Source organism: Musca vetustissima, unplaced genomic scaffold, assembly GCF_032173495.1.
Source record: "Musca vetustissima isolate MV318-11 ecotype Yass unplaced genomic scaffold, APGP_CSIRO_Mvet_v1 utg67438, whole genome shotgun sequence".
Lineage (NCBI taxonomy): Eukaryota > Metazoa > Arthropoda > Insecta > Diptera > Muscidae > Musca > Musca vetustissima.
Genome location: NW_026879081.1, coordinates 125,608 through 197,696, shown reverse-complemented (window position 1 = coordinate 197,696; position 72,089 = coordinate 125,608). Strand labels below are relative to the sequence as shown.

The following is a 72,089-nucleotide window of genomic DNA, read 5'->3' as shown; positions in this document are numbered from 1 at the left end:
TAACTATATATCAGCAGACAATTGATATTTTTTGAACAACTGGGTATGTATGCATATTATAATGCTTCTATGAAAATCTAGACAATCAATCAAACAATTTATACTCAAAGAAATTTCACAACATGGAAAAGGTCTTTATTTTTTTTCATTCGTCACTTTCCCATAATGATCACCTTCGATGGTTGGTGGTTATGTTTGGTTGTTTGATTAGATTGTTATTTCAGTTTTTTTTGTTTTGTTCTAGAAAGGTATACGCTAGGGGAATCGCTTACACACGCCTTATATTTAAATAAATTATGTCTATCAAAATGTGAATTTTAATATTGCAAAAAAAAATCAGACACTGATAAGACTCAACATAATATTTAGGCTTAGACAGCAGCAGACATAATTAAATATTCATATTTTATTTGTTTTTGTTAGTTTTGGAGAATATAAAAAAACAACAAAAACTGTTAGTTCAAATACAATGATTAATGTCCCATATGTTTGATACTACTCTTTTCACCGCTGAAGGTCTCTGAACTTGTCCCACTTCTTTTTGTTTCCCCCCAGCATCATACATATATACATATTATATATTTCTGAATATGTTCCTCATTTGTACCCACATACACACATATGTATGTATATGTGATAATATATTATAATTTTTGAGTTTGGCATACTATGTCTGTGACGTTTTACTGATTAGATCCAAAGTTCGCTAATTTCAGCTAGCCAGCCAAGCAGCTATCTAACATTGCTACTTGCCTTTACGATTCGTGCAAAATGTATGATTAAATAAATTTGTTGTTATTGTTATCGCGTCGTCTACGTCGTCAATTATTTTATGAATGCCTTATAAAAATCGAATATACAGTATGAAATTATTGTCAAATCACTTTGTCCCACTGAAAAAAAATATGGGACATAGTAAAATACCATAAAGTGATGAAATGAATGAAAAATAAAAGATAAAATCCGTTTTGTTATTCTCTGAGATAAGATTAGAAAGAGGATAGTGTTAAGATAAATATATGTACATATGTATGTATGTCTATATATAGAGTACGGAAAAGTAGATAATAATAACACTGATCTTTAAAATATTGTAACAAAGGTGATACGATTTTTTAAGAGATTATAAAATAAGCAACCATTTGGGATGGGGAAGTCATTATACTACTGTAATGATTCTTTGTGTGCGACTGGTAAGGAGTCTTTTAAGAGGACACGTATAGACGACTGGTAAGAGGTCATTATATGCTACTGATATGATTTCTAATATTAGGTTGGGGAAAAAGAAATCCATTATTTGTATATGAACTATAGGACTTTATTTAACATGCTTCGGAATGTCCAAATATGCACCGTTTTGTTGTATGATTTGTTGCCATTTTAAAGTTAACCTCATAATGTCTCTCTCATAGAAGTCCTGATATCTATTTGAAAACAAATTCTAGTAATCGGTTTTCACAAGCCACCCTAAATACCAATTTTTTATTATTAAAGAAATTTTGCAATGCAAGAAAAAAATGATAATCGCTTGGTGCCAAGTCCGGACTGTATGGCGGATGAATTAAACATTTCCAACCAATTTCTCGAAGTTTCTGGCGACTCATTGTGATGTGTTTGTCCTAGCGTTGTCCTGGTGGAACACGACACCTCTCCTGTTGGCCAATTCTGAACGTTTCTGGTCAATTGCTATCTTCAAACGGTCCCGTTGTTGACATTTGAGGTCAAAATTTAGCGTTTGGCCATATGGAAGCAACTCATAATAAATAATCGCCTTCCAGTCCCACCAAATGCATAACAGAATCTTCCTTGATATTTTGTAGTCGCATATGGTAACAAACATTCCCATCAAAAATTATTAATATTCGGATCCCCCCCCCTTTAGGCGTACTTCCCATATAACCCCCTTCATACATTAAAATAGTTAGCTGATTAATTCCGTGTGCAGGGGTTGTTCCCATGTAGGTATAATAATAGGGTATAGTCGTTACTCGAAATAGTAGTAATTTTCTCATTCCAGTCCCACATGCATAACAGAACCTTCCTGGCCGTTGGTACTGTTTTGGCCATCGTTTGAGGTGCTTCACCGCTCCTTCATGGAAATTCGATCCATCCTAGTTTTTTCTGTTAATTGGTGTGGCACCCAAACATCGATCTTCTTTTTGAATGCTTTAAACAGTTTTATGGTCGATTTTTAGCTCCTGGGTGATGTTATGAATCCTAACATGCCGGTCAAATTCGATAATTTCTCCGATTTTATCGACATTTTTATAATGAATTTCCCTTTCCCCATCATAATGTTTATATACACACGATTGGACGATTACATATGAACAGCTCATGTTTCTCGCCCTGGCATGTTTTCCATATCTTGTTTTTCTGCAGGGTGCGTAAAAATTCGCTCGCGTAAAATACATTCTTTTCGTTTTGTGCTAATTTTACGAATGAATTTATGGCGATACATTCTTCACCAAACGAGCATTCGCCAAAGAACAAACGAGTAAGAGCACACAACAAATAACATTCGTTTCGTTTGGTGGTTGAAATTCTTTCTGATATTCTCTCACGAATGAAAACAAATATTCCCGAATTCTCGCGAATGCTCAAAACAGCAACAACAATAACAACAAACGTTCGTGAACTCAATAGTTGTTGCTACTCACACATTCATTGATATTTTTGTTTGTGGTTGTTTTTAACAGTGCTCGCAAGCATTCGCGAACATTTGTTTTTTAAGTTTTAAGTTTTTCAAAAGAATGTTCTTCAACAAAGAGTGTACGCGAATGAATGAATCGACGACGCTTGCAGAGAAGTTTTATCGTTCGTGAATTGTTCGTGCAATGCGAACATTCGCGAGATATTGCATAAGTTTGATCATTCATTGTAACATTATCATTCATGATAAATTGAAAAACATTCGACTTCTCGCCGTGAGCATTCGTGAGAAAGAGTGTATTTTAACCATTCTCCGCACCCTGTTTTTCTGGGGTAAAGATTTCATGAAAATCGTATACACAAGGGTTTTGGTCCATTTGATCCCCTAAATATTAACCGATCATTACCAAAAATATTAGGGCTTTCATTAATGCGATCCGAACGGTGTTTATAAATTATAATGGAGAAACGGACGGACGGATACAGATTTGGCCAATGGGTATAAAAATACAGGCCTAGCGGTCTGAATGTAACAGTGTCTTAAGGTCGCTGAAGAAAAATATGAACTTCTAGATCCGTATACACTTATAAAGTCGAAATCTGAAAAATATTCTGAAGATTAAAAAAATACCACGTTAAGGATCTCTAAAAAAATATTCTGAATATTCTTTTAAAAAATCACTGAGAATTATTGTAAAAGTATTTATTAAAAAAATCCATAGTTAGTGAAGATTGCTGGCAAAAATGGTCTAAGGATCTCTGATAATATATTCTGAAAATTGCTGGAATTTTTTTTAATCCACAATGGGCCGAGGATATCTGAAAAATACTCACAAAGTTATTTTAGAAAAATATACGCACATAGTGGGCGTGGGATCTCTGAAAAAAAAAAATCCGACAGATATCTGAAACAATATTCTTCGAGGATCTCAGAATAAAATTCTGTAGATAGCTGAAAAATTTTCTATAAATAATCAACCAATAGCGGGATGAGGTGCCATTAAAAAATACTCTTTAAAAGCATACTTTGTGGTCCGAGTAAACCTAATGAAATGTTCTTTCAAAATCCACACTTAGTGGTCAGAGTATATTCATCTCTAGGTGTCTACGGATCATTGAAAAAAACACCTTTAAAAATCTACCCATGTGGTCTGAGAATTGTTGAAAAAAAATATATAGAAAATAAACCTTAATGATCTAAGTATAGCATTAAAAATATTATTTTGAAATATACGCTTAGTGGTCTAAGCACCTATATCTACAACAATTTTTAAATAACCCACTCTTTGTGGGAAGCTTTTTTTTTGGTCTAAGGCTGACTGAAAAAAATCAATTTTTTGTGGTCTGAGGAAAAAAGAATATTCTAAAAACGCCACGCTTAATGATCTGAAAGCGTCCGAATTATATGCCAAAAGAATGTTTGTCATGTTCTTTGCACTGCACGCGTTCATGATATGGCAATTTTGTTTTGTTTATATTTCAATCATAAATCATGTGAACAACCAAAAATATTTCTTTTGATAATTTTTTTTTTAATTTCCAGTACTAAAAACAAAATTTTGAAGATTTGATATTGAGATTAATATTATGGGTATTTATAAACGAAATTAGCAATTGGGTCATGTATTTATTGGCAGTAATAAATGAATACAGTCACTTTCTAATGCACTGCATATGTAGTTCACTTTCTTAGCATTAGAGGGGTTCATATTAGCTGCAACCACATTTTAATTATTACTCTTCCATACTCCCAATATAAACAGAACGAATTTTCTTAGATGAGGATTCTGTCCATCTTCCTTTTTTTTTTGTTTTTCATTATTTAAATATTAGCACATAACCTTGAAAAACATTGTTTATCGTGCATTGGCATAATTTTGAATTTTTGTAAACACAAAGTAAATGCGGGCAAAAAAAAAATGAAATAAAAACACACGTTATACATATTATGCAAAATTATACATATACAAGAAATGTCATCGTATATTTTGGGGTTATTTTGAAAACAGAAAATTAAAAAAAAAAAAAAACATATTCTACAAAAAATTTGAAAAATTTGAAACCAGTAAGGAAAGTAATAAAGTCGGACGGGGCCGACTATATGATACCCTTCACCACTATGGGTATATTAAACATCTGATGATATTTATCTAAATGCGAATCTACATAGATCTACCCATAAACATATCATTCGTATGTCACAATGGGACAAAAGTATGTAAATCGAGTTGAAACAAATATAAATAGGTCATCCGTTGGACTATGACTGTACTTCCAGAAAACGCAACAATTCTATGGTCACTTTTGTACGTTGTGCAAAATTTGATGTCAATCTGACTAACATGAGGAGATTGACGCCCACTTTACTTAAAATCGGGCAAAAATATATATACAAGCTATATCCAAATATGAAGCGATTTCGACGAAATTTGTCACAGGTTAGGTTATACTAATTTTAGTACGTTTTGTTCTTACCAGCCTATTCTTTCCTTGGTGTGTCAATTACTTAAAATCAATGTATAATAAAACGAGCTATATCTAAATCTCAACCGATTTTCACGAAACTTGGCACCCCTCATTCTGGACTAAATTTACATTAAATCGGTCGAAAATATATATGGGAGCTATATCTAAACCTTGACCGATTTTCATGAAACTTGGCCGACATCACTCTAGGCTCAATTCAGTACATTATGCCAAATTTCGTGCAAATAGAAGGATATATAGGGACTTTGGTGCACCATTTACATGAAATCGGACGAAACTATATATGGGAGCTATATATAAATTTGGACCGATTTTCTCGAAACTTGACCGACATCACTCTAGGCTCGATTCAGTACGTTATGCCAAATTTCGTGCAAATCGAAGGATATATAGGGACTTTGGTGCACCATTTACATGAAATCGGACGAAACTATATATGAGAGCTATATCTAAATCTGGACCGATTTTCTCGAAACTTGACAGACATCACTCTAGACTCAATTCAGTACGTTATGCCAAATTTCGTGCAAATCGAAAGATATATAGGGACCATTAACATGAAATCGGAGGAAACTATATATGGGAGCTATATCTAAATCTGGACCGATTTTCTCGAAACTTGACCGACATCACTCTAGGCTCGACTCAGTACGTTATGCCAAATTTCGTGCACATCGAAGGATATATAGGGACTTTGGTGCACCATTTACATGAAATCGGACGAAACTATATATGGGAGCTATATCTAAGTCTGGACCGATTTTCTCGAAACTTGGCATACATCATTCTAAGCTCAATTCAGTACGTTATACTAAATTTTGTGCAAATCGAAAGATATATAGAGACCATTTACATAAAATCGGACGAAACTATATATGGGAGCTATATCTAAGTCTGGACCGATTTTCTCGAAACTTTGCAGACATCACTCTAGGCTCAATTCAGTACGTTATGCCAAATTTGGTGCAAATCGAAGGATATATAGGGACTTTGGTGCACCATTTACATGAAATCGGACGAAACTATATATGGGAGCTATATATAAATCTGGACCGATATTCACGAAACTTGACAGACATCACTCTAGGCTCAATTCAGTACGTTATGCCAAAATTCGTGCAAATCGAAGGATATATAATGACTTTGGTAATTTTTCCTAATTTCAATAGGGATCGTTCTTGGGCCAAACAAATGAGCTGTGCTAAATGTCATCCAAATCGGATTATAAATGCGACCTGTACTTTGTTTACAATTTAACACGAACAGACGGACGAACGGACATGCATAAATCGACTCAGAAAGTGATTCTATGCATATTCTCAAAAGGAACTATGGGTCTATCTCGTTTCCTTTTGCCTGTTACAAACATATGCACAAAGACATAATACCCTGTACCACAGTGTGGTGAGGGGTATAAAAATTCTTGAACAAGTTTTCCGAATATTATCATTATTATTATTTTTTTTTTTTTTTGAATTGTTTTTTATGAATTGTTTGCCACACGGAAAATAATATTTTCTATGTTATAGATAGCCGCATGAGTAGCATGTCTAAAGTCCAACACACATTTTGAAAAGTCATTTGTATTATTTTGTTAAAAAAAAATTAACTGCGACAAAACACTGCACAAATATTGATTTCTATCACAAGTTAAACTAAGTTAATCAGTTCGATTATATTTATTTTTATTACCAACAATTTTGTGATTATTTTCGTAGAATTCCATAAACCATATTTAGAGTCCAAGTACAAAATATTTGTTTTTTTTAAAGAACACCCTAATATACATATCTATATACCATCTAGAAAAAAACATTTTTAGATTAATACATTTTTTTTGCAAACATTTTTGGTGGGATTTTTTTGCAGTTGTTGGATTTTGCCTCGATTCTGTGTAAACAAATAAACATTTTTATTGTACAATAAAAACAACAACTTTTTCTTTTGTTTACATTAAAACGTGCACAATTTTTTGAATTATTAAAATAGTTTTTGGGTTTGAAATTCTTTAAAAAAAAATAATAATAATAAATTAATTCAACTAAAAAGCTTTTTCGAAAAATTGTCTCAACTTATATTAACTTAGGTTAATGTAAAACAATAAATAAATTCCCAATACCCGTGCATAGGATTTATTTTTAAATATATGAAGCAAGTGAAATCAATGACGCACATGTTTTTTTTTCAATTTTTGACATTGATCTTAACCATTTAATACTTTCTAGAGATTCTTTGCGTAGCTTATCTTATTTTTGCCTTTGTGAGTATTTTCACGTAGCAATATGGGCTACGTCACGCATGATTTGGCCAGGGGTGCAAACACACTCATTCTAATGTCATTTGGCCCATTAAATTCGAATATTTCGGAAATTCATATACAATTTGTTTTCCCAAAAAAAAATTAATATATATAATTTTTGGAAAATTTTCAAAAACCTATTATATTTGTTATTAAAACCCAAATATATATATATATATATATATATATAATTATTATTTAAAAAAGCCTAGGGGTCTAAAGACACTTAAAAAAATGTTATCTATATATATATATAAAAGATTTCAGAACACTTCGTTATAAAGAGATTTAGTGTGAAAATAGAAAATTTTTGCATCAATTTTTCCATAAATAACGGTTTTTATGAAAATACATCGACTTTGAAGTGGCCATATAATTAAAACATTGTGTGGGATTTTTTACTTTACTGCATTTTTTGAAAATATTTTTAGAAAATCTCTTTAATTTAGTTAAATTTTGTGAACCCAGCACCGATAAAATCATTTACAGAAAAAATTGTTGAAAAAATCTGTAAAATCTATCAAAATTGCCAACAATTTGTACAGTACACCTTACGTGTGTAAAGGTCCGAATGCACCAGAAATTGCTAGAATTAGTAGAAAACAATAAATAATTTTCAAATTAGAAATAAAAACTCAAAAAAATGGAATTAACCTAAAGAAACTATTCAATTTCAATAGTCTTTACTGAAGAAGGCCGGAATATTTTTGCAGTATGTGAGAAAAAATCGATTGATATTGGTATTTATTATATCAAATCGACTGTTCGGAATGAATATATTTTATCAAAAAATATATCTGTCAGAACAGAACGAACAGAGATCAACGCCTAGGTTGACGAGTAAAAGTTTCTGGCATTTGAAATAATTAGGGAGATTTTCTGAACGTAAGGTGTACTGTACAAATTGTTGGCAATTTTAATAGATTTTACAGATTTTTTCAACAATTTTTATCTGTAAATGATTTTATGGTGCTTAGTTCACAAAATTTAACTAAATTAAAGAGATTTTCTAAAAATATTTTCAAAAAATGCAGTAAAGTAAAAAATCCCACACAATGTTTTAATTATATGGCCACTTCAAAGTCGATGTGTTTTCATAAAAACCGTTATTTATGGAAAAATTGCATGCAAAAATTTTCTATTTTCACACTAAATCTCTTAAGTGCAGTATATCGAAGTGTTCTGAATTAAAAAATTTTCACTAAATATTAAAAATGTTTAGCACAGTAAATGTTTTAATTCTGTGACCACCACTGTATATATATATATATAAGAGTTGCGTTATAAGTGACTGACTGAAACTTGGCTAAAGCTGTGGGGTTTAAGGTGTGTGATAAGGCGGGTTTTTGGAAATTCGTACTAAAAGGTACTAAAAAGTTAGAAGTTGAACTTTGAAATTTCGTACGCAAAATGAGCGAAGTGGTTTTTTGAAAAAATGGAAATACTAAGAGAACTAAAAAGTACTAAATATTATATTTTAATGGAATCTGAAGAGATACTTATCTGAAACTTGGTATGTGGCTTAAGATATTACAAATAAACTGAGGTGCAAAATATTTTTTTGGAAATTAGTACTAAAAGGTACTAAAAAGTGGAAGTAGAGCAGCTTTGGCAATAATAAGGGAAGGGGTATGTGTAGAAAAGTTTTGGAAATTAGTACTAAAGGTACTAAAAAGTACTAAACAATGTAATTGAATGGAACCGGTAGAGATACATATCTGAAACTTGGTATGTAGTTTAAGCTATCACATATCATTATGCAAAATATTTTTTAAAAATTAGTACAAAAATTTACTAAAACTGTATTACACCGCAACGGCTGGATGTAGAACTCTAAAATTTGGTATACAACTTTGTCAATGATAAGCGAATCAGAATGTGTGAACACATTTTGGAAGTTAGTACTAAAGGTACTAAAAAGTACTAAATATTTTATTAAATCGAAAATGGAACATATATATTTTGGTAGGATTTGCACTAAATTTGGCATAGCTCTGAAATTTGGTGTGCATGTAAAATCTTAAGCTATATATATTTTGCTATAATCATGATCCGATTTGGATGACATTTGGTAGAAGTGTGTGCACTTAAAATCGGTTGATGTAGATAAAGCTTCCATATATATTTTCGATTTTATGTAAATGGTGCAAAAAGACCCTATTGGCAAGCGTATTGAATTGGAAAATGTGTGCAAAGTTTGGTGAAAATCGGTCCAGATTTAGATATAGCTCCCGTATATATTTTCGTTCCGATTTTATGTAAATGGTGCACTAATGTCCCTATATATTATTCGATTTGCACGAAATTTAGCATAGCGTACTGAATTGAGTCTAGAATGATGTGTGCAAAGTTTCGTGAAAATTGGTCCAGATTTAGATGTAGCTCCCATATATATTTTCATCCGATTTTACGTAAATGCTACACCAAAGTCCCCATATATCTTTCGATTTGCACGAAATTTGGTATGGCGTACTGAATTGAGTCTAGAATGATGTGTGGAAAGTTTCATGAAAATCGGTTCAGATTTAGATATAGCTCCCATATATATTTTTGTCCGATTTTATGTAAATGGCGCGCCAATGTCCCTATATATCATTCGATTTGCACGAAATGATGTCCCTATATTTGCACGAAATGATGTCCCTATATATAAATTCATATACTTCAAACAAAAATATTTCTATAAATTATTGCTTAAAATCTGATAAAATAATTATAAAATTAAAATTATTAAAAAAAAAGAATCGCAATGATAAATTTCAATAGATCATACATATCTTTGTAAAAAAAAATTGTGTATATTTTGTAAATTTCATATTTGTCACCTTTTCTCGATTTATTTTTAAAATGAACGCCTGTAATTTTTACCTTCCGTACACATTTCTCAAATTGTTATGCAATTATTTTATATCAAGCAGAAAATAAAATCGTGCAAAATTTCATTATAAATAAAATTCCATTTGATTTGCAATGGAGAACAGCAAATACGCAACAACCAATACATCTGCAAAAATTTTAAAAATAATTTAAATACAGGTGGATCTCGAACAACACAGCGCAGTATATGAAAACAGATTCTGGAAAACAAATATTAATCCAAAATATATATTTGATCTATATTTATACAATATGGACCCTAAGATAAATTTACTGGGACCATGTATGGTCCAAATTTTCTTCTTTTTTGATATCCCGCAACCACCGAGGTTAAACTGTTTTCGAAAAGAATGCACTTATTTTACACCCACAGCTCGCATCGTCATCAGTATTTACTGTTGTGTTCAGTTACAGAAGAGCTCTGCTTTCGTAATTAGCCAGTAGTTTATGGCAATAACAAAATTTAAATATTTACTTATTTCATTTTTTTTTCGTTCGTACATCTCCACCTCCATTCCACAGTACGATGGCCTATTTTTTTAAAGTGCAATTTTCATTTTAGATACTGTAAGAAACAAAAATTTCTCGTCGGAGAATTGTGAAATTAAATTTGCATTTAAAATAATCGGATCACACCCTGGCTTTTGTATGTTCGTTCGTTCGTATGTTATGTACGACACATCGTAGTAATTCGATAAACCTTTCTACTGATATTCTCAAATGTACTAGTTTACAAGTAAATGTGGTGAAGAGGCAGGTTTTGTACTCGATACTATTTTTTTGTTCTTCTTTTCATTTCAATATTTATTTACGGTGTTGACATTTGTAATTGCGTCGTAAGTAAATTAATTTCATAGATATGTACTATACATATTTACCTTTTTTAACAATTAAATACGTTTTTCTCCAATCGATATTGACTTTTAAATAGTTAGCGTCCATTACAATACAGTTGTGAGCTATAAGGTGGATATTTCGAATAGAGATGTAAGAGTAAATGTATTTTTTTTTAAATATTTGTTTTCAAGTATTACTATTTCGAAAAAAATATTTATATTCATATTTTTTACTTCAAGGACTATCAGGGCCATGAACATTGTTTCAAGGATTGTCAGGGTTATAAGGTGGGTGAATTTGTTGGGATATATTTTTTTAAGGACTTACAGGAAAATGTACACGGATTTTATTTAAAGAACTATGAAGTCTGTAATCGAATATTTTAAATCATACATTTTTAGAAAAAATATTTTTAAAGGACTGCGTATGAGGTTTTCAAGAAATGTCAACACTGTAAGGTCGTGAATTTTAAAGAATGTGTTTTCGAGGCCTATCAAGGTTGACATCGTAGATTAAAAAAAAAAACTTGTTTAACCCTTTGAGCCCCGAATTTTTTCCGTAATCATAGAACAATTTTCTGTTCACAGATTTTATGCAACTATTCTAGATAGGAAATGGACAAATTTTGACATCGCTACATCCTTGCATTCGGGAAATACAGTACATTCTTTCTGAAAAATAAAAGCCCAATATCAAGAAACCCAAATGCAAAATCGACGAAAAAATTATTTTAAGTTATTCTCTATATTCTGTTTTACAAGAATCAAAAATAATTCTGACGGCAGAGTTCGTATATTTCAAATAATAAGCGATTTAAATAATTTGGACTGTATACACAAATTAGTACTGTACATATTTTTGCCCTCTTCTCCATATTAAAAAGCTCATAACTTTACCAAAAATTTGAATTTTTTAGATTTTTCTTGTGATATGTGTCGTCCATAAACAGGCCTTGATGCAATCCAAAGAATATATATCTACTAGCAGTATATTAAATATTAGCTCTAAAACATTTTGTTGCCTGTGGGCAACATTGGGCCACAAAGGGTTAAGGGTTATCACACCTATAATCTCTTGCTTTGTAATGGATATTTTTCTAGGACTATCAAAGCCGTAATCGTGGATTTGTAAAGAAAAACCAGTAAGGAAAGTAGTAAAGTCGGACGGGGCCGACTATATGATACCCTTCATATAGTCGGCCCCGTATATCCTGGGTATATTGAACAGGACTATTAACATGAAATTGTGATATATAACTAAATGTGAATCTACCTAGATCTACGTAATTCTATGCTCACTTTCAGCAACATTTCAGACAATCTGACAAACATATTTCAGTACGTTTTGTTCCTACCCTATTGATTCCTTGGTGTGTCAATTACTTAAAAGGGAGCTGTATCTACATCTCAACCGATTTTCACGAAACTTGTCACACATCATTCTGGACTAAATTCAGTACGCTATGTCAAATTTCGTGCATATCGAAAGATATATGTGGACTTTGGTGCACCATTTACATTAAATCGGGAGCTATATCTAAATCTTGACCGATTTTCACGAAACTTGACAGACGTCACTCTAGGCTCAATTCAGTATGTTATGCCAAATTTCGGGCAAATCGAAGGACCATTTGGGGCACCATTTACATGAAATTGGACGAGACTATACATGGGAGCTATATCTAAATCTGGACCGATTTTCACGAAACAAGGCAGACATCACTCCAGGCTCAATTCAGTACGTTATGCCAAATTTCGTGCAAATCGAAAGATATATAGCGACTTTGGTGCACCATTTACATGAAATCGGACGAAACTATATATTTTCTCGAAACTTGGCAGACATCATTCTAGACTCAATTCAGTACGTTATGCCAAATTTCGTGCAAATCGAAGGCCTATAGGCCTATAATCAAAGATTATAGGCCAGAAGAACCCGAGTATAGGTTCTTCAAGAACTATCAATGCTGTAAGCTCGTGTTTTTTAAAGAATATATTTTGAAGGCATATCAAGACTGAAATTTTTTTTTTTATTTTGTAATAAAGAACATTTTTCAAGGACTGTAATCAGGGATTTTTAAAAGAAAAAAATAAGGAAGGAAATATCAGAGCTTTAATAATATTTTTTCAAGGCCTATCAAGGATGTAATCCTGGATTTTTAAAGAAAACAAATTAAGGACAATCAGGACTATAAGCTTTGATTTTGTAAAGAATATTTTTAAGCTTTAATTTTATAAAAAAAAATATTTTTAAGAAATATCAAGGCTATAAGTGTTGATTTTTAAAGAATAATTTTTAAATCCAACTTTTTAATGAATATTTTTTTTTTCAAAGGCTATCAAAATATTTTTTAAGGCTATGAAGGCTGTATGTGTGAATTTTTAAGGACTTAAGAACTTAAGAATTTTTAGATAAAATTAAAGGACTATCCAGATAGAATCGTGCATTGTTTAGAGAATATTTCTTAAGGACTGAGTATTATTTTTTTTAAGACTAACAGGCGTAATTTTTCCAAGGACTATGAAGACATTAACGATTAATTTTTAAAAATATTTATAGAAGGAATATCTGATATTTAAACCTAAAGTTTTAGGGTTTATTTTTGGATTTTATTATCACGATTTTAGGAGTCGATTTGTAAGGATTATTTTTGGAAGTGCTATCAGGAATTGATTTTTTGAAGAATTTTGTATCCTATACTTATTTATTTACTTATTCCATTCGGTCAATAAACGTTGATTTTAATAATTACTTGTAAACGGTCCGAACTTGAAGTATTCATTTTTAAGGTATATTTCTAGAAGGGCTCTCAAATATAAGAGCGTGGCTTAAAAAAAAATAATTATAAAAATTACTATTAGGGCTTTAAAGCGAGATTTTAGGGAATTTTGAACAGATCTGCACTTGGATTTTTAAGGAATATTTTTGGACCAACTATAAGCTTTAATTATTAGCGGAATATTTTTTAAAGGCTACCAGGAAGTAAAATTAAGGAATATTTTCGGAAAGACTATCAAGACCTTAATTATTATTATTATTAAAATAAGATTTTTTAAGGAACATCTGATCACATAGACAAACCGGTTGCAATGTCTCATGATAAACACAGCGTAGGGCATATGTCCTAGTATGTCTATAGAAACAGAAATATCTAGTGCTATTTAATCCCAACACATCTGTGCACAAAAGTATTGTTTTTATTTCGTTAGCCTTTGCCTCAGAGCTATTACTGAATGACGAAAATAGAAACAACAAGAAAAATATTGAATTTCCATAAAAACACCACACTCACACATAATTGGAAGTGTACTTGATATTTTGCATATGCCGCCTTCCAACTAAATACACATTTCTACTTTAATATTCGATAAGCCAAGGCGGGAGAAAACAAAAAAATTCCCCCTTCGAAACCACAGAATTCCTACTTAAATACAAAAACACGTTATTGTAAAAACGAACAAAAAGTAACAACAAAAACATAAATATTTCAAGTTTCTTAAAAAGAGGAAAGAAAAAATAACGACCAACTGACCGACAGTCTATGAAAAATACACCGATATAACGCAGACAAATAGCGCCACAATTTGTTTTAACTTTTCTTCTCTTTGTTTTTTTGTAATTTGTCTGAATTTATTTGAATTAACATTTTAAATTTCATGTAATTTCTTTGCTTTGCATGCATGCATATACATTTTTTGCCAGTGAGTCTGTCTGTCTGCCGGTCTGTTTGTCTGCAGCTTCAGCACGTTTTTTTTTTTGTAATCTGTAAAAGATAAGGCGAATAAGAGAGTCTCGACTTTTATTTTTGCAAAGATTAGCATCTCAATAAGAATCTGTTTGCCAAGTTGCTGGCACAGTGCTGCAAATTAAGAAAATTTTAAACAAATAGGAAATTCCTTTAAGAAAATATATATTAAAAATCAGATATATTGAAAATATTAATTACAAATCCACGCCTATTGGTGTCAAGGTCCTTCAGAAAATATACATTACAAATCTACGCCTATTGCGGTTAAGGTCCTTGAGAAGATATTTATTACAAATCCATGCCTAATGATCCCTGAGAAAATATTTATTAAAAAAACCATACCTATTGGTGTCAAGGTCCTTAACAAATTTTTCATTACAAATCTACGTCTACTGGGGTAAAGGTCCTTCAGAAAATATTCATTACAAATCCACGCCTATTGGGGTAAAGGTCCTTAAGAAAATATATATAATAAATCCACGCTTATTAGTGTCAAGATCCATGGGAAAATATTCATTGCAAACGCGCCTCTTTTAGGGTCAATGTCCTTTAGAAAATATCCATTACAAATCCATGTCTATTGGGGTAAAAGTCCTTGAGAAAATATTTATTAAAAATCCACGCCTAATTGTGCCAAATATTATTTACAAATGCACTCCTATTGGGGTCAAGGTCCTTCAGAATATATTCATTACAAATCCACGCCTATTGGAGTAAAGGTCCTTCAGAATATATTCATTACAAATCCACGCCTATTGGAGTAAATGTCCTTCAGAATATATTCATTACAAATCCACGCCTATTGGAGTAAAGGTCCTTCAGAATATATTCATTACAAATCCACGCCTATTGGAGTAAAGGTCCTTGAGAAAATATTTATTAAAAATCCACGCCTATTGGAGTAAAGGTCCTTGAGAAAATATTTATTAAAAATCCACGCCTATTGGAGTAAAGGTCCTTGAGAAAATATTTATTTAAAATCCACGCCTATTGGAGTAAAGGTCCTTGAGAAAATATTTATTAAAAATCCACGCCTATTGGAGTAAAGGTCCTTGAGAAAATATTTATTAAAAATCCACGCCTATTGGAGTAAAGGTCCTTGAGAAAATATATATTAAAAATCCACGCCTATTGGAGTAAAGGCCCTTGAGAAAATATATATTAAAAATCCACGCCTATTGGGGTCAAGGTCCTTGAGAAAATATATATTAAAAATCCACGCCTATTGGGGTCAAGGTCCTTGAGAAAAAATTTATTAAAAATCCACGCCTATTGGAGTAAAGGTCCTTGAGAAAATATTTATTAAAAATCCACGCCTATTGGAGTAAAGGTCCTTGAGAAAATATTTATTAAAAATCCACGCCTGTTGGGGTCAAGGTCCTTGAGAAAATATTTATTAAAAATCCACGCCTATTGGTGTAAAGGTCCTTGAGAAAATATTTATTAAAAATCCACGCCCATTGGAGTAAAGGTCCTTGAGAAAATATTTATTAAAAATCCACGCCTATTAGTGTCAAGGTCCTTGAGAATAAATTCATTTCAAAGGCGTCCCTTTTGGGATCAAGGTGCTTTAAAAAATATCCTTTACAAATCCACGTTTATTGGGGTAAAGTCCTTAAGAAAATATTTATTAAAAATGCACGCCTATTTGTACCAAAGTCCTTTAGAAAATAATCATTACAAGTCCACGCCTATTTGGGTCAAGGTGCTTGAGAAAATATCCAATACAAATCCACGCCTATTGGGGTTAAAGTCCTTGAAAAAATATTTATTAAAAATCCAAGACTATTGGTGTAAAGGTAAAGATGACAAAATATATACCTTGGGATTCATTAAAAATATTCCTAAAAAAATCCAAAAATATTCGCATTATTAAATTTAATTTTTTAAAATATATTTTCTTATTTTCCAAACACTGTGCTATTAGCTATATAGTCGCCTATTTAGTTACAGAATATTGCAACGACGCATTTTTAGGGCCGCTACCTACAATCACCCTCCTCACCCACATTGGAGATAAACGTTAGAATAGAATGAATGTATGTCTGTATGTATGTGTGTGATATAAACAAACAAATCGCCGATCGACCGACCGCAGACGGTATTGAGTAGAAATTTTGCACTTTACACAGGCGGTTGACTCACAGACCTCTATAAGTGCGGTCGGGGGGAAACACAAACGGGGTTATATCGCTAACAGTGACAGAGAAAAACGCGCAGGCATGCTAAGTGTGACGATGTGACTAACTGGCTGGCTTGCTGGCTGGCTGGCTATAGACAAGTTCTCGTGAAGAGAATTTGCTCATTCTACGGGATTCACTCGTTGCAGACGGATGTTCAACGGATTACAAACGAAACGTTACGCGATATACGCTTGAACTTTTGACAAAAATATATAAATATAAAAAATATATACCAAACTCGGATTTTTTTGAATTGTGATTAAATGTTTGAATGTGTGTGTGTGTGTTTTTTTAAGAATAAATAATAAATATATTTTTGTTATTCGAATTAAAAAATGCAATTAAATTAATAAACTTAAAAAAAACAGAATTTTATTTTTTAATAAAATATACAAGGCATTTGGAATTTTTGTTTAATATTTGTAGTTAGAGTTTCAAAAATAATAATAATAAATTAAAGCAATCACATTGCGGTGTTTTACAAGTCCTAACCTATTTTTCTTATTTCTCTTTTTTCCCTCCTGTCTGCCAATAGAATTACTACAGCAACAACAAAACTCAATTGAAAAAAAAAATAAATAAAAGTGACAAAAAAACAAACCCGAAATAAATTAAAAATACATTTTAAACAAACAGCCAGAGAAAGTGAAAAAAAGTTGAAAACTTTTTAAGTGAAGAAAGGAAGAAGCTAAAGATAAACAAAAGAGAAGAAATATAAAAGGAAATATTCTAAAACGACTGACTCCACAAAGAAAAAATAAACAGAAATTTCTAAAGTTCTACTGCATTAAAGCATATAATGGCCCCAATAATTGCTGACAATACAATTGAATCAGGATGTGAATTTGTTGTTGATAATTCCAACGCCGTCACCATCGACTCTACCACCACCATTAATGACAGTTATTTTAGTGAAGCTAACGTAGAATCATCATCGCTTGCAAACGACGAAAGTAACGTAGCAGAAGCTGACGAAGAAGAAGAAGTATTGAATGTGTCCAGTGATTGTGAAGTGATTTCCCAGAATGTTGAAAATGATGAATGCCAACAACAACAACAAAAGGAACGCATGCCATGGGAGGCACCTGGCAAGCAGGGATTATATGATCCACAGAATGAACATGAAGCCTGCGGTGTTGGCTTCATTGTGGCCATCGATGGTAAACGGTCTCACAAGGTAAGTTATTGGAATTATTTTGGGGTTTTTTCCTGCAATTTTTTTAGAAAAAAGAAGAAAATACACCAGAAAAAAATATTTTTTACAATTATTCATCAAAAATAATCCTTTTTTATCTGTGCATATTTTTAATGTTTATTTTATTATTGTTCAATAATTTCCAATTATAGTAGTTTTTGTTAAAAATCCGTGCGCATTGGTGTTAAGGTCCTTAGAAAGTATTCATTAAAAATCCATACCAAATGGTGTAAAGGGCATTGAAAAAATGTTTATTACAATTCCACGCCTATTGGAGTTAAGGTCCTTGAGAAAATATTTATTAAAAATCCACTCCTACTGGGATCCAGGTCCTCGAAAAAATATTTATTTAAAATCCACACCTTTTGGGGTTAAGGTCCTTGAGAAAATATTCATTACAAATCTACTCCTATTGGGGTTCAGGTCCTTGAGAAAATATTTATTACAATTCCACGCCTATTGGGGTTAAGGTCCTTGAGAAAATGTTCATTACAAATTCACGCCTATTGATGTAAAGATATTTGAGAAAATATTTATTACAAATCCACTCCTTTGAGAAAATATTTATTAAAAAATCCACACCTATTGGGGTCAAAGTCCTTCAGAAAAAAAATATTACAAATCCACGCCTATTGGGGTTAAAGTCCTTGAGAAAATGTTCATTACAAATTCACGCCTATTGGGGTAAATATATTTGAGAAAATATTTATAACAAATCCACTCCTTTGAGAAAATATTTATAAAAAATCCACACCTATTGGGGCCAAGGTCCTTCAGAAAAAATTTATTAAAAATCCACGCCTATTGGGATTTAGGTCCTTGAGAAAATATTTATTAAAAATCCACTCCTATTGGTGTCAAGGTCCTTGAGAAATATTCATGCCTATTGGGGTAAAGGTCCTTGAGAAAATCTTCATTACAATGCTACGCCTATTGGGGTAAAGATCCTTGAGAAAATATTTATTAAAAACCCACAGCTAATGGTGTCAAGGTCCTTGTGAAATATTCATTAAAAATTCATTACAATGCTAAGCCAATGGACATCGAGGCCATGAAATAAAAGCCTATTTTGGTGAAGTTCTTTAAAAAAATAGTTATTAAAAATCCACACCAATTGTGGTAAATGTCCTTGGGAAATATTAATAGAAAATTCACACCTATAGGTGTAAAGGTCCTTGAGACATATGAATTAAATTCCACGTCTTATCGTGTAAAGGTCCTTGAAAAATATTCGTTAAAATTCCACACCTTATGGTGTAAAAGTTTGTAAAAGTTTACAGTTTATTGTGGGGAACGTCATTAAGATAATATTATTGGGAAGATTAAAATTGTTTAGAAAATCTCAAGACCCTTGATAACGCAATACAAGCTTATTGTTATGAACGCCCATAAGAAAATATTGTTGGAAAGGTCCGTAATATTTTTGGGAATATGTTTGAAGAAAATATTCTTAAAAATACACAAGTATTGTTCTGACTGAAATATTCATTAACATTTAAGCTCACCGTTAAAAATTTAAACACTCTGGTAAATATTGTGATGGGCTTGAAAGACACATCATAGACTTATAAATACTTAATTTCAATTTTAATTGTATTTAATAAAGTTAAGTTCAGTCCTTATATACCCTAAAATATATATTCTTAAAAAAAACTATTTTAAAAAATTTTTTTTAAAAATTGACTTTTGTAAATTTAGAAGATTTCAATAAAATAAAATGATGATTATTCCGGATAAAGTATTTTTTTAAATATGTGCCTTTAAATTTTAAGCAGACCAAACATCCGTAAAAATCCGCACTAATAAATCTGATGAATTTGGAAAATATATTGTTAAAGTATTCTTAAACCTACGCCCTGAACATTCCTTCTTTAAAATTGCACACATTGGAAAAAGTAGGAATAGGAAAACTCTAATAGACCCTGAAAATATTTTTCTAAAAATCCATCACTATAGCTCCGTTCTGGCAAAACCGGATTATATATCTTGTAGAAATTAAATTCCTTAATCAAACTCTATACATCTAGCTTTACTAGTCGACATCTAAATAATCTTGATAATAATTTAACAAAAATATGGCTATAAAATATCCCAAGAAAATTATCAAAAAAAATACCCCTCCAGAATTCAGATAATTCTTAAAATTCCACATATTTCGTTGCAATGTAAAAATCGACATTGCTTTTTTGGTATGTGAACGTGATATTTAGGAGATTTATTTGAACGAGACAACAATTGAACTAACCATACTACTGTCGACCAGTTTTTTTTTTGTTCTTAACAGCATATAACCGTTAAAAGTGTAATTCAAATACGGCAATGAATTAAACAATTTTAGTATGAATCGAAAAACTGGTTATTTGTCTGGTGAAATAAACCACACAATTGTGGTATGCAATGTATTTGTGGATTTGAATTTGTTTTGTGTTGTCCTAGCATTTTCAATGATTTATCCTGTAAATTTTACGACAAATTAAAATTGAAAATTAAAAATATATAGGAAATTATATTAAATTTTAAACTTTAGTAAAATTAGAATTAAACAAAAAAGGCTGAATAGCACCTTGAAGAAATTTGTTCATATGGGAACCCATTTTCGTTTTTAAGATTTCAAAACTACATATTTTTTTCAATATTGTTTTTATATCGGAGGATACATTGGCGTCACTGCCAGTCAGAACTTTTAACAATCATATTACCTTATAATGCCCTCAGGTTATTATTCACGTAGATGAAATAAATTACATAAAAATTATTTAAATTACCGAATTTAAAGCAAATAAAACCCTGACTTGTTTCAACTTTAACATCGAACATTTAGCATTAACATTGAATTTTTCTGTCCTAGAAATGATTTAGAATCTGACATTTGTCATTTCTTTTTATCTCATATGGATGGTATCTATTAGACAAAGATCCGAAGACTGGCGAATCGTTCGTAGCAGTTTGATGACAAGTAAAAACGTCGTTATGTTCGGCTGCATTGTGGCTATGTCAAAGCATAGTCTAAAGGCTTGGCAGATATCTCCTGAAGACTGAAATCTTCAGTGTTATTTTCATTCCTTTTAAACGTTCAAGCCCCGATTTTGTCGTCGAATATGCTTCTGGGATATATTCCTGCCTTCTGAGGTCAGAATATATATCTTATGTTAAAAAATATCTTCTACAGGAATTCTATATCCAGGATTTCTTTTAAACCCAATCATGGCCCATGTAGCTATTTTCTACAGCCGTAATACCTTATTGAGGTATTCTACTTTCTAGGAGTCTAATATAAAAAAAGGAAATGTCTTTCCCGAATATATTACAAATGTCTTCCATAGCCTAAATACCATCTACGGACTTTCAAAAATCGTTCTATACTGAAATGAAATGACTATATAACCTTTCAATATCCTGCTATTGTCATAAGTTATTCTAGTGAACGTCTGTATACGATAAATCGTTCTCCTAGAGCCAGACCACATTCCAGAGGTATTCACCTATCTCCTGATGTCAGAACATGTACCTTAAATTGAGAATATATTCTGCAGGTATTCTCTATTCAGGATATCTTATAAAACCAAACCAGGATAATGTAGGTGTCTTCTATAGCCGTAATACGTTATAGAGATTTTCTAGCTTCTAGGAGTTAAATATTATCGGAAGAATATCTAGAGGTCCTATATTTTCAGAATATCTACGATATAACTTTTATAGCCCGAAAACATTCTCGACACTATGTCACAAATGGAAAAAAAGACAGGCACCTTAAATCCAAAATAGTTTTTGCTAAGAAAAATGCGAATGCCAAATTGCAGTCACAGGTCTTAAAACATGGGCCTATATTGACAATTTTCTGCGGTCAAATAACTTGCACTTCTATTGGAAAATGCGATTGAAACTTTGAAAATACCAAAAAATGCGCTGCATTATATGAGGGCGAAACCAAACCCATTTAAAATACCAAACATTCTGGAAAGGGTAGCAATGATACATATAATTTTGTGTAGAAAACTATTTTTTTTGGAGCATTATAAAGTAGAGTGTAAGGTTATATAGCGACTTTTTACAGAGTTTACCTACCAAATGTAGATCATGTTCAAAGATAAAAATATCGAAACACTTTTATATAGAATACATTCCAATCTTTTAAAATTATATATCCATCATCCAAATAATTCAATTATAATATATTTGCAAAATATGTGCACAATGTTCGAATATATCAGGAAAAATATATTCCCACATTCTCATCGAATCTCTTGAATCCAAATATTTATATAGAGTATACAATTTAATATTATCAATATTTCAACAATTTTACTTATCTGCATTTTTTTTTTCTTTTTATTATTTGCAGATTCTTCGTGATGCCCAGACCCTGTCAGAACGGATGAATCATCGTGGTGCTTGCGCCTGTGACAATGACACTGGCGATGGTGCTGGTGTTATGGCTTCTATTCCCCATGATTTGTATGCCAAAGCATTGTAAGTAACAATCCTTCATTGAAAATTCAAAATTTATTGATCAAACTTTAGTTCGGTGAATTTTTTTGAAATACAAACACAATTAAATTGTTGAATATCAGACAAACATTTGTAGAAAATATTGCGTCACAAAAATATTGAATTTGGCTCACTATCGTGGGTTTTTATGACAGCTATGTACGTGAAATGTGATTTTTTTTTTTGTTTTTTGGCAATGCATTGGCAGCTATCCAAATTGAAAAGTCAAAATACTAGAGTGTTTTAAATAGTTTTTGTTGTGATTGTTGTTGTTTTTGTTAAACATATATTGAAAGCAAAGCAAATAGTTTCCATTGAACCACGAATAATGAATGGGGAAAAGGCTAGAGTATTTTTTTTTTATTTTCGTTTTGCCAAGAATTTTCACATTCGGCTTTTGTTTTTAACATTTCCCCAGTAAATATGTATATTTAAAAAAATGTTTAGCATCTGTCACAATTTTGCAAATAAAAATGTATTTAATTCAAATGATGTATTTAAACAATCGTATCAGAAGACTATTATCCATCCGTATTAATTCATATTTTATTTTCTAAGGGGAAATGTATTTCTCTAAATAACCCTATAATAACTTCTAGAGATCTTTTAACCTCAGCCAGACCTTTTCAGTTTTTTTTTAAAAGTCAAGAAAAAACTGTTCTTGGTGCCTTCTTGAGGTATTTTATAGCCATAATATATTCTGTAAGTTATTAATATCATAAAGGTCTTCTATATGTATTTTACTTCAATAGTCCTTCAATACGGGGTTTTATCCATGCCTTCAATAATAATGATAATATTTTTATGAAATATTCTATTGACTGTTAGAGGTATTATTAATCCCGCAAACTTCAAAATCCCTTATATGCCCTTATAACGGTCCCAAGGGCCTTATGTTTCCTTGGGACCTTTAAAATCACCGAAAAAATATATAAAATTTTTCTCCACTCGGAAGTGCAAAGTAGAAAACTTAATGTTCTTTGAATTTCCAGAATAACTTGTAGAAAATTGTATAAATGTCCTCTATAGCTATATGCCTAGAGCCCTTCTATGAACAAAATGTAATTTATATCAACAATATATTGTAGTAGTCTTTTAGAAGTTCTCCGAGAGATATTTTATTCTAACAGAAGTCCTTGTATTGAACTGACTCAAAAAAAAACTTCTAAAGATATATGTATCTTCGATATGAATATAGAAAGCTATATAAATATCATCGAGAAGAATCCTTCCACAGAAGACCTAACAGAGATTTTCTATAGCCAGAAATCCTACACCTACAAGGATTACTGGCTATAAAAAATCTCTCTCTTCTTCTTCTTCTCGATGATATTATTCTATAACTAGTCGATGGAGAGAATATATTTTAAATTAAGAAAATAATTTCTTTACTAATTTTGCCATGCCTGACTTGGAGAATAGAGCATAATTTTTGGTATTTACTCCCTTCATGTACATATGTTTTTAACATGCAAAAGGAAACGACGTAGACACAGGGTTCCTTTTGAGAATATGCATTGAATCACTTTCTGACTCGATTTATGTATGTCTGTCCGTCTGTTAAATTTTAAACAAAGTGCAGGTCGCATTTATGATCCGATTTGGATGAAATTTGGCACAGCTCATTTATTTGGCCCAAGGACGAGCACTATTGAAATTTGGAAAAATCGGTTCAGATTTAGTTGTAGCTGCCATATATATTTTCGTCCGATATAGGCACCAATGTCCCTAAATATCTTCCGATTTGCACGAAATTTGGCATAGCGTACTGGTTTATGTCTAGAATGATTCGTGAAAATCGGTTCATATTTAGATCATCTGATTTTATGTAAATTATGCACTAAAGTCTGATTTGTACGAAATTTTCATAGGGTACTGAATTAGCTCCTATATATATTTTCGTCCTATTTAAGGAAAATGGACCGCCAAAATCCCCATATATCTTTCGATTTGCATGAAATTTGGCATAGCGTACTGAATTGAGTCTTTAATGATGTATGCTACGTCCGATTTTGTGTAAATGGTGCACCAATGTCACTTTATATCTGTCGATTTGCAAGCAATTTGGTATAGCGCATTGAATTGAGTATAGAATTACATATGTTAAGTTTCGTAAAAATCGGTTCAGATTTAGATATAGCTCCCATATAGATTTTCGTCCGATTTAATGTAAATGGTCTACCAAAGCCCCTATATATTTTTCGATTTTCACGAAATTTTGCATGGCGTACTGAATTAAGTCTAGAATGATGATGAACCTGAAAATCGGTTCAGATTTTGATATAGCTCACATATATATTTTCCTCCGATTTTAGGTGCACCAAACTCCTAATGTTTGTCGGATTGACACGAAATTTTGCACAACGTACCACATATTATTCGAACGGATGACTGATTGAGACTATATTTTTAACAGTGCGGCATACAGAGTAGCGTGCATCAAGTTTGCTATAAATCGATTTCCATAAATTTTTCCCATTGTACGCAAACGATTCTTAATCTGCCCGATTGAAATTAAATTTAGCACAGGTTGCAGAAAGGTGTATGTACTTCGAGGGAACATTAAAATGAAATTGTTAGGATACATATGTACAATACACATAAAGTGGTGAAGGATATCATATAGTCGGCTTTAGTACTTTCCTTACTGGCTTTTACTGTGGTGTCTGTAAATTGACAATCCGATTCTTGAATTGTAAAAAAATACTTTACAAGCGCCCTCTATTATCGCTCCGCCGTATTTATAGCTATTTCGAACATTATCAATATGGAACATCATTTGGCATAGACCCCAAAAACGACCACTTTGGCTATAATTAGACATTTCTGGTATTCAGGGAATAAGACCTCTTGTCACATATATAACATTTTAATACTCCTCTATATACATAAAATGGTGATACCATTTTAGTATTTCCAGGTTGCCCATAATATGATATGTAGGTTTGTTAATGAATAAGAAACCTGCAGAGCCATTTTTAAACATAGACCTCATATAAGAGTCTTCCAGATTTCAGTATTTTTCTGTGCCAGAATCAATTAAAATATAATTTTTGGTGTGACCGTTATCGAAGAGGACTTCTTCTATAGGTTTTTTGTCTTTATGGTCCTCTGGAGGCTTCCCACATTTAGAATTACTTTTTTAAAGACTTCTTAGTCACTTTTCAATTTATAAAATACGTTTTGAAATAACTTATGAAAAGTACTTTTTTTATAAGAATATTTGAACAATCCCTTCCATTCATCCATATAAACATTTAAATATTTGGCAATTAGTACCACATAAATATGTCATTTGTTGACTAATTATTGAATAAAAATACACACAGATACCGTCGGACTAATTAGACTTTAGAAGTAAATTGCAAAATTTCTACAAAAAATAAAAAAAAAACAACTTTGATGACAACAACGCAATAATTTATCCATTTGTAATGGATGTATTCGAGAGAATGTTTACAACAACAACAACGACAACAGCTGTAACATGAATGTGACTTACTTGTCTAATTAGAACTTTAGCTACTTGTAATTATTATAGATACGAATAATTTCTCTCAATTCAAGTTCATTATAACAACATGCTAGCTAGATAGGCGGCTGCTGCCATCGTCGCCACTGCATCTGTAATCAGTAATAGTCTACCAGTTATTTATTTATACATTTATGTTTATAAATAGACACAGACATAGACATATGTGTACAATTTCCAATAACCTTCAAAAGTTCGTAATTGTAACATGTAGCAAATTGTTGCTAATTTTTGTAAAAAACGTATTATCTGTTTATTGCTTTTACCTTATTATCTGAGAGAATTTTTACACGGATTTAAAAATTACATTTTTCCTTATTGAAATATTCCTTTTACGTTCGATATCTTATTTAGAATGTATTTGAAATGTGGTAATGGGTTTACCAGCTAAGATATATCCTTTGAACCCGATTTGCAACAACATCCCCGAAATTCCAGCCATTTTTATACCCTACACAACTATGTTGTCAGGGTATTATAGCTTTGTGCAGCCCCAAAAGTTTGTAACGCCGCGAAATATTGGTCCTAGACCCACCTTTAAGTATACCGATCGTCATATCTCGACTAGCTGAGTCGATCTAGACATGTGTGTCCGTCCGTCCGTCCGTCCGTCTGTCCATTATAATTTGTAAACACGATACAGGCCACAGTTATAGACCAATCTTCACGAAATTTTGCATGTATGATGGGTTCTGGCCAATGAAGACCCCTATTGTTTTTGGAAAAGATGGGTTAATATTTAGGGGATGAAATGGACCAAAAACTTTATTTTTGTCGGTTTTTCTGGTCGCTCCAGAGGCCGCAATTATGGCCCAAACACCGCGAATTTTTGCATGGAGAAGGGGATCGGGCCAAAGAATAGGCATGCCTGTTTAATATTTAGCGGGTCGAATGGACCCTAACTTTTGTGTGAAAAATGACAAAATTTGTATTCTATAGCGTATATATTTACCACTGAAGGGCATAGACCCGAGAAGTTGATAGTATATCCAAGAGGAGTGGTTGACCTTTAAATTGATACCAATTATATAGTCGTAGGTACTCGGATGCGGGAGTTACACTTAAATATTTACAGGTGCTTACGTATTCATATATTAATTAGTTACCTATTACCACTCTGGAGTGCGGAAATATAGCTCTGATCGCTTTGAAATGTTCCGTGAGGTTCCAGTTATGGTCAAGGACAACGCCTAAAATGTTAGGTGATGATCAGATAATAATTTTTCGGATGAAGTGGACCGAAAACTTAATTATTTGTACTTTTCGAGTCGAAAGCCGAACATCACCGTACCGAAGAAACTTAGATTTTCATGGAAGTTGTGTAGGGTATCGTATGGTCGGCCCCGTCCGACAATACTGCTCCGCTCACTGGTTTAAAATAAAATTCCTTGAATTCCTGTAGTTTTTATAAGTCCCTCGAATTTTATTTTTCTCAAACTTCATCCGATTTTATTACAAAGTAACTAAAATCGTTCACACTTTAAGTAAATTACAAATACGCAAACAAATACAACCTTTCCAATTTGTCACTTCCTTAATCGAGGTAATTAAGTTCAATTAATTTTTTGTATTATGAAATCACTTGAGATGAACATTGATATCTCTGGTCAATAGTGGTGGTGGGAGAAGGAGAGAACCAAACACTCAACAAACTGTAGTCAAGTTCATGGAACCAATAAACAAATATAAAAACAACTGGATATGACTTTCAAGAATTTGCAATAAAAAAATAAACTGAAATCAATATTGGAAGTTAGTGATAATTCATTTTGATTTATTGAGACGTAATTAGATGGACAACAACAATTGTGTTGTAACCCATTCCCAGACCAGTTTATCAGCTGGGCGTGGAATTGAATTGCATTCATTGACGTCGTCGTTGTCATTTCGTTCCGACTCAGTCATTATCATGCCATCAATACCACCAACTGTTTCGAAATGCATCCATCCCCCAGTATCAGTTGTGACAATCTCTAAATTGTTGAAATTGAATTGCATCGCTGTGTCAACAACTAATCGTGTTATTTCCTAATTTAATTAATTCACTGTGGCGTTGCAATATGTTGAACGATAACAACAGATGTGTGTCAAATTGCCCTGGACATCAAATGAGGTGTTCAGAGCAAAAAAAAACGGACTTAGATGAAATTTTTTCAGAGGGTGTTCAAAAAAGTCCTTAAAAATACGTCGTCTATCGTTAATGACTCTGACAGCTGTTCCTCATGTAGAGTTATCTGTAAGCTCCTCTAAGAGACATCTAGTAGCTTGTATATCTATAGAATGCATTCCGGCCCACTTCTGTATATACATCTCACTATTTATATACACCTTTCTATTTATAAATATACATACCTCCCGAAAATCTAAAGTACTTCTTCCTTTGGAGGTCGCCCGGAAAACGTTTTTTCATTTACAGTAACTTTGAAAGCTGTTGTGGGTCTAGCATGCCTTCAGAATTCAATTAAATATCTTCTACAATAATCGAAAAAAAAAACACTAAAAACTATTCTATAAATAAAGGACCTTTCTGTTTTTTTTATACCCTCCACCATAGTAGGGAGGGTATATTAGTTTTGTTTTTCCGTTTGTAACACATCGAAATAATCATTTCCGACCCTATAAAGTATATATATTCTTGATCAGCGTAAAATTCTATGGCGATTTAAGTATGTCCGTCTGTCTGTTGTAATCACTCTAGCGTCTAAACGAATTGAGATAGAGCTCCCAAATGTTGCATAGAGTCTTTTGTCTGCAGGCAGGTCAAGTTCGAAGATGAGTTACATAAACGTTTAGGCATATCACCCATATAAGGTTACCCCCAATTTTCGGTATTTGGAGGTTCTTGAGCGCGTTTTTCAACTGAATTCGCTGAAATTTGGTACTTTGAATTCTTATTGGGTAGCAAATCTCTCCACTATAAATTATAAATATATACATAAGATTACCCCCCAATTTTCGGTATTTTGGGGTTCTTGAACGCGTTTTTCAAACAAATTCGTTGTAATTTGTTTCTTGTAGTTCTATATGGTAACAAACCTCCCTCCCAAAAATTATTAATATTCGCCCCCTTTTAGGGGTAGACTCCATATAACCGCCTTTTTATACCCTTCACCACACTGTGGTACAGGTAACAGGCAAAAATAATCGAGATAGACCCATGAGTCGATTTATGCATGTCCGTCCGTCCGTCTGTCCATGTTAAATTGTACTTTGTTACAGGTCGCATTTATGATCCGAATATATATATTTTCGTCCGATTTTAGAAAATTAAGTACCAAAGTCCCAATATATCTTTCGATTTGCACGAAATTTGGTATGGCCTACAGAATTAGGTCTAGAATGATGTGTGCCAAATTTCGTGAAACTTGATTCAGATTTATATATAGCTCCCATATATAGTTTCGTCCGATTTCAAGTAAATGGTGTACCAAAGTCCCTATATATCTTTCGATTTGCACGAAATTTGGTATAGCCTACTGAATTAGGTCTAAAATGATGTGTGTTAAGTTTCGAGAAAATCGGTTCAGATTTAGATATAGCTCCCATATATATTTTCGTCCGATTTCAGGTAAATGGTGAACCAAAGTCCCTATTATCCATCGATTTGCACGAAATTTGGCATAGCGTACTTAATTAAGTCTGGAACGATGTGTGCTAAATTTCCTGAAAATCGGTTCAGATTTAGATATATCTCCCATATATAGCTTCGCCCGATTTTAGGTAAATAGTCCACTAAAGTCCTTGGAAATCTATTGATTTGCACGAATTTTGGCATAGCGTACTGAATTAAGTCTAGAATGATGTGTGCAAAGTTTAGTGGCAATCTGTTCAGATTTAGCTATAGCTCCCATATGTATTTTCATCCGATTTAAGGTAATTGGTGCACCAAAGACCCTACATATCTTTCGATTTGCCCGAAATTTGGCATAGCGTACTGAATTTCGTCTAGAATGATGTGGCTAAGTTTCATGAAAATCGGTTCAGATTTAGATCTAGCTAATATATATAGTTTCACCCGATTTTGGGTAATTGGTGCACCAAAGTCCCTGGAAATCTTTTAATTTGCACGAATTTTGGCATAGCGTACTGATTTAAGTCTAGAATGATGTGTGCAAAGTTCCGTGAAAATCGATTCAGATTTAGATATAGCTCCCATATGTATTTGCATCCGATTTTAAGTAATTGGTGCATCAAAGTCTCTGAAAATCATTCGATTTGCACGAAATTTGTCATAGTGTACTAAATTAAGGCTAGAATGACGTGTGCTAAATTTCGTGAAAATATGTTTATATATATTTTCGTCCGATTTTATGTAATTGGTGCACCAAAGTACCAATATATATTTCGATTTGCACGAATTTTGGTATAGGGTACTGAATTAAGTCTAAAATGATGTAGCTAAGCTGCGTGAAAAGATCCATAGCTAGGCCGATTGTCACAACGTACTGATGTAATATAAATTAGTCTCTGGCAAGTTTCCCTGAAATCGGTTCAGATGTAGATATATAAAAAAAAAAGCTCTTCTCTCTATGGAAGAAGGTGGAAGAAAGCGTTCTTCCATAGAGAGAAGAGCTTTTATAAAAAGACGAATATTTACACAAGCTATTGTGTGGTCTTCACTAGAAATATATATTTCTGAAGATCAAAAGAGCTTTTGAAGGAATGTCAATGACATAGGAGCTTTATATGGAAGACACTTCGGGATATTCTCTCTATGGAAGCTCTATCACCTATTTAAATATCACATCTATATGTTTGTTTAACAACCGGCAACTTCTGTAAACTCCCAAATACAGACCACACCTCAAGATTCTTCTATCATGGACTAAAGGCAGAAGCTCTTGTAAAACTACCATATCCTATTATATTTATAAAGGACATCTCTTCTATATAAAAATATATATTTAAACATATTTATCTAGAGAAAGCATTTACAAGTTTTTACATCTTAATTTTTACTCTAATTTTTGAAGCCCAAAAAACTCTTCGATTTTTTAAATACAAGACTCATCCAAGCTTTTCTATATAGGTTTCAAAATATGATTTGACATCAAACTTTATACTCAGCTGTGCTGACTGTCCGACCAGATATAGGCCTTGATGCCAACATAGAGCTCCTTCAAGAGCGCTTTTCCCTCCTGGAGATGTCCAAAGCATATTATTCAAAAATCCGAAAAGCTCTTCTAATTTTACATAGCCTTTAAAAATAATCTCACATCTATATTATCTCATATTTATTTTCAGGTCTTCTGATGGTATTACCTTACCTGAGCTTGGTAATTATGCCACCGGCATTTTCTATTTGGATGAGAAAACTCACCAACAAGCTGAGCAAGAATTCAATGATTTGGCCAAAAGTCTGGGTCTAGAAGTGTTGACATGGCGCAGCGTTCCAACCAATCAAAATGCCATCGGCACTGTGGCCCGTAGTTCAGAGCCTTTGTCACGTCAGGTGTTTGTTGTACGTCCGGCTGGTATGGATGATAATACGTTTAAACGTCAAGTATTTGTGGTGCGTAAACGTGCCAGTCACGAACTGACCAAGGAGGGTCGTCGCTTCTACATTTGTTCGTTGTCCTCGAAAACGATTGTCTACAAGGGTCTCTTTACATCCGATCAACTTTGGAATTACTACACTGATCTCAAGGATCCACAATTTGAAACATATCTGGCATTGGTACATACACGTTTCTCCACCAATACGTTCCCCTCGTGGGAACGTGCCCATCCTTTGCGTGTCTTGGCTCACAACGGTGAGATAAATACATTGCGTGGCAATGTCAATTTAATGAAGGCACGTGAGGGTGTCATGCAGAGTGAGGTGTTTGGTGAAGACTTGAAAAAGTTGTATCCCGTTGTCGAACCCAATCTCTCCGATTCCGGTTCATTTGATTGTGTACTGGAATTTTTGACGGCAGCAAGTGATCGTACGTTGCCCGAGTCGGTCATGACTATGGTACCCGAGGCGTGGCAAAACGACAAGACAATGCCGCAGGAGAAACGTGATTTCTACCAGTGGGCTTCATGTGTCATGGAACCATGGGATGGTCCAGCATTGATTTCCTTCACCGATGGTCGCTATATTGGTGCTGTGCTTGATCGTAACGGTCTTCGGCCATCTCGTTTCTACATAACCAAAGAGAATATTTTGGTAATGGCTTCGGAGGTTGGTGTCTATGATGTGGATCCATCCCAGGTTACATTGAAGTCACGCTTGAAGCCTGGTCGCATGTTATTGGTCGATACACAAGAGAAGAAATTCATTCAAGATATTGAACTGAAGACATATATTGCAAAATCTCGTCCACATTCGGAGTGGTTACAACAAAAGGTAAGTAGGTGGGTGGGTGAAAAACAACAGATCAACACTAACATAACCTATATATTGTACAAAAGAAACGCCGGGTATCACAACACATACAACAGTAACAGCAATAATCATCCCCAAATTTATTAATAATGACAAACTGAATTTGTTTTTTCCAAAATCTTTTCTTAATATTCCCAAACAATGTTTTATATGCCTCCAAATTAATAAAATCAAAATATTTTGGATTTTAACAGATGGTGAGTGAGAAGGGTTTCAAAATTTTATCCTTTTGTTTGTAATTTGCGTTTACCAACATTTTTAGTTTTTTTTTCTGTAAATGTATTTAACAAATTATTATTTTTTTAGTTGAAAGCTTTGCATTAATAGAGAATGGGCTTTAGTAAAGCTTCGTTTTGATATTGAAAAAAAATTGTATTCTGAAAAAATTCTAACAAACGTTTTGTTTTTTAGATTACCTTAGATGAAATTCGCAACGCCAATGTTTTCAATACCGACAATGCCAATGGTACTGTACAAACCGTTGCTGATCCCAACCAAAGGGGTATGTTGGATCCTCGTCTGTCCTTGTATGGCTATACCAATGAAACCGTGAATATGCTTTTGGTGCCAATGTTTAAAAACAGGTAAATATTGAATATTACAGTGGTCGGCATATTTAGATCGATGAAATACATTTAAACTAAATTTTAGGGTGTATTTTGTCATTTAGAAAATATCAACACTCTGTATTTATCGAAATAAATATGCCGACCACTGCACATTTCAAGAATTCTTGTGTTAATTTTAAATTCTTGTATTAATTTTAAATTTAAATTTATTTTCTCTTTTACAGGAAAGAAGCTTTAGGCTCCATGGGCAACGACGCCCCCTTGGCTTGCCTCTCAACATTCCAACCTCTACCATATGAGTATTTTAAGCAATTATTCGCCCAAGTTACCAATCCTCCCATTGATCCATTCCGTGAGAAAGTTGTCATGTCTATGCAATGTCCCATTGGACCTGAAGCTAATATCTTAAAGCCTTCGGCCGAACAAGTCCATCGCATTTGGTTGAATAACCCCATACTAAGCATTCCAGATACAAATCTCTTGAAGCGCAACACTCATCGTGGCTGGAAGACCAAAGTTTTGGACATAACATTCCCCTATCAGGATGGTGTTCAGGGTTACATCGATTGTATTGATCGCATTTGTCGTGAGGGTGCAAACGCCGCCTCGTCCGGCTACCAACTATTGTTGCTATCCGACCGTAATGCCGGCCAGGAAGGCAAAGCTCCCATCTCCGCCTTACTGGCCTTGGGTGCTCTGCATCATCATTTGATCGAAACATACCTACGCATGAAGGTGGGTATTATTATTGAAACCGCTGAAGCTCGTGAAGTCCATCACATTTGTGTACTTTTGGGTTATGGTGCTGATGCCATTTGCCCTTATTTAGCCTTCGAATTGGCTCAGGCTTTGCGCGATGATGGTGTCATTAGTCCCGATGTTAGTGACAAGCAAATCTACTCGGCCTATGCACAGGCCATTGATACCGGCATTGCCAAGGTTATGGCCAAAATGGGTATCAGTACACTGCAGTCGTACAAGAGTGCCCAGATCTTTGAAGCTGTTGGCATGGGTCCTGATCTCATCAATAAATGTTTCCGTGGTACTCCATCACGTATTGGTGGTGTTTCGTTGGAAATGTTAGCCCGCGAAGGTTTGGAACGTTTCCAAATGACCTACTGCAAGGTGTCGATGGATACTCGTATTCTACGCAATCCTGGTCAATATCATTGGCGTCATGGCGGTGAGGCCCACATCAATGAACCGGCATCGATTGCCAGTCTTCAAGAGGCCGCTATATCGAATAATACAAATGCATTTGAAGCCTTTAAGGCAACCACAATGGAAAGTGTAAGACGCTGCACATTGCGGGGACAATTGGACTTTGTTAGTGATCGTCCAAAGATTGATATATCGGAAGTTGAACCGGCTAGTGAAATTGTAAAGAGGTATGGATGAGGTGGCAGACGTCGAAATAGAACGATTTTATAAAAATGTAATTGGTTTTATTTTTGTAGATTTGCTACTGGTGCCATGAGTTTCGGTAGTATTTCCCTGGAGGCCCATCAAACTTTGGCCATAACCATGAATCGCATTGGTGGCAAGAGTAATACTGGTGAAGGTGGTGAAGATGCCGATCGTTATTTGAGTAAGTATTCATATGTAATAGATTGAGAAAAGAAAATTGAGGATTTTTTTCAAGGTTTATTAAGAGGATTTCTATGAATATTCCTTCAAAGCCTATTAGTGTTGTATAATTGTATTTTTTAGGAATAGTTTTTCAACGGTCATTTGATTATTAATCAGAAGATTTTTTTCTTGGATTTAAATAATATTTTTTAAGGGTCATCAGATTTGTAAACGTGGGATTTTAAAGAATATTTTTGACAGGTCATTAGAACAATAAGCGTATATTTTTTAGCAATATTTTTCAAGGGTCATCAGGTTTTTAAATAATATTTTTGAGGGTTTTTAAAGAATATTTTTGAGGGTTCGCAAGATCAATATGTGAGAATTTAAAATAATATTTTTGAACGGTCATCAGATCACTAAGCGTCAGTTTTTAAAGCACAAATTGTCAAGGCTTATCAGATTCATAAGCTTAGATCCTTTAAGAATATCTTTCAAGTCCAGTCAGAGGACAGTAGTTAAGTTTTTGTGATTATTTTGACAAGGACTATCATTATAGCAATAAGCGTGGATTTTGTTCATAACCACATCTAATAAATTTTTTTCTACTTTCATTTCAGATCAAGATCCTCAAAATAGCCGTCGTTCTGCCATCAAACAAGTGGCATCGGGCCGTTTCGGCGTTACCGCCTCCTATTTGGCCAATGCTGATGATTTGCAAATTAAAATGGCACAGGGTGCTAAGCCTGGTGAGGGTGGTGAATTGCCCGGCTACAAGGTTACAAAGGATATTGCCAAAACACGTCATTCGGTACCCGGTGTTGGTTTGATCTCACCACCACCACATCACGATATCTATTCCATTGAAGATTTGGCTGAACTTATTTATGATTTGAAATGTTCGAATCCCAATGCACGTATTTCGGTTAAATTGGTGTCCGAAGTGGGTGTTGGTGTGGTGGCATCTGGTGTGGCAAAGGTAACTATGAATTTATTGATTTTAAATGCATACAAACTAAACCTATTTATATTGCAGGGCAAAGCTGAGCATATTGTAATTTCTGGCCATGATGGCGGCACCGGTGCCAGTTCATGGACTGGTATTAAAAATGCTGGTTTACCCTGGGAATTGGGTGTTGCTGAAACCCATCAAGTTTTGGTTTTAAATAATCTACGTTCAAGGTGAGTTGGCCCTTGTTCTCATTTTAAATAGGTCATTTTGATTCAAACACTAACCATTTAGAAAGAGAAAAATCGAAATCTAAACATATATATTGTCAATATATAAACATATATACCTAACTTTGAATTAACCTGGTTATCCAGATGACGAGTTTTTCAATGGCCTTGTCGTCGGAGCCGAGGATACAAATGAAGTGAGCCTTAGACTCAAAATACGCGTCGCGTTGCATACAAAATATGTGTGTTTTTTGCAAATGATGAGTGAGATAGAAATAATGGAAATATTTGTGATCTTGAGTTGATTTCGAAATGGAAGAAAAAAAACGAAAGTAAAACCAAATCAATGATTCCACATTTTCGATAAAAACATAAACGCTTACAAAATAAAATGAACACACAAACACAATGGAGAACAATACCACCTACATGGCAGTATAAAAAAGAGCTGAGGAACCCCCAAAGTACCATTCGTGGAGAAAAACCCAGAGAGCTGTTCATAACCCCAGGAATCATGAAGGATGATATTGGTTGTGTGTGTTCCCAAGGATGTAAGCGTTAAGTTTATTAACGAAATGTTGACATAGCGCCATGAAACTTCTCATAAAGATCTCCTAAACTATTTCGTTTATATCTGCAATTGTCTCTTGTAAGAAAGAAATAACCAAACAAAAAACACAAGCACACACGCATTCCAATCAATCACCATATCACTCTAGTCGAATAAAACAAATGTATGTCATTGCTCACTTCTGCAACATAGAGCATCTCCTCTCCTCGTCGTGTTGTTCGATTGATCGCTCCCTCGCTCGTTCTTCATCAAGCTGCTGCAAGCTGCGGCTCCATTAGTAATTCTTTTTCAAGCATTATTGAGTCGTGTTTAGAAATTCTTCTAATGTTGTGATTTTTCTTTTCAAAATTTCTATGTTTTTGTGTTGCTATCCGAAATGCTGTTGCTGCTGCTGTCAATATTGTTCCTTGTTTGACAAACAGAGTTGTCGTCCAGGCTGATGGTCAATTGCGTACTGGTTTTGATGTTGTCGTTGCCGCCTGTTTGGGTGCTGATGAATTTGGTTTCAGTACCGCTCCCTTGATTGTTATGGGTAAGTTGTATTAGTATTGACACATTAATGCAAATAAAGAGATTCCCTCATAGCCTCGATTTCAAATGCAAACCATTTTAAATTTAGCGATGGAAATAATGCTCCACACTTAGACCCTTCATATTGCAGATCACACTAATGAAACATTTCAACTTTCCCCATTTCAGGTTGTACAATGATGCGTAAATGTCATTTGAATACTTGTCCAGTGGGTATTGCCACTCAGGATCCAGTATTACGTAAAAAATTCACCGGCAAACCAGAACATGTTATCAATTTCTTCTTTATGCTGGCTGAAGATGTAAGTTCGTCCGGAAAGTATCCTTAGATTTAGTTTTAATCACTCTCTCCTTCAATTCATTGCAGATTCGTAAAATCATGGCCAATTTGGGTATACGCAAATTCCAAGATTTAATTGGCCGCACCGATTTGTTGCGTGTAGCCGATAAACGTTCAACCAAGGCAAATACCTTGAATTTGTCAATGTTATTGACCGATGCCTTGACTCTGCGTCCTGGCACCAATATTATTGGCGGCTCGGTTAAACAAGACTTCCAATTGGAAAAACGTTTGGACAATGAATTAATTGCCAAAATACAACCCATATTCAATGGCACCGAGGATAATGTTACCGTCAAGATGCGTATCCACAATGAGGAGCGTGCATTTGGTTCGACACTCAGTTACCATATTGCTTGGTAAGTGATCAACTAACATAAGTACATAGTTTTGTAATACTTAGTAATCTTTACATTCGATTGTTGTTTGCGATTTTAGTAAATATGGCGAAGCTGGTCTTCCTCAAGGCAAAACAATGGATATATTCCTTGAAGGTTCTGCTGGCCAAAGTTTCTGCGCCTTCTTGCCACATGGTGTCAATGTCACCTTGAAGGGTGATGCCAACGATTATGTGGGCAAGGGTTTGTGTGGCGGTACCATTGTCATTACACCACCCGATACTGTACCCTTCGAATCGCATTTGAACGTCATTGTGGGCAATGTGTGCTTATATGGTGCCACTGAGGGCCGTGCCTATTTCCGTGGCATTGCAGCTGAACGTTTCTGTGTCCGTAATTCCGGTGTCACAGCTGTTGTTGAGGGTGTTGGCGATCACGGTTGCGAATATATGACTGGTGGTCTGGTCGTTATCTTAGGTTTGACTGGTCGCAATTTTGCTGCCGGCATGTCCGGTGGCATTGCCTATGTCTATGACATTGATGGTTCCTTCAAGCCCAAGGTAAACCCAGAACTGGTAGAACTTTTGCCTCTTGAGTTGCCGGGTGATGTTGCCCAAGTTAAGGAGCTTTTGCAAGATTTCATTGAGAAAACTGGTTCGAAAATTGCCAAGGATATCTTGGATAATTGGGATCAGGAACAAGCCAAATTTGTTAAAGTATTTCCCTTCGACTATCAACGGGCCCTCAAAGAACTTGAGGCCGAAAAAGAAGAACAACAGAACAAAACCGACGATGTTAAGGCCATTGAAAATGGCAAAGCCGCCCATGAACCCACTGTAAAGGATATTGAAGAAACTATCCAAGACGTGGCCTTGGAACAGAAGAGAGCCGAACGTGTTTTGGACAAAACCAGAGGTTTTGTTAAATACAAGCGTGAATCGGCTCCTTACCGTGATGCTGGTGAACGTCAAAAGGATTGGGAAGAGGTGTATAACTTCCCACATGTTCGCAAGAATTTGAAAATGCAAGCCGCCCGTTGTATGGAATGTGGTGTACCATTCTGTCAATCGAATGCCCATGGTTGTCCTTTGGGTAATATCATACCCAAATGGAATGACTTGGTATTCCATGGCGATTGGAAGGAGGCTCTACGTCAGCTGTTGCAGACCAATAACTTCCCTGAGTTTACTGGTCGTGTGTGTCCAGCTCCCTGTGAAGGTTCTTGTGTCCTGGGTATTTCCGAACCGGCCGTAACTATTAAAAATATTGAATGTGCAATTATCGACCATGCTTTTGAACAAGGTTGGATTAAACCAGAAATTCCAGAAACTAGAACAGGCAAACGTGTTGCCATTGTGGGATCTGGTCCATCCGGTTTGGCTGCTGCCCAACAACTTAATCGTGCGGGACACTTTGTTACTGTATTTGAACGTAATGACCGTGTTGGTGGTTTGCTACAATATGGTATACCCACAATGAAATTATCCAAGAATGTTGTCAAACGTCGTGTTGATTTAATGGCCGATGAGGGTATTGAATTCCGTACCAATGTCCATGTTGGCAAAGACATTAAGGCTGAGGTTCTAATGAAAGAGTGAGTAGAAACTTTAGGTGAAGTAATATCGATAGTTATTGAGGCGGTATTTACTCATTTTAGATATGATGCCGTGCTTTTGACAACCGGTTCCACCTGGCCACGTGATTTACCTTTGGAGAATCGTGATCTCAAGGGCATACACTTTGCTATGGAATTCTTGGAGGCCCAACAAAAGAAACAATTGGGTGGTAAAAATGAAATCATCTCCGCCGAGGGCAAGGATGTCATTATTATTGGTGGTGGTGATACTGGTTGTGATTGTATCGCCACTTCATTGCGTCAAGGAGCCAAGAGTATTACAACATTTGAGATTTTGCCCGAGCCACCAAAGGGTAGAGCTGCTGATAATCCATGGCCACAATGGCCCAAAGTATTCCGGTATGTAAAAATTTTAAATTTTAAATGTGACATTATAATAATCTGTGTGTGTGTTTTTTTTTTGTGGTTATGCACAGAGTCGACTATGGCCACGAAGAGGTACGCCTAAAATGGGGCAAGGATCCCCGCCAGTATTGTACAACAACCAAAGAATTCATTGGTGAAAATGGCCACATTAAAGGTGTCAAAACCGTTGAAGTGGAATGGACTAAAACACCCACCGGTGCCTGGAGCATGAAAGAGGTGGCTGGCACTGAAAAACACTTCAACGCCGATTTGATTTTATTGGCCATGGGCTTTTTGGGTCCCGAGAAAACTGTACCCAATGAATTGGGTTTGGAATTGGATAATCGTGGCAATGTTAAAGCATGCAATGGTCCATATGGTACATCTAATTCGAAAGTATTTGCTGCAGGAGGTAAGTTGTATTTTATTTATTATATACTAAATAATCAATAATGAAATAGACAGATGTAGGTCAATTCAATGAAATTGAGAAATATTCGAAATATTGAAAAGTATAAGAAGTACAAAGAAGGTTTATTACTTCGAAATTTACGACCAAATTTCCTTAAAAAAATATATAATAAAAAAATATATATAATAAAATATAGGATTTTAATAATTTATTTCTTCCCACTCTCCCTTTTACAGATTGTCGTCGTGGCCAATCGTTGGTCGTATGGGCTATTACAGAGGGTCGCCAAGCAGCTCGACAAATCGATAGCTATTTAACAGGCCGTCCTAGTGGTCTTCCGGGTCCTGGTGGTGTTGTGGATCCCACCAAAAAGGCTTAAATATAATTCTATTTATGTATGAATTGATATTAATTTTAGTTTGTATTATTAATAATTATTATTTTTAAAAAAACACATGTCTATGTATTTCGTTATTTTTTCTATCACATTTTTGGTTAAGTCTCACACTCACTGCAAAACAAAACGAAACGAAGAAAAAATTATTCTCGTTTACAAATTATGTTTTTCTCTGTTATATTTAGTTATACTTTAAGCTTTTTAGATAAATAAGAAATCGCTACAAAATATATATTTATTTTCGGTTTTTATTTGTTTACACCTTCTTTTATGGTTTGTTAATAAAAAAATTGGTCATAATCAAAAGAATGAAAACAAATTGGATTGAAAAAAGTATAACATTAAATGATAGTATTTGTTAGAAAAAATGCTTTAAATTGTTGATATAAAAGTAAAACGCGTTTAAATAGCAAAACTAAATTCAAATTACACAGTTTATGGTCAATTAGCGGCACGTTTTTTGAAATATTTACATAATAAAAATGAAAAAAAAAATAAATAGTTTTAAAACCAAAAACCGTCACGCTACAGGAACTCAAGAAAAAATCATCCTATACTATCAAAACACAAACCAAAAATAACTAAAATTTTCGGTATGAATAAGAATTTTGCATCAAAAGAATGAAAACAAAATGATGAGGCAGCTTCAAACCTCATAAGACAATAACTAGAAATTAAAGCAAAAAAGTGAAAATTTATACCTATTTAATATTTATTGTTTATACAAAAAATTATATTATACATTATATTTAACAAACCAAAATACAAACAGAAAATAAACTGATTTTCTATCTGTTAATTGGAATGCTGATTTCAAAAACTCCTCTCATAAAAATTCAATACCATCGACTACAAAATGAAAATGTATCCTAAATGGGATTTTATACAGTGATGTTCATATGACTAGAAGTTTAATATCTTAAATTATAAGGCTATTACAATATTCATTAAAAGGGATTGTAATATGACAGATATGGGCCTCTCGACCGGTGAAAGACCTTCGACAGAACTAAGCGTAGTTTTTATTGGTTTCGGCCCAAATTTTTCCCATAACGATCTAATCCTTAAAAGGATTCGATATGATGTATTAAGCATTTCATGGTTTAAACTAGTTAAATTTCAATTACTGGTAACAGAGGTGCTGATGATGATTCCCATTTAAGCGAATATGCAACACAAGTTTTACGAAAAGGTCAACACAATACGAATGTAAAGTTGGTTAGGCTATATGCTGTTTTTAAAAACCACCATTTAGATAATATATATTCTTGATCATGGAGATGTTTGTTAGACATATTACAATGTATACAAGTGGGTATAATCGGATGGCATATTCAATGAAATATTTTGTGTTAATATTAGTTCGGCTTTACATTAGGCAATTTTAATTTCTGCACTTTGTTGGGGAGAGAGCTGAGGGGAATGACAACCCTTCTACTGTCTCGCCCACAAACTGACAATCGCCTAGTGTAATTTTGGTATTACCACCATATTTCGCCTTGTATGAACAAAGGGAGCGTTTCGTTCCCCATTGTTGCAATACCCTTTTTCCAAGTTGTATGATTTTCACTGTATAAAAAAATGTTATCAACAATAAACATATTGGGCTTTTTGAATTATTTACTAATTGTATAAATCCCATGTTTGACTACGCAAAAAACAATAAATTAATACACAACTGTAACCTGCTCATCTATCTGGTTTCCTATAATATGCAAAAAAAAAAAATACTTCTTTCAAAATCATATCATATTGGAAATATATTTTCTTATGAAAACCGCCCACATCAAAAACAAAACATTTATAGAAACATCCTATGGAGAATTTATATCTTATATATAATAATTATTGATTTCATTGCAAACCAAAAAGCAGAAAACCTTATTCTGAAAAAAAAAGAAACAAAACCATGTTTTTAATTAGTACATTATTAACTGCATACATATTATTATAGGCATATAAATATGTATGTACTTATAGAAGTTTTAAAATATATTATATAAACGAACGAATAAATATTTATTATAAAATATTATATAATAATTTCAATATTTTCTTCTATAGGTATGTATATGAATATACATATATTTATTAATTATAACAATTATTTATTTATCCAATACATACACATCCAAAATTATAATAATTTATTAAATATTATCTGAACAATATATATATAATCATATACATTATGTAAACATATGTATTATAACATTATAAGAAAACAATTCTCAGTGCAAGTTCTACTTGCATTCTGCAGAAAAGTTTCACAATAAACGTTGAAAACTATTTATGTGTTACTAAATAACAGAAGTGTTTCATTTATGTACAGTGGTCCGTATATACTAATTTTGAAAAATTTTGCATGGTAATATTGAAACTACAATATATTTAGAAAGCTTTGCCTTAATGCAATGAAATGATATAAATCTACTAAATCTCTTCAAAAAATGATCGTATAGGTGAACTTTTAAGTATAGCCACAATAAAACTATTTTTTCCGATTCTAGAGACGTTTGTATAATTTCCTTATCAAAAAATATCTATATTAGCCAAGTATTGGTCATTTTAAGAATACCGCGAAATTTGTATACCATCGAAAAATTAGCCACATTTTCCATTTATTGAAATTGGCATTTATTTCAAATTGCAAATAAATGCCAATATCAGTATGAAGGGAATTACAATTTCTGGTCGACAAGAAGCTTTTTACCTGCTTGTATTTGAAGTGGAGGACATTGGTAATAGTTTATGAAATATCGTACCCTTAACATACAAAACGATATACATAACTACTTATAAGCTACTTAAAGAATCACGAAAACCCAATATTGGCGAAAACGAGGAAACCGCTAAAGATGTGGTTTGATATATTCTTTGTTCTATGACTTCTTGTCATAACAAACTTTTTTCCTTGACACTGCAAAACTTAACTCGATAAACGGAAAATATTAAATCGTTAAAGATTAAATTAGCTTGAAATTTATGTAGGTTCAAAACCACATGGGATTTACATGCTTTGTTTGATTCAAAACAAATCAACAAATATATTTTTTTATGTTTTCATATACATATATTTATTATACGCATTATATATCAACATTTATTAATAGTAAATACTAACGCTAAAATATCTAATGATACAATCGATATGAGTCAATACAAATCTTTAAAGTATTAACTCAAAAATTCAATTAACTCAACTTCGATTGTATCCGAAATAATAAAAGGAAAAACATAACAATTAAATAATGAATTGCATTATTATATACGAATGCTGATAATATTTGGTGTTCCCACAATTCATGTAAAAATGTTTGATAAGAACTGCAACCGACATTATAATTAAAACAAACAAAAATATGATAGGTTATTTAGAGGCTTTTAAAAAGCCCTTTGTTTGCTTTTTTCCATCGAATTCGATCTTATATTACTCTTATTAGTAAAACATTTAAAGCTTGATGTAAAAAGGGGGTTATATTCCGATAAATTAAAAAAAATGCATGGACGTTTGTCACATATCCCTGCTATGGATAATTTAAGTCTATGCCAGATGATTGTTCGCTTAGAATTCCGTTCCACAATTCGAACAGCGTTTGTTTTTCATGGCCAAGCAACAAAGTATGCCCACGGGGAAGAAGACAAGGGCACATAAAAGTCCCAAACATGGATAAGAATCTTCCAATATGCCAATGCGACAGGCTGGGCAACCGCCAACAACAATAATGTTCGGTGTTTGTGTTATTGGGGGCGGTTGTATGACCACACTGACTGGTGTAGTTTCAAAGGCTCCGTACGTTGGCACTTGATAGTTTTGAGGTGCTGAGGGTGTCGCATAATATTGTCCAGCACTTGGTGGAGGAGCTTGTGGCATATAATATTGTTGTTGCGGCTGTGGATTTGCACCTTCCGTAATACCAACATTTGGATTGGGATACTTACCTTAACGAAGAAAAGAAAACAGAGGAAAATGTAAGTGGCCGAAAATAAATTGCACTGTTTAAAGTTTATTTACCTTGAGAACCTTGGGGCGGTGGCGTATCTGTAGATGTCTTCATTACCTCTTCATACGAAGGGGGATCTTTTGATGGCTGAGACATTATCTTGTTTGTCTGTTCGATAAATTATTTAAATAAAATAATATATACGAACAGTCTATTGTGATGATGAATAAACGAAGTAAACGAACGAGTGCAGGGCTAATGCAATTTAATGACAAAAAATTAGGTAGGTGTAGATCGAGAATAGACTTTTTGCAATACATTGATTTATTTATAAAAGTACATTTACATATACGATTTTAAATCGACTCGATTAACGAAATCCAGAAATACACCCTAATTGTTTACACATACCCTTAATCATGATCTAAATGCCGATCAGCTGATGTTTGTTAGTATACATACAAAATTATTAATTTGCGGCAAAAATATTTGTTTGCAATTTGAAAAAGAATAGAAGAATTACCACAATGGAAATGTTTTTGCAATACTGTGATCGTTTGGAAAGTAAAAAAAAAACACCTAAAAACACAAAAATTCTATAATTAATTTTTATTTTCCTTTGATCTGTCATTTTTGTATTTGTCAGCCGTTAAATTTAAAAACAAACGGCAGGTAAAAACAGTTGCAAATTTTGGTACATTGTGAGAGAGTTGTATTTTTTCGTACAAAACCCGCGATGCATCTCAGTAGTATCATGATTTCGATCATGATTTAAAATAAATCCTGCTGCACGATGATTTAAATTTGTGTGGTAAATCATGGTAAATTTAGCCTGATTAAGAAAATAAACCCTGATTCAGCATTTAATCATGATTAAATGTTATATGTAAATTCGCTTTAACGCATTTAAACAAGAGTCTATTAAGGCGCGTTTAGACTACAATTTTTTCGTTATAAATTGCATTATATCGATTTAAATGCTATAATCGAGCTATAATTACCTCCATTTACTATATAAAATAAAATCCAACTCAATATCCGGATTTCCTCGAAATCCTTTGTTAAATCGAGATATATTGAAATACAACCCTGCATCTGCACCTAAAAAATTATAAATTCTCTTTAAAGTATGCTACAAAATATATTACAATTCAAAATTGTTGCCTACAAAAAATATGGCAGGAAGACTTCCATGGCAAGTCTGACAAGTCAAGAGAATGGCCTGCTACAACAACAACAAATAAGACCGACTCTCAGAGGGCAATTGATTGAGGATATTCATATTAACCTGGTCTTAACCGATTAATTAATAAATAAATGTTGACCATTCGGAGGTACCAGAAGGAGTGGATAAATTGGTCCCATCTTCGAATTTTATCTAGGCTTGGTAATGATAATTGGTTGTGCAAGGTTGGGTTCAAATCGAACATTCCATTCGCCTGAATTTGGATTTATAAATAAATGGACTTCAAATTTTCTGAAACGGATTTGGTCCAAAAGGATCTAAAACCAATATTTCGTCATTAGCCATAAGGCTGATGGTATAAAAAGCCTACCAGACCACTATAGGATCTCCTCATTTTATTGTTGAGAACTGAACGTTTTTGTGAACACAAATCGAACTGCTATCTTTTAGTTCGTACAATTCGACGAGTTGCAAACGGCGAGTAATCATTTTACAGTGGATAGCACTGCTGATTCGACTAATCCGGTTAGACAAAAGTCGACTTACATATCCCTAATAGAAAGTTTTAACTAAAACAATTGTTTTATTATTTCATTCTAAGAAAATATTAAATAAAATCTACAAAAATGGCGAAGATGGCATTTCAGCACCAAGCCGGCACGGCCATGGAGTGTTTAAGTGTAAGTCTCTACTTATTGCTATGTTCCAAGAAATTATAAGTGACCTCATAGCAGAAAGGAAAACCTCTACAACTACATAGAAAATCTACTTTTATGAGCACAAACTTTTTTGCATTGATCTAAAATTTCATTTCCTTTGCAGATTCCCATAACCTTACACAAGGAAAAGGATTACGATCAGGAGGGTAGGGAGATTTTAAAATGTGGCTTTAAAATTGGTGGAGGCATTGATCAGGATTACAAGAAAAGTCCACAGGGTTATACAGATTATGTAGGTTACCAATGTTAAGTACCTATATACACAGTATAATTGTATAATTTTTATTATTCCTTTATCGTAGGGTATTTATGTTACTGAAGTCCATGACGGCAGTCCTGCTGCCAGGGCTGGCCTACGCATTCATGACAAAATATTACAATGTAATGGCTATGATTTTACAATGGTCACCCACAAAAAGGCGGTCAGCTATATACGTAAACATCCGGTTTTGAATATGCTGGTGGCACGTAAGGGTGTAACCTCTACATAAATTGCATCAAGTGGACTAGCAGGCAACGAATTGACTATCCATCCTTAAATAAGCAATTTTTTGAATTTACTCAACTTTTCACTATTTTCCCTCAATATGGATTTCTTTCTATCAACCAGCATTTCATTTGTTGATGGAATTCAAGGCAACTTTCAGGATCTCTTTTTACCTTGCAACATGCTCTCTTTCCATTTCCCATTACCTAGAATATGGGGTATTATTTCCATTTTTTCATTACTATTTAACATCTTTCATTCTCTATACGTTCATATTTCCATTATAACATATAAGCCAATATTATATAAGCCGTGGCCAAATTTAAACAACTAAGAGTACTTATTGCAACATACAAACAAAAAACTAAATCGTAAAACTACTGGTATAATGCATTTATTTACAAAATTAGTATTAAAATACAAAAAAAAAAAACTAATAAATTACATTCCATTATTCAAAATGCATAATCACTAAAAGGTATTAGAAATGCTTTAGAAACACTTGTGGCTATTTTGTCAATAATTAGAAAATAATTGTTCTGAATTTTTTGGCTCCAAAATTTTTGTTTGCATTATTCCCATCCATTATGATTGCACCATATACATATATATTTACAGAATAGTATTTTATGTGATACAAACAAAATATATAAGAATATGTTTTTAACAATAACAAAACAAATACATAGTAGATATTTATATCATCATTAATTTTAAGAAGTTTTTTGTTTGTTTTATATAACTATTTACAGTAATTAATTCTTTTCAATAAAAACAAAAGAAAAATGATTCGCACATATTTCTTGGTTTTTTATTTATTTTTTGTGGAAAGTTTATGTGGGTTTTGTATAAAAACTTGGACCTATATATATACACCGCACTAAATTTGTATATATGTCAGCCTTCCAGATACCTTTATACCATATTACAGCCCAATCGGTTGAAAAATGTGGCTGAAGTCTTCAAAATACCGAAAATGGAATGGTACCGTTCTATGGGATCTATCATTTTTGGTAGGAACATTTGACAACCCAATGAGAACCTGAAAGGTCAAATTAAAGCGAATTCTGTTAAAACCATGTTCAAAAGACCCGAAACATAATTCTATATGGAAAATTGTTCGTATGCAGATCTGATAGCCAAAGTGAATCAAAAATACCAAATAGTCTAAAACGACCAAAATACCGAATAATGGTACCTCCAATATAAATCATTTTCGGTAGGAAGATTTGATACTCAATGAAAACCAAACACAGCAAATTCCAACCAATTCGGTTGAAAAAAGGTGTCAGAAATCATTATAATACGGAATATTTGTGAGTACCGTTATATGGGAGCTATACCAAAACGTGTAGCGATATACCCCATTTGCAATACCAACCGTCCTAGGAGTAATAACAATGCCAGTGCAAAATTTCAAAGCTCTACCTCAAATATTACGATCTTAATAATATATATGTATACTTTATGCGGTGTCCGGTGAATATTTCGATGGCTGAACATTTAATATACACTCCATCTTAAAGTGGATGATGTAAAAAAGGCGGGTCTTATATATATGATAGATCATCTAAAAATCTCTTATACGTATAAAACCTAAGCCCAATCTTTAAAAGGTCTTCCAAAAATAAAACACAATGGGTCAGCTGGGATACTTTTTAATTTAGTGGACGTCCCACAGGTCAACTGACTACTGGACAATATACTTATCATTCCTCCACTTACGGAATATCCTCAATGTATTTTGAACAGATATGTCTTACAGATATGTCTCTGTGTCTACAACTTGTATTGTAAAATTTAAAATTAAAACTCGTTTATTTTTTTTTTTAATTTTTGTCAACTGACTACTGGACAATATACTTATCATTCCTCCACTTACGGAATATCCTCAATGTATTTTGAACAGACATGTTTTACTTCTGTATCTACAAATTGTATTGTAAAAATTGAAATTAAAAATCGTTTATTTTTTTTTAATTTTTGTTTTTTATTAGAAAAATCTCACATTGTATGACAAAATCGACATGTACGCACGTTATAAATAAAAAATAGTAAATGTGTGATCATTATCTAAAAAGTGCGTTTGATGAGGTTTGGTTTAAATGAGTTCTCACAATCAATCCATAGTAACAAATAAGGTCGGTCTTTGTAACTGTGTGACGACATCATTTCAATAAATCTAAAACGATTTCTTGAGGCTAAAACTAAAAACAAAACTATTGATTTCTTTATATTGACAAAAGAAATCAATATGCGCACTTTTACTTTTAAAGATGGAAGAAGTTTATCTCAAATAACCTTTAAGGGCGGAATTTACGTTTTCTCATTCAAAATTTTTTTATGAAATGTTTGTGTTTCTGTTGTTAATGCGGGGGAACAAAATTAGTTTCCTAATTTAATAACTATATTTCTAAAAAATAAGATCACTATTTAATGTTTCTTGTTTTTGCCGTGACGTTCGTATTTGCTCTTGGATGAGTGCCACAAAGCCAATGGAATGGCCAAAGAGGGCAGAGTCATGATGGCAAAAGCAACCCAATCGAAGAAGTGAGAAGAGAAACGTTTGTTGAATTCGCCTAAGTTGACGATGCCACCCTCACCAGGTTCAGAACTGACAGCCAATTGGATCTAAAACAAAATAAAAAAACAATTATAATTGATACAAACTTCCAAAAGTGTGCGTCGCAATTACCTTTTCGGCTTCTTCAACAGGTTTGTAAGAAACCTCAGCAGCGGTGAAATTGAAATAACCATGGGACTTGGGTCTTACAACAACAACGTGTGTGTAGTTGGCTTGTGGGGCAAGACGTTCAACGCTGGCAGTTGGTTTGCCACCAACAATTTCGAAAGCTTCAGGATGGAAACCATTGTCAACCAATTTGATATTGGTAGCGGCACCATTTCCAACATTGTAGATAGTGTAACGCACCAACAAATCGCTCTTCTCCACCAAGTATTTGTTCAAGATCTGTTTGGAGACCAACAAGCGGGCAGAGGTTTCTTCATCACCGGCCAAACTTACGCTAGCCACAGCCAACAAGGCAAAGGAAATGAATAAAGCTTTGAACATGCTGTAAATATTAAATAAAATTATTGATTTATCAAACAAAAAAAACATCAACAACAACCAACATTATGAAAGAAATTTAAAAAAAAAGAAACTTGTTGACGTGGAGTGTTTTCCAAATCCACCAGTTATTTTTTGTCAACGAACAATGAAAATAAGTGTATAATTTCTTTATAATCAGGTTTTATGGTTTGCTTTCGCTGATTATTATTAACACCGTTTAATTGCTGTATACTTACATTTCGATTTTATTTAATAATTTCTTAAATTAAAAACAGTCTTGTGTACAACACGACGGCGGCTTCCAAATACAACGTTTCACTTTTCTACAATGTTAACCGACTGAGAATGACTGTTGTGACGTGTAAACTTCGTTTCTTCTGTCAACGTTCGTAAACGTGTACACAAGCAAACGCTGAATGCTATGAATTTGAATGACAGCTAGTGATGTCATGAACAATGCGGTTAGTTGTTGTGTGTGTCATTCTACACAAAAATCTGATGTAATAAATGACTACAAATTCTAGCAAGAAAACGAATGTATATTAAGATTTAAGATATCTACGCGATATCAAATGTCAATTTCATAGGGTATACGTCAAATTAAATCCACTGGATTTATGAATAGGATTTACTTGACGAATGCGCTATAGAATTGGAATTCGAGATCGAGTGGATTTAGTAGTATAAACGTTTTTCACGATGTCATTGGGTCCAATTTTGCACACCTTAATATTTAAGGAAAACACACAAGGAGTCATGCATGACATATTAAGTCGACTTTCTATGAAATGTGAATTTATAAGGGAATATCAGGGTCAATTTTGAATTTGGACGCCATTTTCCTTTATTCTTTTACAATAAAATAAGCAAATTTAAAATGCTAAGCCGAAGTCGATTTATGAGTTTTCCCCTTTATATTGAACATACATTTTATTTGAAGATTGGCTCTGTTGTCCATTACTTTTTGCACCAGCCCGCAATTTTGAGAAATGATAGATATCACTCCCGATGTGATGCAAACGCTAAATATAATCTTTTTATAAGTCGATGGAACATAACACGAAGACTCTTACGGATAAGTCATAGTATATACCTGCAGAAAATAACAAATGTCCAAAAGATGAGCTCAAAAATTTTACTTATTTTTACCGTTATAATTACTACCGATATAAAAACGTGCCTAATGTCCAAATATATCGAAATTTTAGTGGTACCGCCGTGTAAAGGCTAGGAAGATTTACTACACAATGAATACCCAAAATACAAATATTTATTGAAATGTTGATATTGATAAGGAATCACTAAAGCCTTCGAGGTCAATAGCAAAACAAAATGGCGTTCTCTTTGTAAACTTTTTACTCGAAAAATTTGTTCGAGTAAAAATGGTAAACAGTAATGCCAACTTCTGATTGCTGTTATGGTGATTTTGAAGTATTGCAATCTAATTTTGCGTTCCCGAACTTTTCAAATAATTGTGTAATTTTATAATAAATGAATTTGTATGGCATAATTATGCAAGGTAGTCTCATTTGTGAAATTGATGGCAAACCTTTTTAATATGGAATTCATATATCAATTTCAAATAAAATGAAAAATAAATACCATAAAATTTTATGTATGTCGATTGGCATATTTTCAATAAATGAAACAAAACGTTTCATTTAAGCGGATTTCGTTAACCCAGTGGGTTTCTATTGCCAATTTCTTTGTATATATGCCAAATAAATCCTCATAAAATAGGTTAACCCGGTAAACAGTTCTAATGTATATGCCGTTTAAGTTTTAGAGGCAGGGAACTTAAAAATATTTACAAATTTAAAATATTTAGCAATTTTTGTCACTGAACACATGATATGCGTACATTTTGAAGGAGGATATTTTCCTTTAAATTTTGAAAGCTGAATACTGTCAAAGGCAAATTTATGAAAAAATTGAAAACATATGACTGCATGAGACTACCTTATATAATTGTGTCATGATGAATTTGTTTCATTTTTAATATAAATGAATATATATTTCCTGCTAAGCTCTTGCTTTGCCTTACCTTGTTGGAATATAATAAAATTAATTACAGCAACAGATCATTTATTGCATATTTATGCCATGCCTCTTATATATGAGTCATGCGTTTTATTTTGTAGAAGATAATATATCAGAGAAACATCAATGCAACTTGCAACTTAATTGGCCTATGTCGTGTAAACTTATGGTAATTTACAACAGTTTATATTTCTGTTATCGTTGCACGTTGAGTAGAGCATTTTCGTAGAATAAGAAGAAGACTATAAACAACAATCGGTTAATATCCCAGCAAACGATTCAATTGTCTTTCTGAATTTGGTTTATGAAATGTTAGGAGTTCTTGAGTTCTTCCACAAAAGTTCGAAATGGCCAACAATGGATTCGACGAATGGGTAAGTTGGCATAATTTCCAAGATCTACCAACTCCCAATAACATGGAAATTCATTTTTCTTTTAGGGTGGCTACATGGAAGCCAAAATCACCAAGCTTGAAGAACAGTTCAGTGCCGCCAGTGATCCTTTTAGGCAATCCAATTTATTCAATGGCATATCCATATTTGTGAATGGTCTAACCAATCCTTCGTCGGACGAACTGAAACGTATAATGATGGTACATGGCGGGACCTATCATCATTATCAACGTTCACATACCACCTTCATTGTAGCATCCAATTTGCCCGATGTAAAAGTGCGCAATATGGACACAAGCAAAATTATAAGTCCACAATGGATTGTGGATTGTTTGAAGGAGAAACGAATACTGGACTACACCAAATATTTATTGTACACCAATCAGAAAACATCACAGCCGTCCATTAGTTTTGCGGTGAAAAAGAAAAAGGAAGAACCCGATATAAGTATTGTGGATCCGGGTGGTAGACAAGTCAGTAGTACGACAACGACAGAAGCTGTGGATGATTCATTAGAAGCTTCCGTAAATTTGTTTAATGCTTCAATTAGAAGGAATTTTGGTGCACAAAACAACCCACTGGAAACAAGTCACAGTGCTACTTTAAATACAACAACAAAATTAAATAAGACATCAGCCAATTCTTCGGGTGTAGCTCGTACTGCAGTTGATCCAAAATTTCTATCGGAATTCTTTAATAATTCTCGTTTACATCATATTGCAACTTTGGGTGCTGGTTTTAAGCAATACATCAGTGATTTGCGTGACCAGAAGACCGATACAGAATTCCCGGCTAGAATGCAATTGAAACACAAATTAATGAAGAACAATGTTCCAGAAATAGAGATCTTTAAAGAGGGTTCTCCAAAATCGTATATAATGCACATTGATATGGATTGCTTTTTCGTCTCAGTGGGCTTAAGGAACAATCCACATCTTCGTGGCCAGCCAGTGGCTGTGACACATTCGAAGGGTATGATATTCAAATGAATATTTAAATAAACAGTTTCAAACATTGTTTTCATAGGAGGATCTGCTGCCGCTGAAGTCCCTGTCCATCCCAATGCTGATCGTAAAGTAGAAATGGAATTATTTGCCAAACGTTTTGAACAACAATTACACAATAATGTGCTGTCGGATAAAGTTCGTGGTGGTTTTGAAAATAAAATGTCATTATCGGAAATTGCTTCAGCTTCATACGAAGCTCGTGCCAAAGGCATTCATAATGGCATGTTTGTGGGCCAGGCATTGAAGTTGTGTCCTGAATTGAAAACTTTACCATATGATTTTGAGGGCTATCGAGAAGTGGCTTTTACTCTTTATAATACCATTGCCCAATATACATTGAATATTGAGGCTGTGAGTTGTGATGAAATGTTTGTAGATTTAACAGATGTATTATCCGAACTAAAGGTAGATGTTATGGATTTTGTAAATGCAATACGTGATGAAATCAAAACGAAGACTCAGTGTCCTTGCTCAGCAGGAGTTGGTGCAAATAAGTAAGTACTGTTACATGAATATTGTTGTTGTTGTAGCAGCCCTATTGTTTTGGTTTCAAAAACTTTAGTATCTAAGGCCCTTCATTTGTAATAACCAACTAATTCCTAGAAATTTAATTAGAATTTTGAAGTGATTGTGTTTCTTGTTACGAAGTCTATAAATACATTTGTGTCTTTTAGATTGCAGGCTCGCATGGCTACCAAAAAAGCCAAACCTGATGGTCAATTCTTTCTACAAAGTGAAAATGTCGAATCGTATATGGCTGAGATACCTATAAAAGAGTTACCAGGTGTTGGCAGCAGTACGACGTATACCCTAAAGGATGCCAATTTGGTAACGTGTGGAGATTTGCAAAAAGTTTCACTGGTGCGCATACAAGTGTTGGTGGGAAAGAAATTCGGCGAAACACTGTACCAATTCTGCAGAGGTCAAGATCAACGAGGTCTGACTTATGGTCAAATAAGAAAATCGGTTTCGGCTGAAGTTAATTATGGTATCCGCTTCAAAACATACGATGAGCTGGAAACATTCCTGAAGCAACTTTGTGAAGAGGTACATCAACGGCTGTTGAATATCAAAAGAAAAACAAAATGTATTACACTGAAATTAATGGTACGTGCTAAAGAGGCACCCGTTGAGACCTCCAAATTTATGGGTCATGGTGTTTGTGACCATATAACTAAATCAGTATCATTATCAGAATATTGTGATGATTTGAATATAATAACCAGGAATATACTCAATACAATGAAAGCACTGGATTTGCCACCACATGAGTTGAGAGGAATTGGCATACAACTTTCGAAATTAGATGAGCCCAATAGCGAACCAGAGAAACCAAAAGAAAATCGTATAATGAATATGTTTTCCAAAGTAAAAGAAAAGCAAAAGGACAAACCAAAGGAAGTGGCAACATCGAATGAAACAATTCGGATAATTCAGGAAGTCCCTAAAGTAGTGGCGTCCACAAATGAAACATCCTCCGTAGAAGCAAACAAACCAAAAGAAAATGCCATCAAAGCAATGTTCAGCAAGGTCAAAGAAAAACCCAAAGTGGAGCGTAAAGAACCACCTACCAATCCAATAGAAGTTAAAAAGAGTCCGGAAAATAAAAGGCCTACCACATCGAGAAGGGGACGTGGCAAAACAACGGTTAGCACAAAGGATGTTAAAACAAAACAAACGAAACAAAGCGTAATGGGGTTATTACAAAATGCTGCAGCGAAAAGAAAACAAGATGATACCGAGTTTCAAATGCCTTCTGATATCGATTTAGAAGTGTTTAATGCTTTGCCTCCCGATATACAAAATGAAATCTTAAGTGAACGTAGAAGACAGAAACATGTAATTGTAGAGCCACCACCACCACCTCCAGCTAAAAAGGAAAAACCTCAAACGAATTCCAACAATATAAGTATGCTAAACGAAAGTGATTTTCTACCCTCTACATCGAGGGCTGCCCAGCAGAAACAAGAAAGAAAAATTGCAATGAAAAATCAAAAGAAATTGAATACCGAAACTACAGCTACTTTAAATTCAGCAGCAAATGTACCCTTTACAGAAGTTGATCCAGAATTTTTAGCTGCTTTACCACCAGATTTACGTATGGAAATTGAACAACAATTGCAGCAACAAAAACAAGTTAATGATCCCGATCAGAGTTATCGTCCTTTAACACCACCGCCTGTAGCGAACAATGAGTGCACAAATGAAAATAACAATAATAATACCAACAACAATACCTGCATAAGTTCGGAAAATATTTTTATGCAACCTAAATGTTTGGAAAAGTTCTTGGCCTGGTTTCAAAGTGCAGACACACCTGAAAGCTGTGATATCGAAATAATTTGTGAAAATGCATGCGAATTGGTTAGGGCCAAAGAATTAAATGAACTATATGAGGTGTTATTGTATTTTGGACGTTTGATTAATCAGCAAAGATCCACAAGTCAATATTGTGCATGGCACATGGCTTTCAGAACAGTTTTGGAATCAGTACAAAAGGAAATGTCCGATGTTTATGAGGGAAAGAAACTATATATGGGTGTAAAATTGAAATGTGATAAATGTAAAATATAAAACATTTTGTTTTTGTTAATAAATAGAATTTTTGTTTTATTGTTTAATAGTTTGTTTATATATACATAGCTGATTTTGAGATTACTTCAATGGTAAACGGTAATGCTAATGTGTTGATTTTGAAGTATTGTCATCTAATTTTGAAAAGTCCTGGAACAGAACATCGGAGCATTATGGTCATATGCTAACCGCCTTCTATGCCTGCTATTTAAGAAAACACTTAAAGGTCGTTTACATTGAATCGGATTTGGTTAATCCACTGGGTTTAAATTCTCAATTCCTTTCAATATATTTCAAATAAATCCTCATAAATAGGTTAACCAGGTAAAAAGTTCTAATGTAAATGCCGTATTAGAGAATGTGTGGTTTCAACAAGACGATGCCGAACAATTCGAGAGGATATGGCAAGATACATTTCCTAGCCTAATAATTTACATATCTGTTATCACAAGAAGGATGGGATCTACTCAAATATCTGTAATATAAAAAATAAATTTTAAAATATTAATTAAAAGAGAAAAAACAAATATAAACATAAATATAATTAAACAGGATGGGGTCTACTCAAATCTATGTTACAGGGAATATTAGTTCCGTTCCAGAACCTAAAAGAATCTACTCATTTTACATGTTTTGCAACTTTTTACTCGAAAACCGTTCCTCAACCCACAAAACTGGTAAAACATTGAATCAAATATAAGAGAGCACAAAGCAAAATGGCTTTCTCTTTGTAAACTTTTTACTCGTGAAATTTGGCCGAGTAAAAATGGTAAACAGGAATGCCTACTTCTGATTGGCTGTTAAACGGCATATACATTTACCGGGTTAACCTACTTTATGAGGATTTATTTGACATGTATGCAAAGGAATTGACAATTGAAACCCACTGGGTTAATGAAATCCGATTAAATGTAAATGTACTATTATGTTGATTTTGAAGTATTTCCATCTAATTTTGGCATATTTACTAGATTTGTTTGTACTCTGAGAGTAATTTTGAAATGTTTCCCTTTTACTGGATTTACTATTAAAAAGTACTGGCACGGACCAATTATTCATTTTGGTTTAAACAAATGGAGAATGTCTACTCTCGCCGTGTCAGAATTAGACATTTGCAATTTTTAATGTTCATTGGAACTACTCGTAGTACTACTAAGTTCGTTGGAGGACACATCTTCACGTTCAGTCAAAGTTCAGTCTGTAATCAGCCGAACTTAAAAGTAATACTAGTTCACTTGCTCTTTTCTGTGAATAAGTCAATTGAACTCCCTGTAGGTAGTTCTACAAAAAATCATAAACAAAACATAAAAATATAAATAATAGTAATTAAAGCTGAATGGAGAGGATCCCGGTGTGATAATATTCTCCTTGCAATCCATTCCATTTGGATTTTTTAAGTAACTGCCTTTTGAGAACTGAAAAAGGTAATTTCGAGTTAAACGGAAGTAATGTCTTTGTCTTGCAAAAAATAACATGCAGTGAAAGAAATGAAGTTGCATCAAAAGATACGCTTACAGAAAAAATAATAAAGAAAAACTACATTAAAAACAATAGTGATTCAGATATTGCAATTTCCTGAATTACAAGTACAAAATGTTCGGCATTAGGAAACGACTAATGGGGAAATTCATGTCAAGTATTTCAAGCCTGTGCAATAGAGGGTGTGGGTGCGTAAACTCTTACCATTTATCAACAAAATATTTATACTACTACGTTAAAGTTTTAGTCTGCTTCAAAAAAACATTAATTTTAAGAAATTTAGTTTTTTTTTTGTATTTATGAACTCAATATACATATTATTTTTATATATTCATTCTGCTGTCTGACCCAAAAGATTAAACTGTGGTGTGGTTTTTTCATTTTTTTTATAAAATGTGTAGCATACTTTTAGGCTTATCTAAAGGATATACTATGTATTAAGCCATCATTTTAGTATGTATGATATTCAATAGGCTTTGTTAAATGTCACATGAAGTGATATCGCCAGGTTTAAGCTATTTTGAAAACATTTTGAAACGTTAGTCTTCGTTAAGTCATATTTACGTTTTAATCTGTATTTTGGCATTTTTTGGCGGTGTACCTGGCAATATCAAAAGGAATGCATTGCCTGAATGATTCCGTAAGGTTACCGTTAAGATACATTTCATATGGTGTGTGCGAGAAAATTAGTAGCATCTGGCGAATGTCCATAGTAGTAGGATGCTGTATTAGCCATTTGGACTGTGTTTTTACGCATTTAGTACGAGAGAAATTGAAACCCCTGTTGGAATTACTGCAGGCCATTTAATACCTTTAATTTGTTGCGCCTTCTACCTTTCCACTCTCGTCCCACGTCTTGTAATTCTCTAACTATCAATTCTCGTGTACAAACAGTAAGCATGGTTTGTAATTTTCATTTGAAAAATATTTGTATGTACATATCCTTTGTCTTTGTCTAATTTGTGTACCAAAAAAACTACTGGCAGAAATTATTTCAATTTAATTGATATAATTTTGTACTGCCTGAAACATTTCCCACAATTAAAATAAAAAGTGCCCTAATTTCTTTTAATTTTTTCCCTATTGTCAACAGCAAATATCAACTTCATATATAACTGCAAAACAAACAAAAATCAAAAAACCCTTTTTAATTCGAAAACAAAAAACAATTCAATTGGAAAATGTCCAGCAATTCTGAAGATGGATGTCGTAAGAAAATTCCACGCATTATGACATTTCGTCCAAGCTATGAAGAATTTAAAAACTTCTCAGCATATATCGATTACATAGAATCTAGGGGTGCCCACTTGGGAGGTATTGCCAAGATTATACCGCCACCCGAATGGAAACCACGATCAGAGGGTTATGATATTGATAATATCAATATGACAATACCCGCTCCAATATCGCAAGTTGTTTCGGGCAAACAAGGAGAATATCAACAAATTAATGTTTTGAAAAAATCAATGACATTGCGACAATTTAAAGAACTGGCCGAATCGGAACGACATCAAACCCCTAAACATTTTGATTATGATGATCTCGAAAGAAAATATTGGAAAAATGTGACATACATTGCACCAATGTATGCTGCCGATGTTAAGGGTTCTCTAAGTGATCCAGATCTTGATGTGTGGAATATTGACCGCTTGGAAACGATATTGGATTATGTCAACAAGGACTATGGCATTGAGATTGATGGTGTCAATACAGCCTATTTATATTTTGGTATGTGGAAAAGTTCATTTGCATGGCACACAGAAGATATGGATTTGTATTCAATAAATTATCTACATTTTGGTGCGCCCAAAACATGGTACGCCATACCACCGGCCTATGGACGTCAATTGGAGAAATTGGCCAATCGTATTTTTTACGAAAACTATCAGAACTGTAATGCCCATCTACGGCATAAAATGACATTGATTAGTCCGCAGGTGTTGAAGCAAAATAAAATACCCTACAATCGTATTACCCAGGAGGCTGGGGAAATAATGATAACCTTTCCCTACGGTTATCATGCTGGCTTTAATCATGGTTTTAATGGAGCCGAGTCTACAAATTTTGCGTCAAAACGTTGGATTGAATATGGCAAAAGAGCATCAATCTGTCATTGCCGCAAGGATATGGTGAAAATATCAATGGAAACCTTTGTGAAACGTTTTCAGCCGGAACGTTATGATAATTGGTTGAGAGGTGTAGATTATGGTTGTCATCCAGAGGAACCGGACAAAATTTGTGCCGCGCCACCACCCACCATCAACAAGTATACATATTTAAAGAGAAAATCCTCTGAATGTTCAGAAGGTTCACAACAAAAACGTGGTTGTTCTCTGGCTTTACGTGATGACACTACAAATTCGAATAATTTGGAAATGGAAAACTCACTCGATGGTGGTCTGTACGTTGAACAGAATTTGTTGAAGAAAGTCCCTACCTTAAAACTGCATAAAATCAATGTAGATTCTAAAGATTCATCACAAAATAGTGGTAGTGGTGATGTTACCTCAAAATCTGTTGACTACAATGCCACCGTGGCTGTGCAAATTCAACGCATATGGAATGCGTTGCCATGTCCGACAGTTGGAAAAAATCTTCTCACTAATGGTATTATTAAAAATACCAAACGTATGCGTTTTCAAACTAAGACCATACTATTAGATGATGAAGATTAGTTTGAATACGTGGTGGGTTGCGATTTTTTTTGTTATATATTTGTGTGAATTAATTAATGTTATTTTCTTTAAAATATATGAACTTTATTTTGATATATTATTAAAATAAATGTTGAGAAAAAATTTAAATTTAAATTTTCTTTTTTTTCAAATACATAATACAGATGAAGCAAGAAGGCAGAGTAATGGAAAACAATTTGCAAAGAAAAAACAACTCATTGCGTATCGAATCTAAATTATTAAACGTATTATTCTCTATTATGACATAATCAGTCTCAAATCTTTAAAATTAAGGTATATTAGGCTAAAAGTGTTCATTTTCATTAAATGTTTCCTTCCATTCAATTCTACACTTATCACAGCCCTTAATTTCTTTTTAACTAAATTTTTTAAAACATTTTTTAAAATTCTGCCAAAAGTAGAAGTTTCTAAAGAATAATTTTAATGGACTATCACAAATGTGGATTTTTTCAAAAATGTTTTTAATGCCTATTACGGCGATCATGCGTGGATTTTCAAAAGTCTTCTTACATACATGGATTTTTAAACGCCTGTAAAAAAGGGTGGAATTGCTTAAAAATAATTAAAAGAATTAACAAATAAAAGGGTATTTTTAAGCTTGTATTTGTTTAAATCTTTAATTCTTAGAGTTTGTTAGAAGAGTTTCAGAGTTTTTAAAAAGAATGATTTTAAAGTCTGTTGAAAGTGTGGACTTAAAACCCCCAAACTGTATTTGTCTGAATAAAAATGTTAATATGTTCAATGGGATTTTATTTGAATATTGTTTATATATTTTTAAAATGCAGACACTAAAATCTTCTTAATGGGTATGCCATTCCAGAAGAGACATTTAATTAAAAAATATGTTTTCAACACTTGTTATCTTGAAACAAGAGAAACTAAATTTACATTTCACTTTAAAAAGAGGAAAAGAAAAGAAACACAGAAAAGAGTAAAAGAAAAACAAAAATTAAAAAAAAAGACGTTAACAAGCAACCGGCCGTGTTAGAGTATCTATCTCTTTGATTGTTAGCATTTAGTTGTTGGTGGTATCCATCGTATGCCAATATAAAACCAAAAAAGAGAAGACAAAAGAAAAAAAAACAACCTATTCATGTCTAAAAATAATTGTTGAATTTTTTAAGCTTTGATTTTACTTTGTTTGGTTTTTGTATTTCAGTCGTGTGCTGGCATTGTTTACGGTCGGCCAGTATTTTTTCCCCCACAGCCTTGTGTTTAAGTGCCTGCGTCAACAATACAAGTGAACAATAAGAGCAACACAAAAACAACAACGAATTAGTTTAGGTCATCCATCTACCACATCCTTTGGACTGTTTTCAATCTATACAACAATGAAAGTTTTAATAAGTCTAACTAGTCTATTGCTGGCAATAAATTTTGGCATTTCATATGGATCACCCGAGGAGTAAGTATGAAGTACATTTAGAAATAGACTAATATTAAGTAATTTGCTTTTCATTATGAGCTTTTTAAAAATTTTTATAGAAGTGCATCAACAAAAAATTGGCATTATAATGTAACTGGCTGACCTTTCACAATAATTAGATTTTTATTTGTATTATTGATTTATTTTGTAATCCCTTGATTACCAAGTGCAATGTCATTGACCGTGTGTGCGCGTGCATACATACATATTTATGTTTGTAATATCAAGTGAAACTAGTCGGCAAACTACAACCATACCCAAAGTGATGTAATTCATTTAATATCATTGCATATTCAGTTTATTGGAAATCATTACAAGTATCAGTTCACTTTCAAAACACACACACCCACACTCTCTCAAAATCCCTCCCTCTAAGTGTGCAAAATGTTTGTGAATTTCTTTTATTTAAATCTGAATTTGATATTGTGTTTTATATCTTGCCAGTAAGTCATTGAATCTTTTTTTTTTTTAATTTCACACCACCCACACGCTCAATTTTGAACATCTCCATAAACTTATAATTGATTTCATTTCTCTTCGTAAGGTAAAATCAACTCATTTTGAAACTGATGGTTATATTATAATATATACGACGATCGTTGTTCAGTGTTTGTATCCTATATACTTGTTTTGTTGTTGTGGACATATGTATTTATGTATGTGCATGCGTTTGTACTTTCTATTCATTATTTTTAAAGTGTTTTCTTTTGTTTTGTGAATAATAATGTAGGGAATAGAAGGTAGAATAGAATACTTTTCCAACACTTAACATGGAGCATGCGCAACAGCCGATTGACAAGTTCATTTGAAATTATGGGGTCAACGTCTTTTGTTTCTTCCACTGCTGCATATTAATATAATAAGCAAAGTCACGAGGGTCAAGAATTACAAGATATGATAACTTTTCCTATAGGAATCTCCAACCCGAATAAGAAATGTTTACGGCTGAGTATCTTTCAAGAATAGATTTTACTGAAGAATATATTTTTAATAACATTACATGTGTGTGGATATTTTTAATGTTTTAAAGTTACAGCCACATATTCAAAAAAAAAAAAAAGGGACTGCGGTATGTCAAATTGAGCTAGCATTCTATATAATATATGTTCACTTCGGAAGGACATAGTCCGGAAATGTTGCCACTATATCTATAAAAATATATATGGGCAATATTGCCAATTTTTTAATATTCCATTTTCAAAAAATCCGCTTTTTTGTTTTTGTGGCACATCAATGATTTTTGGTATACATATAGAGAAAAATATTCTGACTCCGAAACCGTTCGCGATCAAATTTTTGGTTGATGCACGCAAAAGTTATCGAGGTTTTAATTTTGGGCATAAGAAAAAAATCTTAAAATTACGCCGTTTATTATATTGACCAAAAACGTTGATATATATCTTCCTCCGTAAAATAAGAGTATGAATGTATTATAACAATCACAATAAAGTTGCACATATTCGCGAAATATAAGAAAAATAAAAAAATATAGCAGATTACATCGATATTTTCATTATGTTAATGACATACACACACCTAAAAATTAATTTAAAAATATCTACATAATCTAAACACCATGATGAATCAAATGATATCGAAATCACACAAGTCCATGTAGCGGTTTCTAAATCACAGCGACAACAAAACAAGATATTGAGGAAAAATATTTGTTTTTGGTTCGAAAAAATAATGTCATCATATTTATTTTTTTAATTGTATACAAGAAATTTCAGAAAAAAATGTTGGGGTTATTCTGCTATTTTACCCGAATTTCGCCGAAAAAATGACATATATAATAATAATCACTTTTTGTGTATAAGTATACGCCTTCCGGATTATATCAAGACCCTTCCGATAAATCTTAGAATTCTATAAATAGGAATAAATCTTAAAATAAAAAAATATTATGAAATATACATTTTAAATTGCGTGTAAATCGCGTAATTCTCAAAATCATTTGATGCGCATGCGGTTTCCAGGAAGTACTGAAGTTTATCTTCCAATCCATATATATTTTGCGAAATTTCATTTGACGGCTAAGATGTGCCACACGTTACATTGAAGTACCCAAAGTATATCGGGAAGATATATATGGGAGCGTAAAACGCGAATAATTTCCGAAAACTCCATATGTCATTAACGCGCATCCGATTTCGGTGTGCACCCTAAAAAAATATATCGATCTATACCGATTTCAATGTGGTCCATTAAGAACCATGGATGTGCCAGCTCACACTATTTTTGAGATAAATTGCGTCTAAATCGCGTAATTCTCAAAATCATTTGATGCGCATGCGGTTTCCAGGAAGTACTGAAGTTTATCTTCCAATCCATACATATTTTGCGAAATTTCATTTGACGGCTAAGATGTGCCGCACGTTACATCGAAGTACCCAAAAAATCTTAAAACGCGAATAATTTCCGAAAACACCATATGCCATTAACGCGCATCCGATTTCGGTGTGCACCCTAAAAAAATACATCGATCTATACCGATTTCAATGTGGTCCATTAAGAACCATGGATGTGCCAGCAAAATCTATTTTTGAGATAAATTGCGTACATCTCTCTTTCGGCTGAAGTTTTTAAAGTTCTCTTTTCGAGAAAGATCAAAATCCGCATGAGGTCATTTATTGAAGCGGAAACGAAACACAGAAAACGCAAATAAATCCGCGATATTTTCAAAAACATTTTTTGCCAAATTTCGTGTTTTTGGAAGGCCAGTTCCCGCCGTTCTAGTAGATGGATTTTCACGAAGAAGATTTTATATCATCCGAAAAGTAAAAAACCTTTATGATCGCGGGTACCCATATCATTCAGTTGACAGATCTAAAAATTTGGCCCGAAAAATAGGTTTTTTAGAAATTTGATCGCACAAAATTCACACCTTCGGATGAGTATTACTCTGAAGCTGTGCATACTACATACACAAAATACATATCAAATTACGCAGATTCGCGACTACAATAATCTTATAATCGATTTTTATAACTTCCTGTTTGCGTATTAAAGCTAGAAGTAAAATTAAAAAAACACTCAAAATCGAGCTTCAAAATGTCAGCATCATTTAAAGGTAGATGCAGTGAACATTTTGAAAAATGATACATAAGGGGCGTAGTCCCCATTTTGTTGGCTTCTAGTTTTATTTTGACACGAAGACCGTGCAATGACTGGCGTAGTCACAAATCGATAGAGAACATAAAAAAACTGGTTCGCCTCAACGTGTTTTTACACACTTTTTTACATTAAAGTAGACACAGCTTCCACCAAAATAAAGTTTGGAGGTCAATATCATGAACAGTTTGCAACGACAGATCAATTAACCCAAAACTATTCACTTTTGTTCATATACTTAAGTAGTTCCCGAGTTATAAAGGGGTGAACCTCCGCTTCAGCTATGTTAAAAAATTGGCAATATTGCCCATATATGTTTAGTAGCGAAACTTCGCATAGACTCGGAAATTAGCTACGCGGAAAGTTAAAGTCCAGTGGTAGGCCTCTTTTTTTTCTTTTGAGTATAAAGTCTTGTTGTAGGGTATAACAAATTCGATCCGATCTGAATTCTTGCCGCCTTTGTTTTGTTCTCATCCTACTATCTGAAGTGTTTAGTACTTTTAGGTCATTCAGATAAAATAACAAACTTCAAGTGCATTTTTTTAAGAAAAAAATCTTATCAGTGTTTTCAATGTTGGACTCTCCGTTTTTGAATTTTTTTACATTGAAATTTCTATCATCCATCATGATATGTCGTTTGATTCACTATCAGTTGAAAAATGTTTTAACTATAATTCGAAATGTAGAATTACTGCTAATATGCGTGATGAATTTGATATGGCTATAAGTTTGACCGAAATATATTTCTACATAGGACATGCCTGTCGATTTTTTATGTTTGAAACGATCCTTACAACAAATTTCACAATTCAATTCTTGTATTTTAACCCCAGCTTGTTCCCTAATGCCAAATTTGATTTCCACATCTATTCGTTCGACCAAAAATTTAAACTGGTATCCATATCCTAATTCTACCCAACAAAAGTCATACATATGCCAAAGTTAAAAATTAAAGGTCTATTTTTTCTTTTCATATCCATTCAGAACATAACTTTTTATTATGAAGTTCGCAAATTCGTATATGTATACTTTTTGATTATAAACCACACATTAGATTATTTTTTCGAAACTATTTACAATTGGTATTCAAATTTTGCATCAATACAATTTTCCTCTTTTTCAGTCTGATTTATGGTTATGTCTGCCGCCAAGGAAAATGCCTTAAAGAAGAATTATCGGAAAAGAATTGGAATACAGCCATCAGTTTACCGGTATGTCGAATGTTTTGTGGCGATACAATCGGTACACTATGGCCCAAACCAAGTGGCCTTGTAGATATGGAAAATATGCTATTGCATATCAGTAAGGATATCATTGAATTTAATGTGCCTTCATATACAAAACAAGCTAAGCTATGGGATGCAAATCGGGAACGTTTTATGGACATTCTAAATAATAAGGTACCGAATCATGAAGTATTGCGTAAGGAGGGACATCCTGTGACAATTACGATTGAATTGAATGATAAGAATAAGGCTAATGAGGAAGTACCACGTCTGACTTTGGATACCGATGAAAGTTATAAATTAGACATTACCACAATGGATAAAACAAAGGTGGAGGTTAAAATTACCGCAGATAATTATTTTGGTGCCCGCCACGCTCTGGAGACATTGAGTCAATTGATTGTGTACGATGATATTAGACGTGAATTGCAAATGTTGGCCAAGGCAAGCATTGAAGATGGACCGGCATTTAAATGGCGTGGTTTGTTGTTGGATACTTCAAGGAATTTCTATACCACCAAGGCCATTAAGAGGACATTGGGTAAGTAAACAAACACAATGTTTATGAATAATATAATAAATAATACCTTTTTTATTATTTGTTTATAGATGCCATGGCCATGGTCAAGCTCAATACATTCCATTGGCACATTACCGATTCACATAGTTTCCCCTTGGAAGTGAAATCCCGCCCAGAATTATATAAACTCGGTGCCTACTCGCCCCGCAAAGTCTACAGCCATGAAGATATAGCCGAGATTGTTGAATATGGTCGTGTACGAGGTATTCGAGTTATGCCTGAGTTTGACGCTCCCGCCCATGTGGGTGAGGGTTGGCAGCATAAAAACATGACCGCTTGCTTTAATGCCCAACCATGGAAAGATTACTGTGTTGAACCACCATGTGGTCAATTGGATCCCACTGTAGATGAAATGTATTCGGTTTTGGAAGATATTTATCGGGAAATGTTCGATCTCTTTAAGCCAGATGTATTCCACATGGGCGGTGATGAAGTTTCCGTCAGTTGTTGGAATAGCAGTGAACAAATACGAACATGGATGACATCAAAACAAGGTTGGGGTTTGCAGGAGAGTGATTTTATACGTTTGTGGGGTCATTTCCAAACACAAGCTTTAAATCGTGTTGACAAAGTTGCCGGAGAAAAGGTGCCCATTACCTTGTGGACCAGTCATTTAACTGATGTCCCCTATTTGGATGATTATTTGGATAAAGAACGTTATATTATACAAATCTGGACCACCGGTATGGATCCTAAAGTCACGGATATTCTTAAAAGAGGTTTCCGTGTTATTGTCTCCAATTATGATGCTCTCTATTTTGATTGTGGTGGTGCCGGTTGGGTTACGGATGGCAATAACTGGTGTTCTCCCTATATTGGCTGGCAAAAGGTCTATGAAAATCGTATGGAAAAAATTGCCGGTGATTATGTGCCACTCGTTATGGGTGCCGAAGCAGCCATATGGTCAGAACAAATCGATGAACACACTTTGGATCAAAGGTTCTGGCCACGTGCCAGTGCCATGGCTGAACGTTTATGGACCAATAGCAAAGATTCATGGCGTCAGGCTGAACCTCGTATGTTGGTACATCGTGAACGTTTGGTGGAAAATGGTATTGCTGCTGAAGCTCTACAACCTGAATGGTGTTTACAAAATCAAAATGAATGTCCCATTGATGCCTATACGACCCTCAAGAGAGCATAAACGATAAGCAGAAGAAGTGGAGACATTTTGATCTAATCAAAATTCGAGTATTCTTGATATTGTTTGCAATATTATTGATATTTATTTGTATTATAATTATGATTGGCCGTATATGTTCATGGAAACGAAAATTATTTAAAGCAACATCTGTTGAATTAATGCAAATATGCGTTATATGAATATGTTTTGAATTAACATAATTGAAATATTAAAAAGAAAAACTTTATTGAATTAATACGTTAGTATGGATATTTGTATTTTATAAATGAAATGTTAATTCCAATATGTTGTAAGTTGTACTAACAAACAAACCTTTTGAGATAGTGGACCTATAGAATACTTATTGAAGGTCTTCTATGTAAAGACGACCTATAGGTGGTATTTTATATCTAGTATATCCATTGAAGGTCTTCTACAGATGTTCTATTGAAGGTCTTTCATAGATGTTGTTATATGTATAGAAGACCTATCAAAGGGTCTTCCATGTTTATAAGGTTTTCTAGTTTTAGACGGCCCATGTATTGTATTGACAACCTATAGAATACCTTCTACATAAAATACTTATATGCATTATTTTTATAAAGGTTTTCTGAGTTTATATTTAAAATAGGTCTCTATATTTAAAGGACGTTAACTGTTTGGTGTTCTAAGGTATTCTAAAAATCTTCTATTAGGGAGAGGACCATTTTAATACTTTTAAAATGTATCACATAGGGGAAAATCCAAACGAAATAGCTGTTATTAAACATTTCCCATTCTTGGAGGATGAAGAAATTATTTGCAGCACTCTTTCCATTTATTTCATGGATCTAGGTCATTTTCCAACCAAAGTGGCTGTAATTTGGTATTCTGTATATTTGGTGGGCGCAAAACTTTTTTGTCAATAAAAGTCCATATTTTGATGGACTTTGAAGCATTTTCCATCCGAAGTGTCTACAATTTATTATTCAGTGTTATTTGTGGTATTTCGAATGTTCATAGTCCTTACGTCTGTCCGTCTGTTGAGAATTAAAAAGGAATAAGAAGATTTTACTTGTTTTAATAGAGAATTTTCGTCCATAAAATATCTACGATAATTTATTCTCTTGATGACAGATTTTTCCCAGTGTATCTTAATATATTTATTTTTAATTGTCATACAATTGGCTACTTCATGTTCGATTTGTTCACTTCCTTTAGCGTCAAGCAAGAACAAACTCACTGTAATGTGGACACAGAGAAGAAACATGTGTTCCGCCCCATTAAAAAGTGCAAATTATTAGTTGATAGTTCCGCCAGGTGCGAAGCTAAACCTACAACTATTTGTCTTTTTTTATAAAATGGAATGGAATAAGAGAACAAATTCCCAGCATTTGTGGCCAACCCATGTGGTACGCAGCATATACATCTCTTATTATGGAAAAAGGCGATGTTCGTTTTAAAACAAGTTAGATCAGTTGCCCACTGAGATTTTACCATGTCCCTTTTGGAAATTATGCGTAGAACGACAAACACCTATAACCTTCATTTGGGTCAAGCTCACTTTGAGCACACATGTCCATGTGTGCATGTGCGTGTGTGTGTGTATTTTATTACACATATAAAGTTATCATCATTGGCTTTGCCATTAATTTAACCCGCCCTATTGGAGACTATTAATTATTATCAACGGTTGACTGGCAGGTTTTCTGTTTCCCTTCTTTTGTTTAAAGGGGGAAAATCCTGTCTTGCCTTTTGAGTAATTTTATGAATTTTTATTATTCATTTGTAATTAATTCACTATTTCTAGAAAAACACAGTTCTAGCACACCTGCCAGAAATGCCCTCAGTCATGGGATGCGTAAGGCTGTTCTTCGTCTGTGATTTTTGCATTTTTTGTTCTGGTTTCTGTGGGATTTTTAAATATTGTTCTTATCGTTATTGATGAACATGTATGGAAAAGGGGGATTAGTTGTTGTAGTTGTTCGTTTATGATGTTGTGAGCTCTGCAGGGTTATAAAAAAGAAGTTCGTTGAAATGCTTTGCAATTTGTAACAAGGTAATTAGTTTTAAGATCAAGTGCAGATTAGGTTATGTTGGTTGTTATGCATAAACATTGGGGGTCGTAGGAAGTGGTTATAGTTTTTTTTTTTTATAAATCTTGGTAAATCCTTTATTCAATAAGAAGGAAAAGCTAAAAAAGCGTTTGTCTTCCCCTCACATCACATATTTTTATATTCCCTCCATGAGGTGAAATGGATATTAAATGTATTTCCATTTGCAACACCTGGAAATGTTCGTCGTAGGGAACGACAGATTAAAATTCGTTTTTAATTTGGCGAAGTCCCTCTCTATGTCTATCATCTGAAATCACGATAGATATGTTTAATATTAAGGCTAAAGCTATGAAATTTTGTACATAGATTGCTACTACTTCTAAAATGTTGTATATTGAAATATCGATTGATATATCGATCGGTACGTTTTAAACGATTTTGTTTTCAATTTGTAATTTTACATTTTGGATTCATAGAGGATGAAAAACATCTTCACAGAAATTTGTGCATATATACAATTTTTTACAATTGGTCCTAGCCCATTTTTGATATGTTTAAGGTTCATCGAAGTCCAACTTATCAACCTATCAACTTCTATGTGATTATAATTATTGTAGAATATACATATATTTATTTTCTACTTCTTGTAATTGTGTTGGCTGCGACAAGTGTAGCCGCCGTTGATATTTACATAAATAATGCCAATTTTTAAGATTTCTCATAAACTATTTAATTACCGGTTGCATTTCGCCATTACTAAGCGATGTGTAACAAGGCTTCTGTTCTGAACACTTTGTGTGTTGCGACATGGTAGTGTGAAGATTCCAGTTTTAGCAGGATACATAAGGTGTGTTGGACAATAACGTTGATGAGGCTGCTGACGATCAGGCAATGGGTATGATTCTGAAACATGTATTGACAGGATGTCACATTATTAAATAATGACTTTGAGGGTAGAGATAAGAATCGGTCTGTTTTAGTAGAGCGTGAGATTTCTTTTCTGGTGCTATTTTAAACTGATCTCATTATAAGGAGGGCAGATGATAATTTATTTCCATACTGGTCATACATGTTGTATGGAATACACAGAGAAAAAATTTTGAATTTAGTTGATCCATTAAGTTTTAAAGTATAAAATTCGAAGTAAAAATATGTAGAAGATGCTAAAATATTTGGAAGATGCTATGCTATTTTATGGGTGTTGTTGGGGGTGATGGATACCAAGCAACGGCTCTGATTGGCTTTAACAGGCTTATTTTGGTCCCTCTTTCATTTCAATTGTGAACACTGACCTCCCCGCGGTGCCACCTGGGGTAGCTATTTTCATCACCCGTTGAAATAGTGAGCTAATATGTGCCGCGAGTTCACACATAAGAACTATAAAACATGGGTTGTGGCGTCGGGTTAGTTGCCCACTCTCGGAAAACCAAACCTACTATGAAAAAGCAAAGATAAAGAAAACCCCCATAACGTATAAAGGACCACGATCTGCACTTGGAATGTGCGGACGTTGTACGTTGGATGTACTCAAGAAGTACAAAGCCGATATTATTGGCTTACAGGAAATGCGATGGAAAGGGACTGGCGTATGTATTGTTACGTTCTTGGGTTTTACTAAATCCCGTGTAGACGTTGTTTTATTTCCCGATACTATTCGCACCAAATAAAACGCAGGTTCTTTCAGATTACGATTATTACAATGATTTTATTAACACAACTTTACTTTGCACTTTACTTTACACGACGGTTTCAATTCGCGATCTGATTCACAACTGACTCACTGCCTTTCCATTCCCTCTATTTATATGAGCCCTGCCTGTCGCTACAGAAGTTTCTAGACGATCTGGTAACACCTAGATCACGAACAATCTACCAATGCAACAAACACATTGAGTAACAATAACAACAACAAACTTACTGAGTGAACAATAACAACAACAAACTTGAGTAAACAAACTTACAATAACAACAACACATATACAGGCGAGGGAATAACAAAGAAAGAGGAATAACAACAACACATATACAGGCGAGGGAATAACAAAGAAAGAGGAATGACGTTTAACAAGAATTGTACGACAATAACAAAATAGAAAATGAAAGAGGAACTGGAAGGATGTAGAAAAATCTATACAGTGGTTGTTGTTGTGAAGTTATTCAAATAAACTGCGTAGTAGAAATTTACGTTACAATTCAAATTCTTAAATTAACGGAATTCATCTAAATTAACTTAAATCTAAAGTTATATTCGTAACATTGCCCCCCGCTTAAGCCTGTTCGTCCCGAATAGGCACAGTTCCCGTTCCGTAGGGGGTCAGCCGCTCCAAATGTACAACTTTCATCTTCGACCTGGGACTGTCGCTCCTCTGGATGCGATAAACGACGTCATTTATTTTCGTGACAATCTTGTAGGGTCCTTCCCAGTGCGTTTG

At 33.5% G+C, this 72,089-nt stretch overlaps 7 protein-coding genes across 8 annotated transcripts; 5 read left to right on the top strand and 2 right to left on the bottom strand.

Annotated features, from left to right (window-relative positions):
* Positions 1-18,098: 18,098 nt before the first annotated feature.
* Positions 18,099-40,538, top strand: LOC133323890 (uncharacterized). The gene is made up of 15 exons (XM_061532793.1): positions 18,099-18,260; positions 22,621-22,748; positions 31,543-32,629; positions 33,080-33,252; positions 33,462-34,625; positions 34,695-34,825; positions 35,427-35,785; positions 35,843-35,988; positions 36,979-37,088; positions 37,256-37,389; positions 37,455-37,786; positions 37,866-39,359; positions 39,423-39,740; positions 39,818-40,158; positions 40,395-40,538. The coding sequence occupies exons 1-15, from the start codon at positions 18,153-18,155 to the stop codon at positions 40,535-40,537; spliced, it is 6,168 nt and encodes a 2,055-aa protein (XP_061388777.1). The 5' UTR covers positions 18,099-18,152; the 3' UTR covers position 40,538.
* Positions 40,539-44,085: 3,547 nt separating this feature from the next.
* On the bottom strand, positions 44,086-44,655 carry LOC133323882 (membrane protein BRI3). The gene is made up of 2 exons (XM_061532784.1): positions 44,571-44,655; positions 44,086-44,497 (listed from the first exon to the last, which is right to left on the bottom strand). The coding sequence occupies exons 1-2, from the start codon at positions 44,653-44,655 to the stop codon at positions 44,121-44,123; spliced, it is 462 nt and encodes a 153-aa protein (XP_061388768.1). The 3' UTR covers positions 44,086-44,120.
* Positions 44,656-46,301: 1,646 nt separating this feature from the next.
* LOC133323886 (tax1-binding protein 3 homolog) lies at positions 46,302-46,907 on the top strand. Its single transcript, XM_061532787.1, has 3 exons — positions 46,302-46,365; positions 46,508-46,636; positions 46,707-46,907. Exons 1-3 carry the CDS (start codon positions 46,312-46,314, stop codon positions 46,893-46,895), a joined length of 372 nt encoding a protein of 123 aa, XP_061388771.1. The 5' UTR covers positions 46,302-46,311; the 3' UTR covers positions 46,896-46,907.
* Positions 46,908-49,316: 2,409 nt separating this feature from the next.
* Positions 49,317-50,347, bottom strand: LOC133323889 (translocon-associated protein subunit beta). 2 transcript variants are annotated; one of them, XM_061532791.1, is made up of 3 exons: positions 50,201-50,347; positions 49,587-49,965; positions 49,317-49,522 (listed from the first exon to the last, which is right to left on the bottom strand). In XM_061532791.1, the coding sequence occupies exons 2-3, from the start codon at positions 49,962-49,964 to the stop codon at positions 49,325-49,327; spliced, it is 576 nt and encodes a 191-aa protein (XP_061388775.1). In that variant the 5' UTR covers position 49,965; positions 50,201-50,347; the 3' UTR covers positions 49,317-49,324. The 2 variants fall into 2 exon arrangements, with proteins under 2 accessions (XP_061388775.1, XP_061388776.1); XM_061532792.1 differs by lacking the exon at positions 50,201-50,347 and having other exon boundaries at positions 49,587-49,996.
* Positions 50,348-52,351: 2,004 nt separating this feature from the next.
* LOC133323881 (DNA repair protein Rev1) lies at positions 52,352-55,982 on the top strand. Its single transcript, XM_061532783.1, has 5 exons — positions 52,352-52,378; positions 52,444-52,920; positions 53,026-53,368; positions 53,423-53,897; positions 54,078-55,982. Exons 1-5 carry the CDS (start codon positions 52,352-52,354, stop codon positions 55,975-55,977), a joined length of 3,222 nt encoding a protein of 1,073 aa, XP_061388767.1. The 3' UTR covers positions 55,978-55,982.
* A 2,634-nt stretch (positions 55,983-58,616) lies between these two features.
* Positions 58,617-60,131, top strand: LOC133323888 (probable lysine-specific demethylase 4A). The gene has a single exon (XM_061532790.1). It carries the CDS (start codon positions 58,638-58,640, stop codon positions 60,129-60,131), a length of 1,494 nt encoding a protein of 497 aa, XP_061388774.1. The 5' UTR covers positions 58,617-58,637.
* A 1,351-nt stretch (positions 60,132-61,482) lies between these two features.
* Positions 61,483-67,642, top strand: LOC133323884 (chitooligosaccharidolytic beta-N-acetylglucosaminidase). Its single transcript, XM_061532785.1, has 3 exons — positions 61,483-61,557; positions 65,816-66,459; positions 66,528-67,642. The coding sequence occupies exons 1-3, from the start codon at positions 61,484-61,486 to the stop codon at positions 67,640-67,642; spliced, it is 1,833 nt and encodes a 610-aa protein (XP_061388769.1). The 5' UTR covers position 61,483.
* The last annotated feature ends 4,447 nt before the right edge of the window (positions 67,643-72,089 follow it).

What these genes read in the sequence shown, in the direction of transcription:
- LOC133323884 (XM_061532785.1), top strand. Translation starts at nt 61,484, where the DNA reads ATGAAAGTTTTAATAAGTCTAACTAGTCTATTGCTGGCAATAAATTTT. An exon ending in TCATATGGATCACCCGAGGA is followed by an intron (nt 61,558 to 65,815) that starts GTAAGTATGAAG and finishes CCTCTTTTTCAG; the next exon opens with TCTGATTTATGGTTATGTCT. An exon ending in GGCCATTAAGAGGACATTGG is followed by an intron (nt 66,460 to 66,527) that starts GTAAGTAAACAA and finishes ATTTGTTTATAG; the next exon opens with ATGCCATGGCCATGGTCAAG.
- LOC133323888 (XM_061532790.1), top strand. Translation starts at nt 58,638, where the DNA reads ATGTCCAGCAATTCTGAAGATGGATGTCGTAAGAAAATTCCACGCATT.
- LOC133323881 (XM_061532783.1), top strand. Translation starts at nt 52,352, where the DNA reads ATGGCCAACAATGGATTCGACGAATGG. An exon ending in GGCTGTGACACATTCGAAGG is followed by an intron (nt 53,369 to 53,422) that starts GTATGATATTCA and finishes TTGTTTTCATAG; the next exon opens with GAGGATCTGCTGCCGCTGAA. An exon ending in GCAGGAGTTGGTGCAAATAA is followed by an intron (nt 53,898 to 54,077) that starts GTAAGTACTGTT and finishes TGTGTCTTTTAG; the next exon opens with ATTGCAGGCTCGCATGGCTA.
- LOC133323890 (XM_061532793.1), top strand. Translation starts at nt 18,153, where the DNA reads ATGCCATGGGAGGCACCTGGCAAGCAGGGATTATATGATCCACAGAAT. An exon ending in CGGAGTGGTTACAACAAAAG is followed by an intron (nt 32,630 to 33,079) that starts GTAAGTAGGTGG and finishes TTTGTTTTTTAG; the next exon opens with ATTACCTTAGATGAAATTCG. An exon ending in TTAAATAATCTACGTTCAAG is followed by an intron (nt 35,989 to 36,978) that starts GTGAGTTGGCCC and finishes TTTGACAAACAG; the next exon opens with AGTTGTCGTCCAGGCTGATG.
- LOC133323886 (XM_061532787.1), top strand. Translation starts at nt 46,312, where the DNA reads ATGGCGAAGATGGCATTTCAGCACCAAGCCGGCACGGCCATGGAGTGT. An exon ending in CGGCCATGGAGTGTTTAAGT is followed by an intron (nt 46,366 to 46,507) that starts GTAAGTCTCTAC and finishes TTTCCTTTGCAG; the next exon opens with ATTCCCATAACCTTACACAA. An exon ending in CACAGGGTTATACAGATTAT is followed by an intron (nt 46,637 to 46,706) that starts GTAGGTTACCAA and finishes CCTTTATCGTAG; the next exon opens with GGTATTTATGTTACTGAAGT.
- LOC133323889 (XM_061532791.1), bottom strand. Translation starts at nt 49,964, where the DNA reads ATGTTCAAAGCTTTATTCATTTCCTTTGCCTTGTTGGCTGTGGCTAGC. An exon ending in CTGTTGAAGAAGCCGAAAAG is followed by an intron (nt 49,523 to 49,586) that starts GTAATTGCGACG and finishes ATTTTGTTTTAG; the next exon opens with ATCCAATTGGCTGTCAGTTC.
- LOC133323882 (XM_061532784.1), bottom strand. Translation starts at nt 44,655, where the DNA reads ATGTCTCAGCCATCAAAAGATCCCCCTTCGTATGAAGAGGTAATGAAG. An exon ending in ACCGCCCCAAGGTTCTCAAG is followed by an intron (nt 44,498 to 44,570) that starts GTAAATAAACTT and finishes TTCTTCGTTAAG; the next exon opens with GTAAGTATCCCAATCCAAAT.